Consider the following 71,653-nt stretch of genomic DNA (forward strand, 5'->3'; position numbering starts at 1 on the left):
ATTAAAAACATTTAATTCAATTCAATTCAATTCAATTCAATTTATTTGTATAGCACCAAATCACAACACAATCATCTCAAGGTACTTTACATAAAAAACAGAAAACCCCCCAACAATTCCCTTATGAGCAGCATTTGGTGACAGTGGAGAGGAAAAACTCCCTTTAACAGAAGAAAAAACCTCCAGCAGAACCGGGCTCAGTTTGGGCGGCCATCTGCCTCGACTGGTTGGGGTGAGTGGATAGAGGAGAGAGAATAAAGAACAGCAACAATAAACAACAAATAGACACTGCAGGTTGGTGGGACCAGTAACTGCACATCAGTGATATCAGGGACACCTGCAGAAGGTACAGAGAGAACAGAGAGAGAGAGAGAGAGCACAAACTAGGGGAGAGAGAGAGAGAGAGCACAAGGTTAGTGACATTCAATGATGGAATATACATGTGAGGGGGGAGGAGATGAGGAGAGGGGAAGGGAAGAGAGGGGAGGGTTAGTGTAGGGGAGCTCAGTGCACTGATGGTCCTCAGGCAGTCTAGGCCTATAGCAGCATAACTAAGGGATGGTTCAGGGTTACCTGAAGCCAGCCCTAACTATACGCTTTGTTAAAAAGGAGGTTTTAAGTCTAGCCTTAAAAGTTCAGAGAGTGTCTGGCCCCTGAACCCAGACTGGGAGCTGGTTCCACAGGAGAGGAGATTGATAACTAAAGGTTCTGCCTCCCATTCTACTTTTGGAAACTCTGGGAACCACAAGTAGACCTGCACTCTGAGAGCGAAGTAGTCTATTGGGATAATATGGTACTATGAGGTCTTTAAGGTATGGAGGAGCTTGATCATGAAAGCATTTGTGTGTGAGAAGAAGGATTTTAAATTCTATTCTTTATTTTACAGGGAGCCAATGATTTACCTCTTACACAATCATAAAAACAAGAATAACTGTAAAATGTGAACAGAAACTTGAGTGTCACACATACTTGAAAATGAGAATATTTGGTCCTTTTGTTCCAAAAAAGAAATTCTTGAAAAGCTGTATCATTCTAAAATACCATTCACATTTTCTCATGTTCTCTGCTGGCTGGGCTGACAAATATGGATTGTCAGGTTCACCCAAAGCTACATGACACTTCTGGTGTCTGGACCTATTTAGATCAAGTGGATAGTTTTCAAAGACAGATAAATGAAAGCATATGCAAACTTTTATGGATTTACATTTGCACATACACGCATACATCTGCATATGTACTTGCGTTCTCCTTCCATCCTAGCTTCTTCCTGGCTAGTGTGAAACCGACACGGCCATTATCTCTCTTGTAGCTGGCCCAACCGCCCCCTTTAGCTCCCCCGCTCCTACCCATTTCTCACACAACAGGGACAGGAGTCTCTTCTTCAGAAGAAAGGACTGCGACCACTTTGTTAAAGTTTAAGGTCACTGATTGTGAAGCCATGCAAATACCAGCATGACTTCAGAGACAAACTAGTCTTGGATCAGTGGTTAAGGTATGCTGTTGTGGGATTCTGCATGATATGTTTTCCAGGGAATACAGATTTTCCTTCCACTTGTTTCTCTTTTTACTGTTCTTATTTTTATGTTCTTTATTATTAGGATCTTGTGGATTTTCTGTCTCCAGTAATTGTAGTGCTCAATCCTCCTTCCATTCACTTTGGAAACAAAGTTGACAATGACCTCCACTAAATGAAACCACCATTATTTTTGGTTATGTGAAAATTGAGCCTTGGGTTCCATTATTTTTATGTTCGACTACTTACATTTTTGTCTGGGGGTCAACCATGTATCTTCCTTAGACAATTGCAATGAAGTGGAAACCTATCAGCCTGCAGTCATGTCACCTCCCAAGGCTCTGGTGTTATAACTCAGAGTCTCTGCACAGGGCCCTGCTTTGCTGCATCACCTTCATTAACCACCGTGCTGGAAGATTCTCTGTCTTCCCTGGGTCGATGACTTGCCTCTCAACTCCGGCTTAGTTTCCCCAAGTTTATTTTCCACTTATCTGTTGCGAGGACATAGGGAGGTATACACAGAGCAAGAGAAGGGGGAGATACTCAGGGCTCAGGCTGTGTTTTTTAATCTGTTATTCTCCTATATTGGCACGGGCGTCTCCAGTGTAGGGATTAAAAATCCAGACAGAGTGATGGAGCTCAGTGCTGACCCTGAGGGCAGCTGAGGACTGGAGGAGGAGAGGCGAGAAACAAAATAAATCATCTCTGTGGAATGAAAGAGAGAAAGATGGAGACACAAAGAGCTGGTGGAGGATTGTGAGTTTGTGCATGTGTGTATATAAGTGTGTTACAGTCAGATAGTATAGAGAAGAAATGATAAAGAAAACAGAAAGTCAGGTGCTGGCAGTGGTAATGGAGTTGTTGAGGGGAGGAGTGGTCTAAATCCTGATACATGACCTAATAAATCTGAAGGTTACCTCACAGAGTTGCACGGTACAGTGCTATTCTGATAACAAGCTGGGGCTTGGAGAAGAACAGCATACCACTATGCATTCACACTTCATTATGCATCAGATGAATAAACAAGTTCATAGTTTCGTGGATCAACCCAGGTGCAAATCTGTGCAGTATGTTGTTTTCTTTCTTTTTTTAGTGCAGCAGAGATGCCACAGTGCTGCTTCTGGGAGCGTGGTGTCCTGCGGTTTTTAATTCGTCTCAGATGCATTTTCATATGACCCAGTAAGACAAAGATCATCTTTGTGCTTGTTGTTATAGGTTTTATTTATTGTTGGAGCATGTAAACATCAGTTAGACTCATTTCCCTTCAACTTGTAATAGACTGTAACATCAACAAATGCTCTAAAGCGACTGATTAGCTATAAACACCAGGGATCTTTACCTGTATTTAAAGACAGCAGGATTAAAGTTCTAGGTTTTATGAAATGGTTTCACTTGGATTGAATTTTCCCAAGTCTCCATGTATAATGCTCACAAACAACCTGCATGTTGAAAGAGTTGCTGGGCTCTGTAATTGCTCATGTGATTGAGCCGTGAAGCAGTTTCTTTTTTTTTTTGGTGCAAAAACGATTTCCAAAGTTCAGTCAAAGTACAGTTACACTGTGAACACTGGTGCAGTTCAGACACAGAAAATTATGTGGTGTGACCTTTTTCAACATACATACAATAAAAGACATAAAAAAACAACCTGGAAAGCTGAAAGAAGTCAGCAAACAAAGCAGACTGTGATGCCTTTTTTAAATTCTACATGAATTAATTTTTTTGTTTCTTTCTTACACACCTCAGGCAGCTAGTTTGTTCATCAGTTTTTTCTAATGTACCAGGCTGTGTAGTACAGTGTTGATGTTTAGGATATTCTAAAAACATCTCTGCAGAGATGTGCAGAATGATTTACATGCATCTCTGCAGAACTAAAAAGCCAGACTAAACACATATTCAGATATCTTCCCAAATGGAAGTCTTGCATTAAACATCAAATCCACAAAATTCCACTTATCATTTGATTGTCCCTTTACTGTCTTTTTGTAGACCAGTGTGCGCCCTGAGTGTTTGCACCCTGACATCTTCAGGGTTTTTTCCCCCTACATTTCCTTCCTAGTGCTTTATTTATCAAGATTGCTTCCGTGGTCAAGGTCATTCCTCCTCATTCACCCTCCTCTCCCCATTGTATCGATGCCACTAGAGCCATGGTTCTTGGCTGCTAAAGGAAAATCAATATCCCCATGCACTGAGTGCTTGTGCTCTAATTTCCTCCAAACACCACCTGCCAAAATATTTACACTGTATTCATGGGAGATGCTTAGAGAGAGACACATAATAACAAGAAAAGGCACAGCTGGCGGCCTGGGAAGGATCTTAAATAGAACAGAATGCAGTTCATATCACAGTAGCTCACGATCAAACTTTTCCATAGTTCTTATTAAACACTGATGTTAACGTTGATGCAGCCAAGTTGGCTTGATTTTTGAAGTTTTAAATTTTGCAAGGTACACAAATATTGATGTATGCTTTACAGCGAGGTGAATCACCTCATTTAGAGCAAGGTCTTTATTTTTCTTTTTCTACAAGAGCAAGGGCAGCCATTCTTCTGATTGTTCTGTTTACTTAACAGAGACAGGCAGAATAATGAGAGGGAAAACACTAAAGGGAACAGGTTTGAGCATGATTAAATGATACAGCATTTGCTTCCACATGGAAGAGCTCTCCATGTCTTCACGTACTAACCACTGATAGATGGTGCATACTTGCCACAGGTGTAAGGCCCAACAGCTTTCATCCCAGGCAGATGGGCAGACAGAACAAATACAGCCTGAGTTGTCTTTTTGCCCTTGCCGTGTGTGCATGTGACAGCTGTTTGTGTTTGTGTGAGGCTAGTGATGGTTTGATCTCTTGCCTTGATAAACTCCTCTGTACTTCATCCTAGTGACAAACAAAAGCAAGCAACAAGGGGGGCTTTGGTATTCTGTCAGCGCATGTCCCATTGTGGCCCTGTCACAGTACAGCGGGAGGTCCTGGAGGTTGAGCAGGGGGGCTGGGTTAAGCCGTAGTGGTTAACTTGCAAATGAATGGTTTAATAGATCTGAAAAGGTCACATGGGTCAAGGTCTGTGATAATTCAGTGTCAGATTAAAGCATCATTAGTGTGCATATGTCTGTGGGTATTTGTGGGTGGCTGGTCAGCATTGCAGCTGGACCTTTTCCTCGCACTGCATTGTTAAAAAAAAAGACCACAAGGCCTATAATTGGATGCTGCATGATACTTTCAAACCCATTCTGTTGGGCATCAGTCAGGGAGAATGCAAGAACTGCAAAAAGATGGGGGCAGAGAGCAAATGAAGAGCGAATGAAGAGCAAAAGAACAAATGATGATTGTGGTAAGAGGCTGTCTTGATGGCATGGGTAGAGAGACTGTTCATATACATATATATATCTATATACATATAGATATATATATACATATATATATATATATATATATTTTTTTATTATTATTTTTTTATTTATTTATTTATTTATTTTTTTATTGATATGCACCCTGGAGAGGTAAATGCCATCATGGGCCATGCTATAGGTGCCTGCTTGGTGGGCGATTGATTGGTCTGGCATTTGATCCTCTGGCTCACAGTGAAGGTAGGGTTGATGGAACCATGATGCCCCCCCCCCCCATTCCTCTATGCTTCTTCCATCATTTATCTATCCGTTTTTGCTGCTATATATATATATCCCTCATCTTGTTTTCCACCCAAGTACTATTTAAAACCCCTGGTGAAATGTGAGGTTTAAACACTTTACCAGACGTTCTGTTGCGTTTAAAGTCATATAAATGGTCTGCTGCTAAAAACATCTTTTTATTAACCAAAAAGCATCAGTTGTCCATGGTGGTAATTCCTTATGGTCTCATCTTCCTGTAAAATAATAAAATGTTAAAGCAATATGCTGTAATCCAAGGAGAACAGAACTACTCTTCCTTCTATTCTTATTTCAGTGGAAGCTGTTTAATTAGCTGCTGAACAAGTGTGACACTAGTCTATGGCAGTGTTGCCATAGACTAGTGTCATAAAATACAAGGAAAGATAGAGGTTAATCGAGTAAATTAAATACATATTCAGTTCTCTAATTTAATAAGGCACTCTGCTCATATAAAAACAATATTCTCATAAATGGATGATGAATGAAAAAGGCTCATGCATTACCACACAGCATGTAAGAAAAAAGAACCCACCACAAAATGACAAGAAGAATATGAGACCTGTAATTGGATATCTGTGAATTAATTCATTCAGTGAACATACTATGAATCACATCAGGTCATAAACCCAGATGGGATGGAGGGAGGACTGGCACAAGTTGATGAAGGCAGATATTTAACATAACAGCCTGAGTGCAGAGTGAGACCTTCACTGCAGGCTGCACTGCCACCATGTGGATCTAAAACGAGTCAGCTACCTCTGGAAGAGCTATGTCGATATCAGTGATTCAATCTCAAGTGCTTAGCTTAAAATGATCTTCCAAGTGTGCCAAATATACTACAATAAAAATATTGCTTCTCAAACTATTAATCAAAGATGGATTAGAACAGACTTCTCTGCTGCATAGGGAGGAATGTGGTGAATACTCTTCAGGGAAAACTGTGAGTAGGAGTCTAACCACTTTCTGTTTATGAACCTATGAAACCCGACCACCACTTAAAGAAAACTATTGATGAAACTTCATTTCCCAGTGGGTGTCTCTGTAAAAGAATGCAGAGAGGGAAAAAAGCTCAGAGTCACTCTTATCACTACTACCTCCTATATCCAAATTTGTGAAGACAGTTTGCTGGCATACATAGTTCTATATAATATTTTGATCCTCAATAATCCCCACTGAGGAGGTGAGGGAGGATGTATGCGACAGCTGGAACAGTTCCTTTCCCTGTGCATAGGAGACATTTTCAGTCAAGGAGTGGGAACAGGAATGTTTCTGTATGTTTTGTCAGCCATGCATCAATCTGAGAAATGTAGCTGAATCTAAAAGAGGATTCATTCTCATAAATTATGTCTCCGTGACCTACGTTATATGAGAATAGCATAATGATAGAGATGTAATAGTATTACTCTTGTTTTAGCCTCCTCAGTCATTTCATTGTCTTTTCCTTTAGTCACAAGGAAACCCATGCAGTTCAGATTATAGATGTTTTGCACATTTTTCACTTAGACTTTGTGATTTAGCACATTCAATATGAAACAAAATAACATAATGCAACCACAGGGAGGGCACAATCCAGTGACTTCATGTGCCGGTCCCAGGTCCGAGTAAATGCAGAGGGTTGTGTCAGGAAGGGCATCCAACGTAAAATATAAGCCAAATCAAACATGCAAATCACAAATATGACTTCCATACTGGATCGGTCGCGGCCCGGGTTAACAACGACCGCCACTGGTGCTAGTGATCAAGGACAGGGATGGAAATGTGTTGAAAAGGTGCCACAAGTGTGATGGAAAGATGGAAGGAATACTTTGAAGAGTTGATGAATGAGGAAAATGTTAGAGAGCACAGAGTAGAAGAGGTGACTGTTGTGGAGCAGGAAGTAGCAAAGATCAGTAAGGATGAAGTGAGGAAGGCATTGAAGAGGATGAAGAGTGGAAAGGCAGTTGGTCCTGACAGCATAATTGTGGAGGTACTGAGCTACTTAACAAGATCTTGGAGAGTGAGAGGATGACTGAGGAATGGAGAAGAAGTGTACTGGTGCCCATCTTTAAGAACAAGGGAGACGTGCAGAGTTGTGGAAACTACAGAGGAATAAAGCTGATGAGTCACACAAAGAAGTTATGGGAAAGAGTAGTGGAGGCTAGGCTGAGGTCAGAAGTGAGCATTTGTGAGCAGCAGTATGGTTTCATGCCACAGATGCATTATTTGCTTTGAGAATGCTGATGGAGAAGAACAGAGAAGGCCAGAAGGAGCTGCATTGTGTCTCTAGATTTGGAAAAAGTGTATGACAGGGTGCCAAGAGAGGAGCTGTGGTTTTGTATGAGGAAGTCTGGAGTGGCAGAGAAGTATGTTGGAGTGGTGCAGGACATGTATGAGAGCTGTAAGACAGTGGTGAGGTGTGCTGTAGGGGTGACAGAGGAGTTCAAGGTGGAGGTGAGACTGCACCAAGGATCGGCTTTGAGCCCCTTCTTGTTTGCTGTGGTGATGGACAGGCTGACAGATGAGGTTAGACAGGAATCTCTGTGGACCATGATGTTTGCAGATGACATTGTCATCTGTAGTGAGAGCAGGGAGCAGGTGGAGGAAAATCTAGAGAGGTGGAGGTTTGCTCTGGAAAGGAGAGGAATGAAGGTTAGCTGCAGTAAAACAGAGTACATGTGTGTAAATGAGAGGGACTCAAGTAGAACGGTGAGGTTACAGGGAGTAGAGGTGAAGAAGGTGGAGGATTTTAAGTACCTAGGGTCAACAGTCCAGAGCAACAGAGAGTGTGGAAAAGAAGCGAAGAGACGTGTGCAAGCAGGTTGGAACGGGTGGAGGAAAGTGTCAGGTGTGATGTGTGACAAAAGAGTGTCAGCAGAATGAAAGGAAAGGTGGACAAGACAATGGTGAGACCAGCAATGTTGTCTGGTTTAGAGAGACAGTGGCACTGAGAAAAAGACAGGAGGCAGAGCTGGAGGTATCAGAGCTGAAGATGTTGAGGTTGTCTCTGGGAGTGACGAGGATGGATAGGATCAGGAATGAGGACATCAGAGGGACAGCTCATGTTAGATGTTTTGGAGAAAAAGCCAGGGAAGCCAGATTGAGATGGTTTGGACATGTTCAGGTGAGGGACAGTGAATACATTGGTAAAAGGATGCTGAGGTTAGAGCTGCCAGGAAGGAGGCCTAGAGGAAGATCAAAGAGGAGGTTCTTGGATGTAGTGAAGGAGGACATGAGGATAGTTGGTGTGGGTGTGGAGGATACAGAGGATAGGGTTGAATGGAGGCGGATGATTCGCTGTGGTGACCCCTGAAGGGAGCAGCTGAAAGGAAAAAATAACATGTTTCAGCATTGAGTATGTTTAGGTCAGAATTTAAAGAAATTTGTGGGAGTTATAGACTTTTAATACATATTGCCCAAGGTTTAAGCATTCAACAGTAATTACAGCTGTCATGCTGTCAAACTGAATCATCATATTTGATAGTTGAACAAAAAAAATGCCAATTTGCCTGTTTCTTTTTGTTTGTTTATGTGATCTTTAACCTGCCTTTCTGATTTTGAGCTCTGAGCTCTCAATCAACACAGAGTCTTAGTGATTATACACTAAAATGACACACAGCTGTGTAAGAAACATTAAATAGCCAAGATCCCAGTTACTTGTGCAACATTTGGACCCGATGTGTCTAAAAGGCTGAAAGAATGTTAAGGCAACGTATGTATTAATAACAAAAATATCCATAATTATACACTATAGACTTAGACATGTTTCTGGTTAGTTATAAAATGTATATTAAGGTTTAAAAGTAATTATTCAAGTTTCACAGGGCTCTAAAGTATCCAATTTACAGTGAGATTAGAATAGAAACTATGATGTTTTTTTGTTGCTTTATTTGGGTTTATAGTTGAATATGGGTTAATAAATTAAATACCAGTATGTAAAGGGAAGCTATAGCGAAGTAACCAGGAAATACTTTTTAAAGCGGAACCTTTAGTGAAGTTATTTGTGTCAGTCGAACACATTAAAGCGCCGCACTCGACATGGAGCATGGTGAAGTTGCACCGCAGAAAGTTGGCGTATAGCTAATAAACCAGGTGCATCATTATTACATTTCGGTAAGGCGAGAAATAATTCAGCGTGTCGAGATGTCGATGTCAATATAAAGCTAACGCTAGTTTCCTACCATGTCCACTTTGCTCCAGGCCTCGCGTTTGTGGACATCCCCGGTTTACTTTCTTTATAATGTGTGATATCTTTTTATGTAGTTATGATTATGTTTTACTGTAAGTAGAAGCTGCCATGGTATTTTTTAAAACTGAATGAAACACGAGCTAACTAAAGCTTATGTGCGTTTCAATCTGCTATGTTATTGCATTGTGACTGTACAATTCCCTTTTAATAATTCAAGCTTTGCTCGTTTTGGTTTGTAGAGCAGCTACAAAATGATCATACTCCCAAAATACTCCCATTTCAGCAGTGTATACACTGAGTTGAAAACTGTGGTGTTGTTCAGATGTGGCTGCACTGCTGTGAAACTGATGGTGATGCTGTTTATCTCTGCACTGCAGGCACGACTCAGATCTGCAAGGAAACATGTTTTGTCCCCAGCTCTGGCTTCAGCCAGGGCCTCGACTCTGGACTGTTTTCCAACATAGCACCCACAAGCTGGCCTCGCTCCACAAAGCCACAACGCTTCCCCCAAAGAAAGCCCAAAGCTTACTTTACCCCTTTAGTGATTTGGAGGCCTACCTGGACAGGTAGTGTATATATGTAATATAATTAGTTGTTTTGTTTGTTTTTTTTATTTGTTTTTTAACCTTTTGTGTGTGTGTGTGTGTGTGTGTGTGTGTGTGTGTGTGTGTGTATGTACGCCCGCCCCTCTAGGGTGATTTTTGTCCTGCCATAAAATATGGGGTGTTTCATACCTGCTTTTGAACTTTTAATTACATGGAACAAAATTTTCAGGTCTGTGGACAGGACACAGTTCCAGCTTTTTCATCCCAGTGTGGAAGACATGGGTAAAGCAGAAAAGCTCTTCTGCTCTTCACCATCTCATAAGATTCATTACTACATGTCTGCAGAGCGGATGGACCATGCACCTGCAGTGAAACAGCCAGAGGTTAGTGGGCAATCTTATTGTCTGTTCACACATAAATCCAATGTGTTACATCTTTATGTGCAAACACACCGTTGGTCAGACTGTTTTCATGCCTTTTTTCTTGGTGTCCAGTAACAAATGTGTAGAAGTTCTCAACAGCACTGCACCAACTGTTTATAGTGTGAACAAGAAAACTGGCACACACACGACTTCAGTGAACACAAATAAATCTCACCTGTTCTATGTCCATCTGCTTGTATATGTGCAAGCTCATTTACATAAAAAACATAAACTTCTAAATATGGACAGTGACCGTCCTCTGAATGTACAACTTATTATGAAGAGCTGCTGGTTGTAGACAGAAATAGCAAATGAGAAAAAATAGAGTTAACATGATGTCACGGCATCAGAGGAGATGCATGGAATGTTTCCAGTCATGCACCATATTCAGGGACACAGATTACTATGAAAAAGTATTTGCCCCCTTCCTGATGTTTTATTTTTTTGCATATTTGTCGCACTTAAATGATTTAATAAAGTTTTAATATTACACAAAGCTAAGCTGAATAACTACAAAATGCTGTTTTTAAATGAGGATTTCATTTATCAAGAGAAAAGAAGCTGTCCAAACCTGCTTGGCCCTATGTCAAAACGGAATTGCCCCCCACTTACTAAATAATGAATGAACTGTGGTTTACCTCATATTTTGGAAAGCTGAGATAATCTTCACTTGCCACACCCAGGCCTGATTACTGCCAGACCCGATGAATCAAGAAATCACTTAAATAGAACCTGTCTGACAAAGTGAAGTACGCTAAAAGATCTCAAAAAGCAACACATTATACCGTGATCTAAAGAAAAACAAGAACAGATGAGAAGCAAAGTAATTGACACATATCATTGTGGAAAGGGTTACAAAGCCATTTCTAAAGCTTTGGGGACTCCAGCGAAGACTGTGAGAACCTTTAACTAGAAATGGAGAAAAACTTGAAACAGTGGTGAACCTTCCCGGGAGTGGCCTGTCTACAAAAATGACAGCAAGAGCAGGACAACGACTTATCCAGGAGCTCATAACAGAACCCAGAACAGTATATAAGAAATGCTTCACCGTCCTCAGTTAAGGTCAGTGTTCATGAATTAACAATAAGAAAGGGACTGGGCAAAAATGGCATCCATGGGACTGTTCCATGGCGAAAGCCACTGCTGACCAAAAAGAATACAAAGGCTCATCTTACATTTGCCAAAAAAAAACAAAAACTTTTTCACAGCACTGTAGATTGACTCATGTGATCCTGTGCTGTTACTAGCAGTAATTACACAGTTTCTAATACCTCCACACTTCACTGTGGTTCTTGGTTATTGCTTCTACAGATTTTTCTAAGGTTGAAGATACAGACAGTATGGGGACAGGTGACTCAGTTTGCACTACTGAGAAACAAATGATTTCCAGAACACAAAATAGATATTTAGTACAAACCACTTAAATGCCATTTTTACATCATGAATTTGATTTACATTGCTTTTTAATTGTTTCCCTTTACAACAATTTAGGTAGAAGTCAGATGAAATAGGAAATGATGCAGACTGATTACAGAAATACGTTAACACAGATCCACCACGTAAGCTCATCTGTGCACTACTAGAGAAACCAGATGAAGCATAAGCATTATTTGCATGATTTACTCTGAAAGACATTATTACCTTATCTTCCAAATAAAATTTGGCAGAAACACTTATATACAATATACTGATTGGTACATGCCTCAGAGTTCGGGCTGTGTATCTGTAACTTAGACTTCTTGTGTCTACAACTGGGAATTAGTCTTTTGAGCACAAAAATAAGCATATGCACAACATAAGCACAAAACAGTGTGTATGGACAGTTTATAAATGAGGCTCCAACATCTGTGGTGGTGTAATGGGATATTTTTATTATTGCATCTTCTTATTAAACAACTAGAACTAGACAAAAGAAATATTTATTGATAAGGAAACAATATTGCATTTTAATAAATATTAAATTGTATAATATAAAGTATAGTTTTAACAATTCATTGTGTTGGAGGACTGAAAAGCTGTTAAAACTTAAGACTTTTGTAATGTGAGCTACAGGTCAGATTCCTAAAGAATGCCTTTAGCAACAGTATATTGCCTGATTTGATGTTTAAAAGGGTGAGAATTGTGTCATCTCTTAGCCGTCTTGTGCATTTTTACACTTAATGAAATAACTGAACAATGGATGTATTTAACATGGAGCATTGCTCTTGTGACTTACCTTATCCGTACTATCAGCCCCTAGTACAGGCCATGTTTAGACCGATCATAGCTCTGCATTAACCCAGCCTCCTAATTCATTTGAATGAGTCCAGCCCAGTGATGCAGCAGGTATGCCAACCCAGAGGGCTCTGGCTAAGAAATGTTGAGCATGATATTAAATGGCAGCAGGGTGGCATATACCATGAACACCGTCAGCAGGTTTCATTAAGCTTGGAATTGGTGTTCTTGCATGCTAGTGTGATCTATACTTTTAAAGATGAGCAGAAAACATATGGAGTCAGTAGATTGTTCACATTACCTTTCCTGCATACCAAGCCATGGACTCTTCATCTGTAAAAAATTTAGTTTAATGTCTCACATAATTTAGAATGAGTTAAAGCATGATAATAATTGAGCTGAATTATAACCTTATAGACAGTAGTGTCAGAACACTGAGAATGGAATATTGTGTTGATTGGACAATGGGGTCTCTTTGGCATGCCAAGTTAGTTACTACTCTGCCTTTCTGCTCTGCCACAGAATGATGTATTTGTAGCTTACTGGCACCACCAGCCTCCATCCATCTGTCTTGTGTCAGAGATGGATGAACAGAAGACATGTCCTGTGGGACTTGACGGTCATTGCTACTGCAGAAGCAAGACTTTAGCAGCTAATTGCAGCAGCCCATAACAGTTAGAGTAGGTGTGCTGCTTAAAATGTTCAACTGAAGAACTCATGGAATGAGCAAAACCTAAGAAGATCCTTAAAGAAAATATTCTTAAGTGATCTTACAGTACAGATCACTGAGTTACCATCAAGAGGTTCAGTTATTAACACAGTCACAGTTCATTGTATTGCAGTTCAGCATAATAATACACAGTACAGATACCAGAAACTCGGTGTGTTCACAGGTGTGTTTCATTGGCAGAAGCAACGTGGGCAAGTCGTCACTCATCAAAGCTCTGTTCTCCCTGACTCCTGAAGTAGAAGTTAGAGTCTCCAAAACTCCAGTGAGTAGCTATAGACAATAAAAAGTTGAGCATGGCAGACTGTATATCTGTCTTACTGTCCTGGTTTATTATGGACACTGTTCTATGATGCCCAATTATAGCATAATTAATGAAAATTTGCTAATCTGACCTTTTAGAATTTGTTGTACTATATAAAAACTATTGTTATTCAGTAAGTTCTGTCAAGTGTGGAGAAAGTTGTTTGTGACCAATGTAACAGTAAAACAAAGGTTTAGTGGAAAAATATGAGTCATAATCAACCGTGGGAATAGCCTGTTATTTGGATAAAATAATCATGGCTCATGGTTTACTTAACATTTTTCCAGCACTTTGAACCACATGTAATGTCCTCATCCATCATAGTTTTGGCCTAGGAGGCCAAGGAGGCAGGTATTTCATTTTACAGTTCTTTTACTATTGATGCTTATTTTGCCATTACCAGCACCTTTTAATTCTTGGTATATTGTGTATGGGTGTGTTCTTATTGTTTGTATCAATGTCACTGGGTTTGACCCATTATAATATAGTATTCATAACCGTGCATTATATTTTGTATTAAACTTTATATTATATATATTATATTACTTTATATTAAAGGCCTGCTTTTCTTCATTTCAGTCATTGTACTGTATTTCCCTGTAAGGGCCACACAAAGAAGATGAACTTCTTCAGAGTGGGGAAAGCTTTTACCATCGTGGACATGCCAGGCTATGGACACAGAGCACCCAAAGACTTTGTCGATATGGTGGAGCCATACCTTTACACAAGAAAAAAGTGAGCTTTTGACTTCAGGTAGCAGCCTGGAGTAGTGTGCATCTGTGCTACAGTCTAGCTACAGTTTGAGTTGGGATGTGATTTTTCCTAAAGAGCATGACCGAACTCTTCTCATGACTATTGTTCTTTGAAAGGGGAAATTCAGTCATGCCAAAGACATTAGGGATAACTTGGCGATGATAAAATAATATTCAGGATTGACTCTAAGTGAATCTTCTATAATAATAGTTCTTAACAAATTGACTGCAGCTTTCACATTGTATATATTTGTTTGTGTCATGACTCTGACACACTCGCACAGTGCACTGTAATATTCGTGGTCATAGTAATAGTAAAAGATTCCTTTTGGATTGTACTACTCTTTCTGTAGATTGTGACCACAAGGTGGTGGTCACTGCACTGTCATTTAGAATCGTACTTTATTACTTATCTAGCTCTGATGAACACTATAAGAGCTTGCAGGCAGGGAAACCTTTATAATTTTGTGAAATTTACTGCTTCTTAGCTGTACTGTACCTGTCTGGTACCCCATCAGTAAATATTTGTAAGTGACAATGAAAACTCACATTAGTCATATCCAATACCCTGTTCCACGTATAACCTGACTAATGTATATTTGTAATCTTTCAGTCTCATGAGGACATTCCTATTGGTTGATGGTAGTGTTGGTCTTCAGAAGGCTGACCTAATTGCCTTGGAGATGTGTGAGGAGTTCAGACAACCATATGTGGTAGGACACACACACACAAACACATTTTCTTCATGAATAGTTACGTAATACCTATGTTGTAGGGAAGGATTTCCAAATTATATGCGAACCTGGAGGGCAAACCATTATCCATATAATTCCAAATAAAGTTTAGATTTCTTTTAAATATGTAGTCACACTCATGATTATTGTGATGGTTATATTATGGGCAGGCAGCACAAAGTTCTTTGGTTAATTGATTACCAGTCTATAAGGTGTATTTTGGGCGAGTCACCATCTCACATTTCTTTTGAACTGACGGCGTACAGCAAAACATGTGACATCACCATGGGGAGCCATGATGACAAAGAAAGTTTCCAGATGAAGTGATTATAACACACAGTACCTGCCTGCCCCCACCTGTAGCCTAAAAAAGTAAAACTGCCCTGCCAGCTTCTGCGGTGACAGACCACACAAACTCCTAGCTTTGTTTACAAGCAAATCTTTAGCAAGTGCAAGAACTCTGAGGAAAACAAGCCATTCAGATAAATTTGCTGGTGCAGGTGAAAAAGCATTAATTCTGACTAGCTTTCATTTGCACTTTTTAATTATTCTTACAAATCCTTGTCATTATGTCCACAGTGACTTAATGCTGAACGCTCCCACTCAGCTATTTAAAAACTGCTGTCCTCTGTGAAATGCTACCACTGTGACATTTTAATGAAGTACCCCCCACCCTCCATGCACTTGGCTGTCAATTATTCATGCTTGCAGATTATTAAACACTCTGGCCATTTTTAAAGCTGTGAGGGTACAGCTTTGAACCACAGTTAAATCTCACTGCTGAAACAAAAAGGAAGCATGAATCCATGAGCTATAATGGTAAAAAAAGTAGTTGCTTTGCTGTCACAAAAGCGGTTAAATACAAAATTAAAGTTAATCTGTCAACAGAATTGAGGAGTTGCCACATTGATTTTGAAATTTGTGGAATTAGAAAGGGGGAATCAAAGCCTACCAAGAGCACCAAACTCCAGTTACAAATATTCTAATAATCATTTAGCAGCAAAAAGAAATCTGTAAGGCTAATCATTCAGAAATCCTAAACTGTATTGTCCATAATGTTAAAAAAAAGTATTCCTTTAAAACAAGAGACTGTATTGTGCTGTACTCTTAACTGACCAGCACGTCTGTTGTGTTACCTTTGTTTGATCACAGAACCCAACCCAGTCCCTTGTAACAAACATCTGTTGTTTGCACTGTGCTCTTTCATTTTTCATTCCTTGTGTAATTGTGAATACATGTATTGTACATCAAGGTAATATTGTAATGTACCAAGCATATTGTTGTGCAGATGGTGGTGACGAAGATTGACAAATGTGGTCACGGTACATTGCTGAAGAACTTACTTCATCTTCAGGATGTGGTTCGAACACAGACAACAAGCTGCTTCCCCCAGCCATTTCTGGTCAGGTGAGAGTCATTCTCATTGACTGCTTAAAGGAAAAGTTTGTTTTCTGTTTCTTATTATGAACAGATCCCAACTTATGCTTAAAAGCTTTAAGTCATACTTAATCTGTGTTTATGTTAAAACTCATGAATTCTTTCCAGTAAAGACTACATCACTCTTCATCTAGTGTGCAGCTGCTGTTATTGAACCTCTTCAGCTTCAGGGAATTTCACAGTTCTGATAGCAGCAGTTAAGGTTTAAGAGTATATATCATAAACCAGTAGCACATGCCTTCATAGGTATATACTAAGCTTATTTTGCAATGTGTCTGTCCATACTGCTTGTACAGTTTGCAACCTATGTTAAACTGTTAAAGCTTAACATAAGTTAATGGCTAACAAAAAGATAAGTTACTGTAAAATCCCACCAACCATGGGAGGCTTTGAACATTTTTGATAAAGCTCCAAAATGATCCAGTGGTCACCTGCACTATATCAGAGGAAAGTCTCAACAAAAAGTTAACACTTACAAAAGGTTATGCTCTTTTCTTGTTTTTCTGCAACAGCTCCCTCCAGTTCTGGGGAATCTACCTCCTGAGATGCTTCATTGCCCATGTAACAGGGAACATCAAGTTAATGGACAGCTCTCAAGGCCCACTTACCACTTGAGTGATGCTTGGTCTTTTGAGAATTTGTCTCATATCACCTTGTCTATAAGCTCTTCATGCAGTAAAAGCAGGGAATGCACAACTCTCTTTACGGATTTTCTTATTTCTAAATGTTGTTACGTGTGCTTAACAATGGTACATGTGGGCTAGAGGCGAGTTTGGACTGTAGGGCGCCACTGACTTGGGTACATATTGTTACACCAATCAACCATAACATTATGACCACCTGCCTAACACTGTGCACAGGAATCAGTGCAGCAGTAGGTTGGCACTTGTGTTACTCAGCAGTCTCACTGTGTATTTTCTGTGAATATGTTTACTTTCATTGTTCTACTGTCAGGAAGAGAAACACACATTTGTCCACCATTCAGTGAAAAACGTATTAATAGGAGCATGCTCATCAAAGGTTTTTTTGGCCTGCAGACCAATGCTGTAGGAGTTTTTCTAATGAAATTTGAAAAATCCACTTTTCTACTCATTAGCCTCTCTGTCAGCTCGGCTGAAAACACCAGATATCAAAAAATTATTACATATTAAATGCATTACATTTCAAAATGCACGTGTGCAGAACTTAACGTATTGTGCTTTTAACTGGCAAGTGATATCTGCCAGACTTGGGAATACAGTTCAATTTGATGTGATGGTTTATCTTAATGCTTTACACTCTTATTGTTTTATGATGATGTATAATCCCTGACTTACAATGCTAAAGTTTATTATCTTCTTTTTAACTAGAGAACAGAAACCATGCATTTGCGGTATAAAACTCATTATATTGTTGGACATTACATATGACAGATTTAGAGGGGTTTGGATCCAAAATCCGATATTCTTTAATTCACATTCATTGACTTAAATAAATCACCCACCAGGTGGACCGACAGATGCAGTGCAGTGCTGTGGAGTAGTTTAGTGTCTTTTAGCTCAATACCCATTAATAAATTTTTAAAAATCTATTTTCAGAAATATAGTTAATGCGTTTTTAGGTGACATTGAATGCAGTTCACACACTGGCAAACATACAAAGTAAAAAATAGAATTATATTACATATCTATGCTACCTCTCCAGGTAAGCTTCACTAAAGGGGTAAAGTATACACTGCAAACAGTTCCATTATTTTGTCTTGCCATTGTAGTTACAGTGTACCTATGTGTGAGCAAATTACTGTATATGGATTTCAGGGACTGTGGGCCTCAATTCTGCGGCACTGCAGTAAAGTTAGAAAAATATTCACAGATCTGAACAAAAACATCTCCCTCCAACTGCAGTAAGGTAGACAACAAGCTACAAGTTTTACTTTATCGGAGTCATCCTCATTGCTGGGCAGCTTAATATGTGGTGTGAGTGTCAGCCACTGTGAGACAAATGTGCAGAAACCGTCTCCAGCAAGGAGAACAGCTTGCTCTGATGAAAATTTGGCTCTAGCTTGTCTATCTTACTTGGGTTGTAAAAGACACTGTACGTGTTTCAACAAACCAGGATGACTTATCGATTCAAGAAACTTTCCAACAATATAAATGATGAGCGGAAAAAATCCACTGCGCACAACATCAAATCCCCGTTAGCAACATCAAAATAATAACCAAATAATGGTTCAAAGATGTCCATATAATCAAGTGAATGAGTGAAGCCTGACTGGGAACCCAGCTCTGGCATGTGATTCTTCTGAGATGGTGAACCTGTCAGCAAGTAACTGCTGGTGAACACACATTTGAAATTGTGTGTCTGATAAATGATTAAGTTCAGTATCTGACTAGTTTGCTCTGACAGACTAAACTCTTTGCATACTTGTCCAGCCGGTTACATGTGGCTGACAGATCAGCCACTTTAAATGCAACACCTAAAAGTATTTACAACCTTTATTTTATTGGTTTATAACCAGACATAGACAACACTTTTTAACATATGTATAAAAGACCAATTTATTCATTTTAAATTGATAATTAATTGATAATTATGTATGTTTTGTTGTCCTTTTACTGTCATCAAAATGATCCTAAAGGTGTGGGTGGTGATCTGATTTTGTGTTCCAGTGGAGCTGACCATAGTAATAGACAGCATTTCACAGTTAGGGAATTGAAGCAAACTGTTGTAGTCATTCAATTTGGTTTAGCGGAGTACTCCTTTTTTGCAGAATTGACAAAGCAAAGCTTAAGAAATAGGATGGGAGATACCTGACCTAAAACAATGACAGTTGATCAGCAGTTATATAGTCATAAACTTTTTTTTATAGACACTAGTCAATACGGGGTCAAGGTCATGGTCTGAAACGCTTATTGTGCCATTTGCTATTTTTTTTCTTCGTCTTGTTAAATAGAAGACATGCCAGCCAGGAAGACAATTACTCAAAAGTGTCTTATCTTTGTATTCATATTTTACAGTGGAGCAGGAACATAGTTCGATATATGGAGCAGATTAGATTGTTATCTGGCATCAGATCACCTAAGAACCACAAACCTTCACACATCAGGACCAGAAAGATACTTAAAATTTACTGCTGCCAGAATGAAGGACAAGTCAGTTGGAGACGGAAAGATAAGTGCAGATGGAAAAGATAAAGACTGATAAGAATCCTCAAAAGCTACCATAAGAATCTCTTTCCCCATGCCACAGTATTGATGCCCATGATACATGCTTTTATAGTTTTTTTAAATAGGATTTTTATATTTCCCAATTTATGCATCCCACATCACATCTTCTCATTAGGGGGTAAATAGGTTTCATACAGTCAGATTGCTTTAAAGTTATTATATTCTTTGCCAATGGAAACTTATAATAATAAACATCCTGCACCCTCTTTTTGACCGGCAACATCAAAATAATGATAGCCGAAAAATGGTTAAAAAATGAAAGTGTGGAAGTGATGAGTTAATGAGTGCAGCATTAGGGATAGGGACCATCTCAAGCAAGGAGTAGTAGCTCTGACATGTGTTCCAAGCTGATAAACCTGTTACAGCAAGTAACTGCTAGTGTACACATCCAGCAGTTACTGAACATTATTCTTCATTTGGAGTTGTTTAACACAAGTTACTCTTTAGTCAGACCCCGGCAAGGTAAGAACAACCCAGCTTTGTTTTTTTTTTTTTTGTGCCAGATAATAGAATAATTAAAAAACGTACAGAATTTAGTTAGATTTCTTTTCCTTGACTCAGTAGAATTGTGCGGGAACAAAGTTGAACTTTGTAACTCAACTGACAACTTTTTTTCTATGTCGTTTCCACATTTGACGTGCAGTATGTTAATGCAATGTGCCTACAAAATATTCACTCATGCTTGAACAAACAGCTTTGTATATAATGTATAATAATGGGATGAGTAAAGTATGATTTTTGAAACTTGCAAAAATATATACTGTATGTCACAGTGGAAGTGTATCACTGCAAACAAACTACTGATTAATACAAATGTAGAACACAAAATAATTGATTGCATAGCTCTTCATTAATTTCCAGTGAGTAGGTAGCAGAAGGACCTTTAACCCAGCTGTGATACTTTGTGTATAAGTGTAGCCTATATCACTTTTACACATTTGGATACTGCAATTTTGTTTGTGAACTTTTTTTTTTATTTTCAAGTTAGCAGAAAATACCTCAATTACAGTTGCAAATGTTTTGGAATGCTGCTTTTAAATAATCTTCCCTGCATAAAATCTGTCATCAGTCATTTAAATATTACATATGTGTTCATTTTTGTTTGGATTTACTTTGACATTAAAGGCTTTTTCTCCTTTTGACCACTGTGGAAAAAAAGTCTTTATTACATGTTCTACATGAGTCAGTGTTTGAAAAAGTCAAAAAAAAAGCCAGTGGGTGTAATTTTATAGGCATTTTTATAGACACTGTGCAATGAATACCTTGTGCGTATAGGTGTGTCCTGTCTAAGAACTCCATGTATCTTCTCTTCTTACTGGAAGTTTAGGGTGATGATGCTGCATCTGTTCAAATGTTCAATAAAGTTTTAGAGGCCACTGCAAATGCAATAAAAGTAAAAGAGCAATGGTGCAATCACAATTCATATTTCTGAATGATTCTGATTTTATATGCATGTGTTTCTGAACACTGACCCCATAAAACATTCTGTATTGGTTAATTTGTGTATGTGTGTGTGTGTGTGTGTGTGTGTGTGTGTGCACGCTTTACCTGGTTGCCCTCCCAACTTCATTTAGTCAAGGTATAAAGAGCACCGAGCGGGACAGTTTTCACTGTTGCCGTCATCTTCTTGGATATCTTCGTGGCTTGGAGAGGGAGAAATTGGATTAGTGTCGTGGAATATTTAGAATTACTGAGGAAGAACGACTACTCCTCCCATTACATTGTCCACAATGTCTGTATCAAAAGCAACAACAGTGGTGCCCACTGTTTGCAGCTCTGCTGCCACAGTATGTTCAGGCACAAACTGCCTTGAACCTCCCAGTAACTTCAATGAAATACTCAGCGTGGTGTTGGGCACAGTGCTCACCATTATGCTTGCTATGGTGATGTTTGCTATGGGCTGCAATGTTGATGCCAAAAAGCTATGGGGCCACATCAGGAAACCCTGGGGAATCATCATTGGCTTCCTCTGCCAGTTTGGCATCATGCCTTTCACAGCTTTTGCCCTGTCACTGGCCTTTGGAGTGCTGCCTGTGCAGGCTGTTGTCATCATCATTATGGGTTGCTGTCCTGGAGGTTCTGGCTCTAACATTATCTGCTATTGGCTGGATGGAGACATGGACCTCAGGTAAGCAACCAGCTGGGCTGACTGACTGGTTGGCTGGCTCATTGGATAGTCTAATATTAGTTATCAGAAAATGTCTATCTGACACATTAGATGGTTCTCTTAACTTCTGTCAACATAGTTATGTATGCTTCCAGAGTCCAAGGGCTTTCGTTGATCACAAATGTCAGCTTTTTCCGAAATATACATTTTATCTTTATTTAATTCAAAATCACGTTTATATATTTGATTCTGTGAAAACATTTAGGTCCCATCCAGATGAAATATTTAGCTAAGTTAAAAGATAAATGGTTCCATATAGAAGAGAATGTGCACTCATCTGGGCAAGAAGCATAAAATGCAAATGCAAATTATGTGAAAACTCATTTTCAAGACCCACATAGGTACCTTTTTATATCTTTTTTAAGATGTTCTTTCATATACATATCTTAATTATTGTACCAAAGTGGGCTGGTGTCGGGCCCTACATGGGCTATCTATTGGTTAAGAGACAAGCATATCATTGTTCGCAGTTTTCAACTATTACTTCACAATATCCTTATTTTCTTAATGTTTCAAAAATAAAATTGGAGAAACTTGTGTGACCAACAAACTGTCCACGTTCTCCCCTCCTCAGTATCAGTATGACAGCCTGTTCCTCTATCCTGGCCTTGGGGATGATGCCTCTCTGCCTGCTCATTTACACCCCGACCTGGACCTCCAGCAGCACCATCCAGATCCCATTTGACAGTATTGGTCTGTAGACAGCTAGTGGTTGATTGAAAACCCATATGCTGTATTTGTAAGAACTGTAGATAGATTTTTTTAAGGCAAATGAAAAAAATGGATGTGGTGATGTGAAATTTGTGTATCCTCAGGTATCACTCTAGCAGCTCTTCTTATCCCAATTACTGTGGGAATGTATGTTAAATCCAGATGGCCTCTTGCTGCTAAAAAGATCCTCAAGGTAGGAACATTCTTCAGTAAATAATTAATTCACTTGCTTCTATGTGTTTCTCAAATACTTTAAATGGTGTGAATATGATAAGAATTAGCTCAAGGGACATCATGTCTGTGCTGTACAGGTAGGGTCCATTCTAGGCTTTGGTCTCATTATCATCATTGCTGTGGTTGGAGGTGTTCTTTACCAGTCGTCCTGGATCATTGCTCCCTCCTTATGGATTATTGGAGCAATCTACCCCTTTATTGGTTTTGGCCTGGGGTTCCTCCTGGCCCGTTTTGTGGGTCAACCCTGGGACAGGTAGGGTGACAGCATTGGAACAATGTTAGCGTGAGTGCAATTTGAGACATGCATGGATTCTGATAACTTCATTCCCCTATCTGGTTTTGACTTATATCATACTGTAAATACATTTATTGACTTCAGGTTGTTTATCATTGTGCTTTTTTCAGATGTCGAACCATTGCATTGGAGACAGGTTTCCAGAATTCCCAGCTGTGCAGCACCATTGTCCAGCTGTCCTTTAGCCCTGCTGAGCTGGAAGTCATGTTTGCATTCCCCCTTATCTACAGCATCTTCCAGCTGCTTGTGGCTGTCATATCTGTGGGAGGTGAGAGTTTCACAGACACACACGAAGGCTACTGATTGCAGTTTTGTCTGAATTTCCAGCACTAGTAATAATAGTAGCTCCTACTTGGTGTCAGCCTTTAAGAGGAGCATGTTTCACTTCTGTAATCCATTTTTGTTACACAAAGTTATGATCCAAGGGTCTCAGTGATGGTGCTGGTGCTACAGAACATGTACACCTTTAATATTAGTGAAGAGATTAGTGCATCATTGCACAGGTTGTGGTCAGAGTGAAAATGTCCCTATACATTTAAATAAAAAAAGATTTCAGATGTATTATATTTGCCTTTGGCTATGTAATTCCAAGAAAAATGTTCCCAGTAACAAAGAAGGAGAATAATGAGATTAATGATACAATAAGAATACCAGTTTCTGGACTGTAATAGGAAAGAGGGTGGTAGTATACCTTGAATAGAACATAAAACTGAATTAAAATAATCATCCATCTTTTTGAGTGGCTTTTTGGTACTTTTGATTGTTACAGGAAATACAGAATGCAATGGAACACAGTATTACAGAGAAATATGAGATATGTACTATTTCAAATTTTATTTTAATACTGTTATGAAGCAAATGTGTAGATGACTGATGAGTGTCTCAATCCATGTTTCCTCACCTGTAGCCTACCAGGTGTATAAAAAGTCATGTGGCCGTGGCTCAGCTGATGCAGACAGCCACGTTCCATCACTGGAAGCTGGTAATGCCGAGTCAGCTAAAGACATGAACTATACTGTAGAAAATAGTGCCTTTGAGATGGATGAGAATGGCAACAGCAAAGAGAAGGAAATGGGCACTGACAAGACCCAGCTGTGACATCAGAACTCTTTGCAGACTTTGGACTATTAGTATGAACATCCATAGCATTCCTGAAGACAGCAGCCTAAATCAATTGTGAATGCACACTGCACTCTGCAGGCTGATGCTGTGCACTGCAGGTCCTTTTCTCAGCAACTATGGCACCCAAGTCTTGTTCCTAGTATGGCCTTCAATTAAGGTTGTTTTTTGTTTTTGGGTGGGTTGGGGGTTGGAGTACCTCACACGCTGCATTGGGTAAGATATGATATATTATTTGTCTTAATTTATTCATATATAACTATTTAAGGCAACCTTATTCTCCTCTTTGTGTGAAAAAGGCTGATGTGCCGATGTTTCTTGATGAAGAAACATAGGCCTAACTATTGTATATGAAGACATAAAATAGTTGTTATATATTTATGGTACAAAGTCAAACAGAATTTAGTGTGCAAGTTCTTTATATTTTAGTGAGTAAAATATTTTTTCATTACACAATTGCATTTCTTGTAATTTACTTTATCTATTTAAAGATTTTTGTCCTGTCATAGATCTATAGAGACTTGGACGTTCTGTGTTTTAGAAATGTGCTTGTTGAAATAATATGTATTTTAATATGAATATCAATTCTAGTAAAAACTAAATAAATATGGTGTAAAAGTGATAACTGAAAAAAAAATAGAAAAATGAATGAATTTTAGAATATGTACGTATATTTTATGCTAGTGGCAATGCCCCTTATTCTTATATGGAAAACACTGGTACATATACAGTATCAGACACATATTGCTTCCCCAACAATATAAATAATTTAATACAGTTAGATTTCAAACTGTGCCATTACAGCTTCAGTCACACTTATTTAAATTACGCTAGACAGTGTTGAGTCAAACATACACTTCAGTGTGCTCCACCATTACTCCCTCCATGACCAGCCCTTCCTTCTGATGAATGCTAATATAAATACTGGGAATTCCCCATCACAAATTACGATTATTGCAAAGGTTTTAAAAAAATGACTCTTCCAATGTCATAAAAGTTAGAAAATTAAAACATTTCTTACTTTTGTTGTGGAAATATTACATAAAAATCAGACTCAATTGCCTTTTTGCAGTGATGATAAAACTCATCAATCAAATATGATCAGTAAACTCTGGCACACTAATATTTTTCGGGAGGTTTACAGCACACATATACGTCCCCCCGAAACTACCATGAGACAACCATACCCAATCATATGTTGAACATATAAAAGGTCTAAACCAAACTCATTGCATGTGATTGTAGTCACACACTACTCCGACAGTCTCTGTGCCAGGAACACAGTAATAACAGAAAAACACTTAACAATAAAAGTATTTTCAACAGAGCAACCTTTATACAAGCCGAACAAAATGCAAAAATTAAAGGTTTAAACGGGTATTTTAAACTTCAGATTTTCCTTTACACTTTGTTTGCCCCTTTTTTTTCTTTTTGAAAATCAAAACATTCTATGAATACCCTCCATTATCCATGAATTATTCCTAGTTAGGGTCACAGGGATCTGCTGGAGCCTATCCCAGATCTCTTTGGGTGTATGGCAGGGGTACACTGGACAGGTCACCAGTCCATCACAGGGCCACATTGTCCTGTGATGGACTGTATTCATTGTATGAATACATTTCATGAATTTAAGAAAATAAACCTTGCCTGCAGGTTAATAAACTGTATACTGACATTGATAAATAGGAACAGATTGATAAAGCAAGTGCACAGAATGTGAAGCAGATTGTGCAAGGATTGGTAAACTGTGCAAAAGATTTACATGTATTTGTTTAGCAGAGATGCCTGTAAGTAGCTAACAAATATAATAAATAAAGCAAAAATAAAACAGCTGTATTATCATACAGACTGTGGCAGCACTCAGAATTGTACGTGACGTCTGCTGTGTAGAGTGAGTATAGTAATGGAGCCAAAACAGTCCCCTCGGGTGCCCCTGTGCTGCAGCCACTTCCCTAGCCTAATGAACTTTTATTTAGTTAACAGAAAACAGTTTGTGAAGATGGGAGAGTACCAGTCAGAATGTTTGAACATTGAGTGTGGTATCCCCCAGGGGTCAGTATTGGGTCCAAAATTATTTATTCTATATTTTAACGACATATGTAAGGTATCTGAGTTATTGAAATTTGTGTTATTTGCTGACGATACTAACATTTTGGCTTCTGGTGAGAATTTACAGCAACTTTTGGATCTGATCACTCTAGAAAACATTAAAATAAAGAAGTGGTTTAACAAAAACAAATTATCTCTAAATCTAGATAAGACGAAATTTATGGTATTTTGTAATTGTAAAATCAATGGTCAAGTTCGGGTACAGATAGACAGTGTCAATATAGAAAGAGTCTATGAAACTAAATTCCTGGGCGTGATAATTGATGACAGAATTTGCTGGAAATCTCACGTAAAATATGTCCAAAGCAAATTGTCTAAAAGCATTTCTATTTTGGAGAAGGTAAAACACATCTTGAATTGGAAGTCAGTTCTTATTCTTTATTGTTTATTGATCTTACCCTATTTAAATTATTGTGCCCAGTACTGGGGAAATACATATAAAAGCTCACTTTAATCTCTATTTATACTCCAAAAAAGAGCCATGAGAATTGTTTATAATGTTGGACCTTGTGATCATACCAACTTACTATTCCAAAAGTCTAACATGTTAAAATTCTCTGACCTTGTGGAATATAAAACCTCAATAATCATGTACAAAGCAAGAAATGATCTGCTACCAGGAGGAATTGAGAAATTATTCTCAGAAAGAGAACCTAAGGGGGAACTTAAATCTAAAGACTCATAACACTCGTATGACTAAGAAAAGTTTTTGTATATCTATCGGTGGAGTAAAACTGTGGAACAGATTAAGTCAGGAATTAAAACAATGTTCAAACATAAAACAGTTTAAAAGAAATACAAAGACATTATTTTTACAAGGTACAGGATTGAAGAGGGGACAGTCTAATTTCAGTGTTTTAGGAGTAATCGGTACTGGTATCATATTAAATTTATTGCATATTGCTGATATTACATAATTATTGTATAATACATTTTGCGTGGTGTACAAAAAGTTAAAGTAGCTATATGGCATGTATTAATGAATTGATAATGAGTACGGATATGTGAAGATGGATATTGCGGGAATAGGGATCGGGGTAGGACTAGATAAGTGTATACTTCTTCCTACTCCATTTCCAACATTTAATGCATAAGAATATACATTAGTGCTGTGCTTATTGTTTGTTCCGATGGTCAAAATATGTCATTACTGTTGTTTTCTAAATTTGAATGTTTGAAATAAATAAATAAATAAATAAAAACTGTCGCCCTTCTGTCAGGTAATCTGTGATCCAGCAAACAAAGGAGGTCTTCCGTTCTTCCGACTGCTGGAAAACATATGGACCTAAATTATTACAAAATATACTGATTCATGGCAGCTGATCATTTATTGTCTGTGGACTGTGCACCCCAGTAGGGCAATGTCAACTCAGCCATGAGATGGCCCTATTGTGACAGATAACATTATTGACAGTTTCTCTGTTTTGACTCATAATTTCAATGGTAGGCCCTGTCTGGCTGTGGACGTATAATGAACTTCAGATTTGAGCAAATCAGATCAAATTTTGCAAATGAAATGACGATCAATTCATATACTCCTTGGCAATGTGTTATAATACATAATATTGAGACATAGTCAACTCAGTGTGTACAAAATGTGCTCCACTAAGGAAAATTACGTTTGATGATAGTTACATACAAATGGGACAACCCAATTTTAGTTGTAGGGGGGAGATTCTCTTAGTAACAGTTGACAAAACCTTTGTGACATTAACATATCAATATATTTGCCAAATTTAAATGTGATTATTATGAAGTCCAAACATGGACATGGCAAAATCTTGTCAGTTTGGGAACACAATGGCAAGTTTGAGGTAATTGAAACATATCTTGCACAATGTTTGCAAGACGTTAGAACATTTTTCCCTTAATGAGAAATGATACTATTTCGAAGAAAAAAATACAGTTATCATGAATAGACATGATGGAATTTCCTACAAATCACAGAGTGATCCACGAGTTAAACTTTACAACTAGGTAAAGAGCAGTTTACGCGGTGGCCCTGAATGCAACGCAGAGACGTCCAGTTGTCAGAGGAAGAGGAGCAGTATGGATCCCGTAAGCAACAAAACATTATTCAGCATTAGTATCGTTAACCTGACTGTTTCAGAGTATAATATCATTTCGTGTTGAGCCATAAGATGCATCATACTTTATTTGCATTAAATAACACCAATGTTTACAATCGTTAACTAACGCTAACTGGCTGAAAGTTTATCGTAGTTAACGTTATGTCTTCATTTCCTCTTCTTCGCCGATGTGGATTTTAGCGCTTTAGGTTAACTAGCTAATGTCGGAATGACAGGCTGACATGTGATTTTAGTTGTAGTTTTGTCTTATTTATATTAGTGACACCAAGAAGCTGAACTCCAAACATATAACAGCTAATTATGTTAGCTAACGTAACGTTAATGTGTGTCGGTGCTCAGCGGGCAGTTAACGGTCGTCACATTCAATGGGAGACGATAGAAACAGCTGCTTGTAGCAGCCAACGACAGTAACAATAACTTTAACAATAGCCTTAGCGTTAACGTTAGTTGGCTGTGTAGTGGCGTTTTAGTAGGTTTATATCTTATCACAGCTCGTGGTTATAGTTTTGAAACCTCCACCCATTTGATGGTGTTGTTGCGACGTCAGCTTCTGTCAAAACCCCGTCAACCCAGAATGCCTGGTGACTCCACATGGTATAACAATAGTAATCCCATAATGCGAGAGCAGTTTTGATGAGAACAGCGGAACCACATAGAGAAAGATACCGTGTGATGTGGCCAGGACTCATAACTTAGCAGCAGAACGAAAGTGGCTGGACAGACAAGGTGACTTAGACTGTTATTCTAGCTTTTCTTCATTATACTGTATACTTATAATGTATACATTATAGTATACATTATAAGTATAGTTTTTGTTAATAGTTGTTCATCCACTTTCTTTAATATATAATATATTCTGATTTAACAACACTAAATGCTTGATCCTCAAAAGGGATGCTGAAGTTAACAAAGACTGTAGAGGTGTCTTTGCATTTGAATGTATTTTATTGTGTTAAATTCATTCATTTTAATCCTTCAGTGAAGATTAGATTAGTCAAACTGAAAATTAAAATAACTTGGTGAGATGCACCCTCGCACAGCTTGTCAGTGCCATGGATCAAATTACTTACTTACCATCTTTAATTTTAAATTGTTTTGCAAAGAAGTATCCTTATCTCCATAATATTTAATGAAATTAAATCCGAGTATGTGGTCATTTGTTACCTCTGTAATCTAGTTTGTTATTAACTATTTTCTCTTCAATTCTCTAAAAATGTTGTTGAATGTAGAATCAGTGAAAAATAGAAAGCTGGCACTGAGTCTTAGTGTTGATCTTAGTGGATACCAAGTATTTTAAAATAGTATAGCAGTAGTCAGATGAGCTGTGAATCAGAGTCCCAGTTGTGTACAACTCTACAATCATAACAACTGTCTCTGTCCTGCTAACACAGAGTGGCTCACCATGCAGTATATCAGTGTTGTCATTACTGAAGGCCGTAACAGTGCAGAAACAGACTGAAAACATGAGGAGGTGAAAGAGAGGTGTATGATATGGAACTAAGGTACTGGGTCAGAAAGGAATCAGGCATGTTGTAGCCATGTTGTATGTGCCTGAACCACCAGGGCTGCCCAGTTTCTTTATATATCTTCCTTTTTTTGTATTATAGGACTATAGGTACAGTCTGTACTCTATCTTATATGCAACTCTTTGGTGTTGCTTCTTTTAGAAAATGGTCCAGTGAGAGCCGACGATGCCAGGTATGAGTCAGAGAAGTCCCTCTCTGTGGACTCTGCTCCCCCCAAGCAGCCAATCCCCATGTGACCGCTATAAGCACGCCTGCTGCAGCTGTGATGGAGACGTCTATGTCCTGGGAGGCAGACTTAATAGCTGTTTGAGGGACTTCTGGAGGTACAGCGTAGGTGAGGGCTACATACACACAACTAGTGTTCCCCTTCTAAGTGCCACATTGATTTGTGGCATTCAAAGGGACATGATGACATTTCTTAGTGTACTTTACATGATACATGTTGTATAGAGAAGATATTGTTTTTTATGGGAGGATGCACTTAAATAAGACGCAGAAAACAGCAATGGATCAGACAAAACAACATGTGGTTTGATCAAGCAATCAAATATAACTGTGCACAATATCTTAGTACGTAACGAGTGGACAGAGTTGAGCTGCACCAGTGAAGCTGCACCCGAAGAGTTAGAAGGACACTCTATGGTGTTTCATAAGGTACAGACTCATCAAAATCTGTTTATGTATCCATTTATCTATAACTTTAAATAGTATAAAAATGTTCATTAACTTATGTTGCTACTCTTTCTTCTTTTGTCATACTTGTTTGACCTTTCCAGGGCTTCCTTTACGTGTTTGGAGGCATGCTGGATTCTGCATACACCAAATGCAGATGTGCGCTTTGGGTATTTGACGTTGGTAAGTTTCATTGTAGAAGTGCATGCATTGTAAAATATAAATTAGCAGAGATCTTCGTAGTGTTGACAACAAATTCTCAGGCTTGTTGTTATATGTTCATTACAGTCTCAGGACTCCAAGACCCTGTGAAAACTTTCTGTATCAAAGTTGTGTCAGAAACATGAAAAATAATTTCATTACCAGATCTTACCTCTCTGTAAAATAAGAATACCAATCTAAAACTGAATTTATCCTGGCAAATATTAAGAGAAGATGATTGTAATGGAGCTGTCCTTTCATCATGTCATTATTTAAATATGCAATTTATCCATCTTTGTTTTCAACTTAAGATCTAGTGTACTTACATTTTCCATTGTGTATTTCAGAAAAACAGAAATGGGTACACTGCCAGGGAACAGTGAGTTCCCCTAAGGTACAGAGCTCCTTTCATATCAGAATGACATAATGTAGTGACTGATATTATTAAACTCTTATTTCTGCTTGTTGAAGTTATTTTGTTAAGGCTATTTAAATTTTCTAATGATAACAGGGTAGTGGGGCTAGTAAATGATCTGCAAACTCTGTGTATATGTGTCTGTCTGTCTGTCTGTGCAGAGCCAAATGCCAAGCAACAGAAAAGAACACAGTGCTGTGGTGATTGGCTCTTCCATGCTGGTGTATGGAGGTTTTGTAGACATAAGAGGATCCTCACAGGACTTTTGGAGTTTGGATTTGGGTGAGTTTAAAAAATGCTTTTATTCAAAATTGCATAAGTGTGCTCACACGTAGACTTCTGAATTTCCCCCATGCGGAATCAATCAATCAATCAATCAATCAATCAGTCAATCAATCAATCAGTCTATCTATCTATCTATCTACACTACGTCTTAATTGGGATGGGAATCTTTAGACTTTCCACAATTTGATTCGATTTCAATTCGGAGGCCCACTATTCAATTCAAAATGCATCATTTGTGGATCAAATGTTTCTATTCATATTTTATCCATATGAAATACTTGCTACTTTTAAAACATCTGCAGGAATCAGTGATGAGAATCAATAATTTTTTACTATTACTTTATTAAAGTGGCAATCTGCTTCACAATTACATGGGCAACTTTGCTTCTCAAAAATTGCCAGTAACAGCATCCTTGTTTTAAGCTTATCAAACTTTGGCATGACTCTCTTTGCAACAATAACAGCTGCTCTTATTCATTAAAAAACAAGTAAGGTCCTTTCTCTAAACAAAAACTTTTGTTATGGGCAAAAAACCCTGAGACAAAACTTGCTGTCAAAACAAAATAGCAACACAACTACATATATTTTAATAGCAGCTCTAATGTAAACATTCTTGTGTAACAATAAAACAAGAAATAACAAATAACAGAATATGCACCAAGGCAAGTTGCTTAGCTGGTAGATTGTAAAATGTAAAATGAAGCGGGCGCTGCTCGTATGGTTTTTGTCTGTTGTGCTATTTTCTTACTTAGCTCATGCACGTAAACAAACAAGCCTAAACGTGCTTGTAGCACATGCATGCAGGCCATTGGTAGTCTGGTAGTGGTAAAACATGTCTGACTGGTGGACTTTATTCAATCAAATATTAAAATCAATTATTAACTTTTCCGCATCGATTCTGAATTGTTTTAAAGTGAATGACGTGAATGATTATTTTTCCCACCCATGTGTCCTACATTCTTAATGTTTCAACTGCAAATTTAGCTGAATAACTGGTTATAACATCATTGTCATAATAGGAAGTTATGAGGCAGCTGTAGACTTTCCACAATTAACACAATAGCCGCTCCAGTATGTGCATTAACCGTAGCTACTTACCTGTGTTTCTTTGTATGTCAGACTCTATGGCTTGGTCCCTGCTAAGTGGTTCTCAGCAGAGCTCATTAGGCCCAGGCCCCCGACACAGTCACTCAGCAGTGGCCTACCACGATTGCATGTACTTGTTTGGGGGCTTGAAAGGCTTGCGGGAGCAGAGAGATTTCTGGAAGTGGAATTCCACCAGTCACCAGTGGAGTTCCCTCAGGACCAAGTGAGTAGTAATTTCCTCTTTCACTTTATCTTCTTGGGAGCTGCCATGAGTCCACAGACAAACATGCTGTTAGAATTGCAGAATAACCTTAAATGTGGTTCCTTTAATACTGGGTAGATGATAATATGCTCCTAAAGGTATAAGCTGCATAAATATTGTGAAGAGAGAAAATTCTGTTAAATTATGATTTATCCTGATATTATCATACTTTATCATCTAAGTTTCTTCCGAGTGAGAAACAGATGTCGAGCAGACTTCACAAGTAGTCCATCAAAGCGCCTGATGAAAACATACCCACATCAAACTGATGGAAACAGAATTTCTGGTCTTATGTAGATCTGGTTAAGATAATACTGAGAGTGCTTCAGTGCCTGCTGAACAGACAGAGATCTGTTTTGATCTGGCTGACATAAAAAGACTGTGATTAGTGGAGAAAATTCCTACAGTTGTATTATGTGGTCACTTCCTTCTTTGCCTGATGAACAATGTTTTATCATCACAATTATAGTATAGACAGGAGTAACAAGCAAGAGATTACCTTCCAGTGTCGGCTTGATTTAGGTTATGATTGTGCTGGTTAACATTGTGCAGCTGTATTATGTGGTGAAATTGAAACATGATTAATACAAGAATAATAAGTGTATATGTGTATAATCCAGCCTTTCTCTGTCATGTCCTAGGACTACATACATAAAAAGATAAAAGGTAAATGTGCACAATCAACATTGTTTTTTGTGTTCCTTCCTGCTAACACCACCTATGGTGCTTATCCTCAGTTCCGGGCCCTCCAGACTGATGGGCCACTCAGCGGTGGCCTACAAGGACAGTATGCTTCTTTTTGGGGGAGGTGAGAGCCAGAACTCTCCAAAGAACTGCCTGTGGAGGTACAACTTCTCCACTCAGACCTGGGGGCAGGTAGCCACACTTCTCGGCTCAAACCCCCCACACAAGATTCACCACTGCTGCACTGGGCTGGGTCCCAGCTACAAGTCCAATACCAGCAGCCCCCCCTCTAGCTTAACAGTCCAACCCAGTGACAAACCAAGGCCCTTCAAGAACAAGTGCTTCCCAGAGCCTATCACTTATCTAGAATCAGAAGGAGCTATAGAGCTGCAGACATTTAAATCAAACAAGTGCTATGGTAGCAAAATTCTCATAAAATCTTCAGAGCTGGGCAATAGCAAAGAGGGCTTGATGAGGAAAAATGCAGAGCAGATTGGAAACTGTTCGACCATCAACAACAAAGCTCTCAGGAAACAGTGGAGCTGCAGTGAGGGAGACCTGCTTGATGAAGAGGATGAAGCTATAGACAAGCATCTGCCCAATCTGCTGCTGGTCCTGGGAGGAAGACCCAGCACCAGTCACGGCCCTATCTCCATATGGCAAATGACTCTTACTGACTCATAACCTTTTGAGAAATGTTTTTCTCCATGTGAGAAGAATTAAAACAGTATTATACTATGATACTATGACTTCTTCTATTTGAAATCAAACATATTTAAAGGGTTTACCAAAATTCTGTGAAAATGAAAAAAACTTGAAATATTTTTACACTGATTTTAACTTTTTTTTTTGTTGTTGTTGTTGTTTTTGTGTGTTAGCAGGTTTTGTTTTAGCAATACTCAAATACCTGACTTTACTACACTTGCACACACATGAACTTTTAAACAGGAGATCTCTTACATGCTCCTTTACTGAATAGTCTTATTCTTATTCTTAGTCTTATAGTCTAATTATTGCTTGGTGTTTATTTGTACTAAAATCAATAATGTGACATATTTCTGCACCACAGGCTGTAAAACCTGAACATACTGCACAGTTGGCTCTACATAGTACAAACTGACAACTTGGAGATGATAACAGTGCCTATGTAACCTAAATGACACATGATGGCGCCAGAGCCCAATGTTCTATTCAGAAAAAGGAAACAAGTGTACATTCTCACTGGGTGATCAACCTTAATAAATCAAAAGTGAAAATTGATGGCACACCAAGACATTTTGTAGAGATTGTATTTCTGAACAGAAAACCTGACATCAGACCAAGAAATCTGTCTTATGCAAGCATTGTATGGGGGACAAACATGGCCCACCATCTGCTCTTCAATTAACTGACCTTGACCAAAAAGACTAGATGTTACCAGAGGAGGTAATATCCCAAAATGTGTTGACCAATAAAATGTAAAGAGCTATTCTGTGAAGTGAAGTGAAGAAACTACTCTAAATTGTGAAATTAGTGGTTTCAGATAACATTTTTATTCTTATTTTCTATCTGATGACATTATGTAATGTAAACCTATTCTAAAAGTACTTCTGCTTTGTTTGTCTACCTGTAGGAAAGTGAATGAATTAACTGCAGCAGGCCAGACTGCTCTAATCCATCACTGCTGTTGTGCCTCATGTAATTTGGCCTATCGACCTAAAGAAAAACGTGTCCCACACTGACAGGGACCTGCTGCTGAAAACTATCACAAGTGCTCTTATTAGGATTTAAGTTTATACATAATCTGGCTGTGCATAATATTGACACTATTATGGTATACTGTGATTCCAACAGTTCATCTTGTCTTTTTGAGAAGAGAATTTTATAGTTTCATCATTAAATCCACTGTACTTAAACATGCATCTATTTTGTCTGAATTATTTGCATTATTACAGTGTTTTCTGAATATTGCATACAATACCCCAACTCATTGTACATTCATTCCAGTGTCCAAGATCAGTCTTTGCCATTTAGATTAAACCATCCACTACTATTTTTGCAATACATTGAGGTTTCTTTTGGTAGATGGCGCTGTGTGTTTGGTTATCTGCGTTATAACCACCCGTGAACTCATTTGACTCTCAGTTCCAACTCTGAGGTACATATTCTCGCACATTGTAATTCTTCCATTTGGTATTTAATTTTTGCTTTCTATTTACACACAGAATGTGAAATGTTTCTAATTTGAAAGCACTTCAAAGCGTGGTTTAAAGAACCTCCTCAGTTTTAATACTTGCCAATATCACGTTTTATATGTAAATGTACGTTAAACTGTTAAAATCCGGATGATAGAGTGTACCTGCAGTTAATCTGCTTTAAAATGTGGACTTCACACAGTAACCGAACCAAACCAGGCGTGTTTCCAGTCTTGTAATCTTTCAGACTGATGATCAAGCGATGTTTCACACAGTGGGCTGTAAATCAGAATCTGGAGAGGAAAAAAAAATTATGCAACCTCTCCGGGCCCGGCGTGTTACCATAATAATATCTTGGGGAGTCGTGGCTCTGGAGACGTAGTAGTCTAATAATCCCTTGCGTCCAGTTGGTGGAAATCCCCACGTGGTTTCGACTTCTGTATAAAACTTGGGGTGTGCGGAGCTCCTGTTGTAGTGATTGCAAAGGGAGAAAAGGGTTTCAGTGAGCAGCATCTAGCAGTACGCACGGAGCTGGCTTTCCACAACCGCACGCACCGGACATGGTACTCAGGCGCATATACAAAAGACACGAGACACACTGAGCGCTGTTATACTCCTTGAGCCTGCAGCTGTTGAGGTGAATTTACTGCGTGTCGTTTGAATGGGAAAGCACGAACTGAAGGCCTGTCCACACTAAAGAGTTTTTATTTAGACTTCTCTACTCGTCCTCGTCTGTTTTGGCAGATTACACTTTGAACTGAGCGTGTATGACAGCTATCAAAACTCCTGGGTGCGCTTCGCAGTCAGAGCGATGGACTTAGAGCCTGTTTAGTGTAGAAAAGACGCCTTGCTGGATAACAAGCTGAATGCACGATGACTGCCGTGATTTAGCTTCACATTTTCAGCAGCACTCTTGTATGTTTGGGAATACAAAATATTTAATTGGCTTCTTTGGATATCTTGAGGCGTCTCATTTTTGGAGCGCAAGTGGATGTTATCCCGGAACTTACAACTTTGTAAATGAAAAGTAACTTTAACCTCAGTGTGTTTATTTAATATATTTAAAGTTCTCTTCAATAGCATCCGAACTGTAACTTTAAGTTTAGAAAATGAGTTTATACAGCCTGACATTGACCTGTTTAGTTGCGTGCGTTCTCTCCAGTCGCTGCAGCTCGGTCACCGGGACAGAGACTCAGAGCTCGCCGCAAGAGTCGTGCGCTTCCTGCGGACTCAGGGCGCCCGATCAGTCGGAGCGGCTCAACATAGACTTTTTAGAGGCGGTGAAGAGGCACATACTGAATCGGCTGCAGATGAGAGACAGACCAAACATAACTCATCCCATTCCGAAGGCTGCAATGGTGACGGCTCTGAGAAGGTTACACGCCGGAAAAGTGCGAGAGGACGGCCGGGTGGAGATCCCCAGCTTTGACGGGCAGGCTGCATTCAACAACGAGGTTCAAGCGGAGACCTCTGAGATTATTAGCTTCGCCGAATCAGGTAATAATTAATAATTCATTGTACACATCTAACCCGACCCCTGGATGAACCCTTTCACAATTTGACCTTATGTAGACGTGATAGGCAGTGCAGGGAACCAACCAGGTGAAGGAATAACATCAGTTTCACCTATAGATTCATCTTGACGTTTGGCCGACCAGCAGATATGGACTGGGTGAACCAGACCTGAACCGTTAGTAGGCTATTAAAACGCCATGAACTAATTGGATCCAGTGCAGTCGTTATTTTTATCACCTTGTTAGATCACAACCCTATCCCTAACCCCACCTAAATCCAGTGGTTGGTGTTCAGTCCTCCTGTTTTGGCCCATTGGAAATCAAAAAGAAATTAACCTAAAGAAAGACTCCTTAAATTACCCACAGTGTGTTGTCTAGGGCATAAAAAGAACCTCTGAATCCAATTTCATCACTGAAGCTGTGCTCACACTCAATACTCCAATGTATAAAGCCCTCTTTTAAATACAGACAAAGTCCCTCAATTGGCCGTTTATCCCTTCCTCTAAGAATGTGTATCTAACTAATTCTCAGAAGTCCAAAGAGAACACCCTTTCCTCTCTCTCTTCCCTTCACACACACCCCCTCCATAAACACACACACACACACCTAAAATCATCTGCGCTTGACAGAATCCAATAATTGTCAGGTTCCCTGTGAGAACCACATATTTGACACACACTGTTAGTTTAACAAAAAGAAAACATACAATTAAAGACACCAAAATAGGATGTCTTAAACACACACGCATGCACACACAGCTTCCTGTTGTTTCCCATTGGCCCTACTGGTACAATTAGCCTGAATGCGCTGCTAGGTCCTGCCTTGCAATGGGAATGATCTGAGCACTCTCATGACAAGGGAACAAAAGCCAGGCAATTATTATAAGAGCACTATGTGTTCCTGCTGAACCCAACATGTCAATGTTAAGCAGAAAAAAGGCAGAGAAAACAAAAGAATTGTTGAGAATAATGCATAAGACATTTGAGTCCATGCAGGGTTAGATTGAGGGAGAGTGGGTGGAGGGGAATGGTGTTAAGGATAGCAGGGGGTGGGTGATATTGTGTGTTTGTGCCCATATTGCGGAGTTGTTAAGAATCCTTTTGTCGTTCTAAAGGTTTGCTGGGCTCCTTTGCTTCTTCTTCTTCTATTTATGTTTTTTCTAGGTCTATTCTTCCTCAAACCTTCAAGCCTTTGTGTAGCATTGTACCATGGCTGGCTTGAGTCCTTGCTCCCTAGATCCTTTCTGCTTCCTGGCCAGCTGGCTCATGGCCTCCAGATCAGATGCTGCCAGCTGGGGCATGCTCTCCAGAAAGCTCTGAAGCCAGGGGGGCTTGTCCTGTTAGCAAGAGGGAGCCTGAAATGTTGTTATCACAGTTTAGGAGAAGGTAGGTTGGGGGATGTGGTTGTCTCATTGTTTAGCCAACAGCAAGCCAGCAAGTGGAAGTGGATAAGTGTTTATGTACCTTATGTATGTGTGGAGCAGTGTGGTCAGTTTACATCCCCTATTTCCCCTCTGCACAGGGTTAACTGCATACTTGATAGCTAGAGAGCTGGTTTCTTATCTCTGGCTGCTGTAGCACAGAAGTAAGAGGTCTGCCAAGCAGCCCCAGGTGGGTGGAAGGGACAATGCCAATCTCCCTTCTGTCCTGACATGGTCCTGTGGGTCCTTGCTGAAGGATTTGGTGTCCCGTATCCACGGGAGCAGAGCAAGGAACACAAGCAGGGAAAGGAGGGAGGGCAAAAGGGAGAGGGGTCGATGGAGACGTTTAGATCGGCACTTCTCGATTGCTCGATGTAGCTGTTCAGACCCAGTGAACTTGCCAATGGTCCAAGACAGGGAATTAAGACTTCATTATAGGAGGTCATTAACTCTGGCCCGGTTCGTCAAGAGGATCGAGTTGGCAGGTTTACTTCAGGACACAGTCCTTTCATGAGGAGCTGTCAGTCAAGTCCAGCTTCTGGACTTGGTCCAGACATTTTCTGCATTCACTCACAAGTGTGTGTTTCAGTCTTCAGTGGGCCTGGCTACCTTTGTATAGTTTCTCCTGCATAGCTCCTAGCTTCTGAGCCTATAAATGATTTATACAGCATTATTATAAATGCCCCAGTAGTACAGTTTTAACCTCAACAAAGCCAGAGCCACAGTGGCTTTAACCTCTTGTCAGATGTCCAGCATCTCAAGCATTCTGTCCACATCCTGAATCACTGTCTGAAGAATTCTTGGAGAGCTGAGATTTGGGCCTGAGGGATGGCTGCTAAATGCATGCCCTTGCTCCTGTTAGAGCCACGAGTGCTGCGTGCCGCACCCTTTTTCTTCCACAGCGTGTGGTCTTGTCAACAGCAGCTTTCATTAATAAGCTCTGGAGACGCCTGCCTCCCTGCCTGCTTCCACAGCCTTCTCCCTGACTTGGTGGCACAGGTGGGGACATGCTGAAGAAGCTCTTTATTCACACAAGCCCACCCAGGTGTCCTACCAGCTGATACTCACTAACAGCTTTTTCACTGCAGGGTCAGGTGAGGCGTGTCAGGGCCAGCTCCAAATTGTTTGTAACATGGAATGAAAAGAAAAGATCATTCCTTAAAAGGACCTCAGTTTAAATAAGTTGTGTGGTATGTTGGTTTATGATATCCATGCAGAGAAATCTATACAGTCAAACAAGCACCACAAAATAATTGAGGGTAACTAAAACATCTACTAAGCCATTTAGGACCCTACTCAGTGAATGGTTCATGTACTGTACCTCATATTATAAAGCAGCAGCTGGGTGTTTCACCATCCAGCATACTGTTTTTGTAATTGCAGAACAAATTGACATTTGGTGAACACAGTTCAGTAGATAAAGTAGATAAATCCATTTAGTAATTATTCTGATCATATAGGCTTAATCAGCAGACGGAGTTTGCAGGTTCTCATGGAAGCGTTTCTCTGAGCACATTGTACATTAATGAGAAGTCCTTATGGTTTTCGGGAAAACTTAAGATGTATGATTCTGTGATATGTGGTTGAAGATAATGATCACATGACATGACTAAAACCTCCAGCACAAGCAACTCAAGTGACCTTTAGGTGAGACTAAGCTTGGTGGGCAGTTTGTGTCTTTGCTTTTTGCTTTTTGCTTTTGAAGTCAGATGACAGGAAATAAGAGATGATGTGACAAGGTGTGTCACCAGTTGCGAATAACAGTAGTTGAACTGAGGGCAGTACGTTTCATGGTCAATGCCCTAACTCCACAGTCATCATAGTGACCTGTCTTTTCCCTGTTTTGGTGCTAAATTTGAGCGTTGTCCTGGTGGCACATGATCTTACATTCAACACTACAGAAACATTTTAACTGCACAATTTGTGTATCCTGGAAAGATCGTGCACTATAAACTATCACCCTATAATAAACAAAATCATTTAACATGTCACCAGAGCTAACAACAGCAGATCACTGAGTGAAGCCTGAAAATAAAACTAATCTTAAGCCGAGTTGCCGAGGCAAGTATGAACGCACAGGACTGAATGAGGTGAGGTTAGTTACTTGTAGCCTTGAGCGGCTTTTATAGCAGTCACAAGCAAAACCTGCTGTTCAGCTGATTCTTTCATGTCATCTGCTTCAGATGGATTTCAGTACATACGACCAGTGCATTTGATACTTCACCTACAGGCTTTGGTATTTAAAAGGGTAATATTTGACGTATTGCTTTCTTTGGGGTTGGGTGTGCATGTGTGCATGGATGGAGGCAAGAGTATGTTTGTGTGAAGTGCTTCAGCTCCCAGCTGACATGCTACAGAATGGAGAGCTGGTCTGAACAGGTCCATGTGTGAATGTAAAACTGTGGTTTACTGGAGGAAGAGGTGTGAGGCGTCTCAAAGAGGAGGCCTGTCTTTTGGTGGCCACCTGTTGACACTGACACACACTAATCAGTTAGCAAACAAAGTAATTTAGCTGTTTTCAAAGGCGTTGCTTTGCCTCAGCACATTGTACCAAATTTCCTGAAACAGAAACCTTTCAAGTTACCTCAGGGTAATTTGGAAGACATCATTAGGCTTAGGGGGGAGAAAACAAAGAGCAGTGCCAGAGAGAGCCCATTGCCACCTTTAGACATCCCAGATCTCTTCATTGTGCAGCTGTAGAAAGTGGCCAGTGTCATGTAAATGGCTTTTATTTTTGCCTCATCATGCTTTTTGCTGGAAAGCCACGCGCTTCAATGCTGAGCTGCAGCGTGGCTGTCTCCCAGCACCTCATAGAGGTCTTTGTGTTGTCACTCTCGGTGCTCACACAGAAGAAGGTTTGGGGGTGGTAAAGTGAGTGAGTGAGTGTGTGTGTGTGTGCGTGTGTGTGTGTGTGTGAATTGGGGGGGTAACTGCAAACTCATTAAACCCCTAGAGAGTCTTGGACATGTCCACCAGCCTCCCATCTTTTCTCCTTGCATCCTACCTCCTTTCCTTCATCTTTGTCTCCTCTTTCCTTGCTTTCTTACTTTGGCCTTGTCACTCACAAACCTAGATCTGAGGCCAACTGGGCCAGATCCCAGAACTGGGTTGTCACAGCTGGCCTATCAGGAGCTACCACAGAAGTCACCTGACACAGTGTTTGAGGGTCAGCAGAGAAAACAAGGGGAAAATAGCTTTAAAAACAGAGCTGTGCTTTTCTTTTGAGGGCTTTCTGCTTTTAATGTGAGCATGTGTCTCCAAATATGTGTGTTTATAGTGTCAAGACAAGACAGTCTTTAGCTTTTTCTCTTGAATAAACGAATATCTTTGACAAAAGAAAAAATTTTACAGAGCTTTGAACCAGATATCATGACCTTTAATACTCAGTGCAGTCCACTCAATTTTCATGGAGATGGTTTAGTTATTACGTTACCTAATAATGGACTGGAGGTCATATGATAACAGGTGGACTTGTGACAGGTGAGAATAAGCTCTGGCATCACTATCATGAGACTGAAACTAGACTCCATGAAGAAAACTTCATCTTGCTGAAGGCTATGAAAATATGGTTCCAAAAGGTTTCTAGTAGTGGACCTTGTATTAAGAATTTTTTCAAAATTCTGTTTTCAAGGCCAGCAATGCATTCGTTTTATTCTTTGTCTAACTAAATGTTCAAGGTGTCATGTTTTTATAAATTTACATTGACTGGGTAAGACTGAGTTAGAATAAAATATTTCTCTGTTTCTCTAACAGATGAGCAAACATCCTTAAAGTCTGGTCTGTATTTCCTCATCTCCAATGAGGGCAACCAAAACTTGCATGTGTCCCTGGCGAACCTGTGGCTCTACTTCCGTGTGCTACCAACCGGTCCTGAGAAGGGTCTCCGGAGGAAGGTGACTGTCAAGATTCACTACCAGGAGGCTGGTCCTACAAGTGTTGCAGAGGGCAGCCTAGGAGGCGGTGGTGGTGGGGGAACAGGTCGCTGGGCCCTGGTGGAGAAGCGGGTGGATCTCAAACGCAGTGGCTGGCATACTTTCCCCCTCTCGGAAGTGGTGCGGGCTGTGTTTGGGAAAGGCAGCAGGCGGCAGGACCTGGAGGTCCACTGTGAGGGCTGCGAGACAGCTGGTGTGGCGCCAGTGCTGGTGGACCCCGGTGACCCATCCCATCGGCCCTTCCTTGTAGTGCGTGCACGGCAGGTGGATGGAAAGCATCGCATTCGTAAGCGAGGGTTGGAGTGTGATGGTACTAGTGGGGGCCTCTGCTGTCGGCAACAGTTTTACATAGACTTCCGCCTTATTGGCTGGAATGACTGGATCATTGCACCAGCTGGCTATTACGGTAACTACTGTGAGGGCAGCTGTCCGGCCTACATGGCAGGTGTGCCGGGCTCTGCTTCATCCTTCCACACAGCTGTAGTTAACCAGTACCGCATGAGAGGGATGAGTCCAGGCTCGGTTAACTCCTGCTGCATCCCCACCAAGCTTAGTACTATGTCCATGCTCTATTTTGATGATGAATACAACATTGTCAAGAGAGATGTGCCCAACATGATCGTTGAGGAGTGTGGCTGTGCTTGAGTCCACACCAACCCATCATTATCTGAACCTAAAACAGTCATAAAGGCCTTTTGTACAAACAGGACATTGTTGTACGATAAACATATACAATATATCTATACTTACTGTATGAGCAGGCAACACACACAGACACACACACAAGTACAACCTAACAAAGGCAAGTATCCGTGTTGTGTCCATGTTTGCATGAGTTTTTGCACATTTGTGCTAGCGTGTGTATTTATCAGACTAAATGTCATGCTGTCAGAGTGTTGTCAAGTCAGTGACAACTGGTCAGCAAAAGGACACGAAGGGAATGATAATCACCAAATGATACTTTGCTCTAGTTTGCCATTTCTAGTCAAAAAATAATGGCCCATCATCCTCTTGAATGAAGATACCAAGCGCTTAAGGAAGGTGACAGGATCAGCCGATGATATTATTGGCTTCATGCCCCTCCTCCAACCCTCTTAAGTACTTTAAACACATGACAGACTTGTGTTTTTATAAAGCACTGGCAATTCATCAGCTTATACATTTCAGAACACCAGCACTTCTCTACTATGCTGACAGACACAGTCTGACTGTCCTCTCTGGTGGAATTAGACCAGCAGCGCTTAATACCTTGCAGGATTATACCCTCCTCAGCAGTGCAGTGGCAAAAGAAAGTGCCCCATGAAGCTGATGCTGTGTAGTCATCATTCTAATGACTACAAGCCTCAACCTCATCCTTCCTGTCTGTCAAAATTACTGCAGGGCCTGCTACCATGACAACTAAGTGAAGATAGATTTCATAAGTGTGCTTCACCTGTGCGCTGGGAGCGACAGAAAGAGAACTGCTTCATATAGCCCCTTCTGGCTCAGGAGAAGTGGCCTCTAGTTTCGGCCCATTGGGTCACCACAGTGCAGTGCAGCACTTGCAGAACTGAAATGCACACCCTCAATAGCACTTGTATAAAGAAATGCCTTCCAATGGGTACTGAGTGTCCTGTCCTATCAGTAAATAAGTGCCACATGAGCTATGCAATGTATAGTAATGTATACCCACATTCAACATTCTCTATTAGACTGAATTCTTTCCATCTTTCTCTCTTCATCTTTCATTCTTCAATCTTCAACTCTTTATCAATACTTGAAATGTAATCTTTCGCTTTCTTGTCAAAGCGAATGATTGTTGTGACATTTGCACTGAAAAGTTGCGGGATTAGTGAAACAAAAAACTGCCATTGAAAAGTTATTTTTATAGAAGTAAATTGAATTTTGTTTCAATTGTATTTTACCTAATTATTGGAACCAAAGAGGCCAACATTTCAGCTATTGTACCAAGATGGCAAGGCCATTGAGTTACTGTGTACAATATTGTTTTTGATAACTTGCAAAAGGCCTACCACTGTATCAGGGTACAATATGTGATTTTCAATTCTTAGTTATATTTTCATTCTCGGTTTTGTACAATAAGCAACACTTCATTTTTCATCTTCAATTCTATTTTTGGTTCAGTTTTCTATTTAATAATAAAGTTATTTTTAGTTCCTGTCTACGAATCATTTAGTCAAATAAATGTCATCTGTACAGTTTAATGTAAAATAAAATGTTTTCTTAAATACTTTAAAGTAACTTCAAAGTCTTTTTTCTCTGGTTAAGATAGTGCCCTTTTCTGGATGCAAAATGGGCTGGGCTTATATCTTAATGTGTTTTTTTACCTGATGGAAGGGGCTTTGGGCTTAAACCTCTCTAAAGAAAAAAGATGGGGCTGAAATAGACGATAACTACAAGGAAAGCACATGCACTCTTCGTCTATACTGGTTGATACATAAAACATCTGTTTTTCTCATAAGGATGAGCTGTAAAACAGTAATTATAACTTGATTAACAGCTTCAGTGGCATTCATAGTTACTGCCAGCATGCACATACCTTCCCTATTCCTTTTTGGCTACGGCACTTGATATCTGTTTGCATGTGCAGGCAGTGTATTAGAATCTGTGTTTGCACATGTGCATTTTGAGAAACTGGTAGCATTGGTGTGGCATATGGGTGCAGCCAGGCTGTTTGTTAGTGAGTGGTTTCCCCTCTGCAACACTTCCCATCATGTTTCTGTTTCTCAAGATAAGTTTGTAGTTGCCATAATGTCAGGAGCAGTGTCAGCACAGGGCTTTCCTGACCAATTGTCTGCCTATGCCAACTGCAAGGCTGCATCAAAACACATTGCACATCCTTGTAAAATCAGCCATATAATTGCTCTAAATGTATTTATTATAATCTGCTAAGCAACATAGTGAGATTTGTTTGCTTGCAGGACAAATGGCATGTAAGGGAGGGATCAGTGTAAATAGCTCTTTACCTGTAACAGGACAGATGAGTCAGCAAGAGCAGCAGCAGAGACCATGTAGAAGAAAGGGGGAGAAAACAAATCAACATCATTATATGTGTGACTTACAAGAAGTCAGACAATAAGAAAAATGATCCATCACAAATGATCTAAAGGGACTGAGGTTGGTTTTAATCTCCCTGATGGAGCCTGTCCCTCTCTAGCAAAACGAGAGTCTGTGCTGAGAGCAAGGGGAGAGATATGTAGCTGTCTTGTCATGCTTCCCAGTGCATGCCAAGATCTCCACAGCTGGAATGTTAATGACAGTGAGCAAAAGCTGTAGGCTATTATGCATGCTTCGGTTTATGGCTGCAGTCAGGGCTACACACACTCAGACAAACAAAATCAGAGCATAGGTGTGTGCATTCATGTTTGCCACCATCTTCTTTAATAATCATTTGAGCATAGGTGCACACCCATTGCATAGCATGCTCTCATGCAGACTGCAGACTTGTAAACATTATCATGCTCTCTCACATGTCCTCTCTCCCAAACTCACAGTCACACATGTTCATTGTAAACAAGATGCCCAAAAAAATATGTATGCACACAACCACCTGTACAACCCCTAGTTATCAGCTTAAACAAATATTATCCCTGTGCCCTTCCCTCATCTTATACTGCCACACTTGGAGGTCATGACAGCCGCCAAGTTGACAGGGTCAGCTGGTTTATCACAGCAATAGCATTCATTCTGCCAAATCAACCACAGCCACTAATGAATTTATGACTATTCATTGCCCAGAGCCAGGCATACCTCTGCTTACCATTGCTTGTGTGTAGCTCTGTGCCCTGGGGGAATGTGCCACACATATTGGTGATGATTCTTATGATCACTCACATATCTTTCACCAGTCGAATTCAAGAGATTTTTCTTTCTTTTTTTTTTGAACAGTTCCAGTAGCTACTACTTCAGTGGATTCTCCCAGCCTGTGATCCCAGCCCTTTGCTAACAACTGAGTATCCTGAGCTAACACAACAGGATTTCTATTACGAGCAAGTAAAGCCTGACCCTTTGTTTCAGCTTCATGTAAAGGCACTCTTATTCTAAGGATTTATGGTGTGGGCCCCCTAAGACAGGAGGCTTATTCCACTCCTGTTTACTTCTCCTAACAACACGAAGTGACATTTTGACCTTTGGAGCAATGTGGACTGTGGTCCCTGCAAGCTCTCTCTCACAAGCGGATTGCAAGAGAAGTAAAAACACTTTGCAATTTGAAAGCATATTTGTGAGCAGTAATGAGCAAAAAACTTCATTAATCTTATAATTTTTAATAGCTGGATTCTTTATGGTGCTTTTCTCTGTTTTGCTTGTTTGGCCATTTTGACTAATTTAAAGAGAACAAAAATTGGAAAACTGGAATATTTAGCATATACAATATCAACGTTCAGTCAGTCAGTTTACCAAGATAATGGTAAACTAGTGGTTTTACTTGTCACTTCTCAACATGGGAATAATCCTTGACAGTATGTCCAATCTCACTGAAACGACAGACAAATCATGTAAATGTTTTACAAATTATCCTGGGAGATGAAAGACGCATTCAGGCTGAGTGACACCAACAGCATCATGGACTTTCAGCTTTACAGATGTCCAGCATTTAGAAAACAGCATTAACACTGCCTCTAAGTGTTGCTACCAAATCACTAATTCTGTTTTCTTTGACTTCTCCCCCCTGAATGCTCTAATGAACAAGGTGATGGGGGGCCACATAGGGGGAGTGTGTGTATTTCCCTCAATGTCATAATGTCAGGGTTGTTCCACCCCAGTTTGGCAAAACAACTGCAGCCTTGTCACCCAACACAGCCTCCCTCTCAGCCCTCCCCTCCCCCAGACTGTCTTCCCATCAGCCCCTGAACCTTTTTGCGTCCTCACCCCACCTTCTACCATCTTGACCTCCTGACTCCCAAAGTACTGGAGGCACACTCAGGGGCCACAAAGCCCTCATTTGTGTTGTCTATAGTGACTACTTCTGGGCCAAGGATCACCACCACACACCACCAGCCCAGAAGTGGAGCAATGCAATGCCGGCACAGCCACCCCTGGGAATGAGCAGAGGCAGTGAAGGTGATGGGGTGGGTAGAAAATAATAATACGATGTCACTAATAGTGTTTATGTTCTTTGTATCTAAACTATAATGCAGTTTGCTTTTTAGCACGGACTTGTTAACAAAAGCCATTCCTGGAGATGATGTCAAACATAATATGTGTTTATCTGTATGGTGACTAAAGATTATTAAAAGGCCTTATAACTGTTTGAAAGCATGGTCAACCTAATCTGGTCTAATGTGCTGAGTCCCCCTCAGCAAAAAAACATTTTCCTCCTGTAATGATGATACAGAGACCCATGGCATTTGAACAAGTGCAAATCTCAGCAATTAGCCTTAAAATAATTAAGATAATACAATAAAAATAATCACTTTCCATGTATCATGGGCTTTTTTCCTTAAATAATTTAGATTATGCTGAAACACTTTAAGGCAGAGTGGACGAGAGAGCGCCATGACAAAATCTACAGCTGCTACTTATAACTGACTTGCTTCCTACTTACAAAAGACATTTGATTGGCTTTTTTTTAGCTCAGTGAATTGTTGAAAAGGATGTCTGAGATATGGGCAGTATTACAGAGGTTTGGATTCATGATTGTGCAAAATGCCTATCACAGTTTCTAATTCCCCTTTGTGATAGCTTTGGTTGCTTTTTTGTCTAATCAGACAATATAAAGATATGTATATTTTATATTCAAATATATAAACAGAAATAACCTGTTAGCTATACACTTTCTGCTCAGCCTCTTCAGATTGAAACAGATTAATGTTTCACCTCACATCACTCTTTGGTGTAATCTGAAAAGTCTTTATTCTTTCTTGCTCAAATGAACATTAGCTGAACTGTCCAAGAAGCTGCTCCAATTGCATGTGTTGTGAACACACTGTGGATATATAATTATTCTCCCTCTGTGCTCCATGTTATTCAAGCCTGTAGACATCTTTCTATTATTTGTTCCCCCAGGACATTCTGACCAGCTAAATTTATCTCACTGATGGTATTGTGGACTAATGAGGGAATTTTTTACAATTTAAAAAAGGGAAAGGAATCCTGGTGACTAATGTTTCATGTTCTGGGGAGTTAAATGTAGAACCGGTGTGTAAACAGCCTGGCTTTTGTTTCCAAGGAACATAGTTTCTGTCCTCATTCAACTGATATAGTGTATGTGATAGTCAGGTAACCAACAGACTGGCAGTGATCATGGTGGTATGTGTGAATGAACCGACTCACACACTCCGTTGAAACAAACATGACCCTGGGAAACAAGCAATTGATATCTGTCTCCAATGCTTGCTTCCTTGTGTATGTGAGTGCGCTTATACGTGAGCATGAGTGCTACATGTGTCAGAGGGGAAATTCCAGCCAGGGGGATATAAGGTGTGTCTAAGGATCATCTCTGACCACTTTAAAGCAAGACCATCATTGGCGTTCCTGTATGACTCTAGGCCCAGCTGCATTTCTCTCTGAGGGCTTATTATTCTGGCAGGTGCCCTATTGTCCAAACTTTGCGGGCCTTTTCATGAGCATACCAAAAACAGAACACCAAAATATGCAGGGAGGAGGGGAGGTAGTGGTGGTGGCCTGAGTCAAATTGAAGAAGACTCAGAGAAACTGTGGCATCAAAAGATGCTTTGTTTGGAGAGAATGCATATCTGGAAAGAATAGAAGCTATTTAGATGTTGGGTGGTTAGAACGGTGGGATGTGGTGATGGTGACCACTATAAAGGAGGAAAATTCACTGAAGTGAGGACAACTGTTTCTTGTGAATGAAAACATGACAAGCCAAATGGCAGTAGTTCATGCAGCAGCGACACCCTTGGTTGGTCTTAACATGACTGTTTTTTGGTCTCTTTCTGGGGCATTTTCTGATGAATTTCACTTTGTATTGTCAGAGGCTGTGGTTGCAGGAATGAGTATATTGCGAGGGCACTAACATCCCCTGCTGTGTGTGAGACACTGTGCATGTCTTTGTATGACCTCATGGGAAAGTCCTTTTGGTCTGGAAACAACACAACAAAGGAGCTGTTGACAGATGTTTCAATAATAGAAAATCAACTGATGCCCTTATGTTTTAATCTAACAATGCTTAAGTGTTTGTGAGTTCTAGCGTCTTAAATATATACACAGAATATTTGGGATACATGGATGTGGAATCAAAATCTCATTGTGAGGAAAAGAAACAATGAATACCTTTTGTCCAATATTGAATTGTTTTCTTGAAATATTACTTTATTGTCAAAATAAATACTAAAGGACATGTGAAAGTTGTTAAACAGTGTGTGAAAATGATTTATGTGTGTTCCTATATAGGTGAAGTTCAGGTTTAAGCAGCCTCCCTGACAGAGTGAAGGAAAACAATGCAGCACTCTTCCAAACACATGCCTGGCGCCATCTGCCAAGGGAGACAAACGAGAGGTGAAGAAGAAGGGAAAACAAAAACTGCAAATCCTTCGTATCTCTGGGTGATGAACAGTGACACAGGAACGTTTACTTTTGCTCGCTATCAGATGGGACACGTTCACACAGCATTCCTATTGCTCTAGCAGCCATGTGAGTGAGCAGAGGGCACAAAATCAAAAGCAGGAGAGGCAAAGGAACAGAGATGATTTGGGGCGTGGGGTCCTCTCTGGGTGTGGACACATAGCTTGGGCTTGTGGATATCGCTTAGATCAAGATTAATTCTGTGGCGCCTTGGCTCAGGATCAGGGTGAGTGAGTGAGTGCTACACACAGCCTTTGAATGTCTCTGATGGCTCAGATGATGCAGAGGAGATACCATCTGGAGTTACCCACCCTCTAAAGTCTTATTTGCCCTCCACATTTTTTTTTCAAATCTCAGATTACAGCGGTGACATAGGATCCTGGCCATTGCTGTACCAGTGGTGAGCTGAGAGTACACACAACAAAGGCATCTGTTGTACTAGGCAGCCATTGTGTGCAATTTAATGTCTTCTAAATACTTTTCTTGTTGACTTTTTCAGGTGCATTCTGAACATTCCTTGTGACTGTGCCAGGAAGCTGCACAGGTTTCTGTTGAAGAAGAAAAACATTACTGATTTTGAGGATATAACAAGACAAGACAAGGACTCAAAAAGAAATTACCCCAGCCTATGTTACATCTGTTTCAGCCTGCAACTCATATCCCCAAACAAATCTGCTAGGGTTTTTAGAAAAACTATGCATGTCACTTAACAAATTGACACACTCTATGCTTGAACAAGAGCAGGCATGGCCTTTAATTACACACAAACCTAGCCAACCTAATAATGCGAAATTATGAATCATGGTGTTTTCTCCTACCATAGCAGACAATCAGAATGATGATGAACGATGATGAATGAGCACAGAGCCTAAAATAGGTCCCACCTCTGGGGTGGTTTTTTTGTTTTGTTTTGTTTGGGTATTTTTTCTAGCCACCACAGCAGCCGTTTGTAGGCCTGTAGACTGAGGTAATGCCCTATGAGAGATTCCTGATGCCTTACCTCATGCCCGTCTGACTAAGAAACGCCCCCATTATCTCAGCCACTTCCTTCTCTTGACCACATGCATATTAGGTCTGGTGTTGGAGGAGCCAGCTGGCTGTAGTGACCTGATTAGATTGGGGGTCCAGAGTCAGGTGGCACCATCAGTAAAGTGGATCACATGTACACAGTCAACATTCTATTTTAATAAGAATATGTTCATTTGGTTCTTATCTTGAAGACCTTATATAAGAAAGGAAAGATTACAACAGGCAGTGCTATGATGCCCTGTGTTTTGTGGGTGAGAAGCAGGACAAGTAACCTGTTTTTGCCTTTGGCTAATACAGCAATTATTTAGCAACATGCACCTCCTCACCTCTTCATCCATCACCATGTTAAAATAGGTTTCTCTTGAAAGTTTGGGAAAAATTACAGCATCAAAACACATAGAAGGAAAAAGTACTTCACCTTCTTTGGTTTATTGTTTCTCCTAACTGCCTCAACTCTGCTCCCTTCTCTCCTTTTGTTCTTTCAAGCCTTCCATTACCCACTCCCTCCTTGTGTCCTCTAGTGCTGTTTCCTGTCCTGTCCCCTCTTTTCCTCTTGTTTTCTCCCTTCTGTTTTCTGGGTGTGTTTCATCTTAATGTTCCTTGTAGGACCAGCAGGATTATTGTCCATGAGAAATGGGGCTGTCGCCAGGACAGACCCAGATGCTTTGCATGCTTTCCCAAAACCAGTGGGATCAATGGTAACTGTAGCTCTATCTGGGTTGGCTTCATTGAGAATATCTTGCAATAACAGGGAAGGGTTGTGTTTAAGTCTAACCAAGCGGCAGTAAAGCCTTTAGTGATAATTTTATCAGAAAATCTACACAAGGAGTATCATCACATGTGATACAGTAGCAGTGATTTAACACCTTTTACTTTGGAGTACACAAAGTGGACCCATTTGGAATGTGTGGTACTTTTGGGTTCATTCCACCTCTCTCAGGCAAGAACATATCCAACTAAGTGCAAACACTGTGGGCCACAGCTTCTGATATAATTTTATATGACAAATATGAGGCTATTTTCAAGTCTTTCATGGCAAGTCCAAAACAGGTCTCAAGTCTGTCTTCAGTCAAATCTGAATTACTTGAGTCCAAGTCAAATCCGAAGTTATTCGAATTTTCAAGTCATTAATGTCTAGTCAGGCCTAAAATACTTCATGTCAGTCATCCCAGTGACTCAGTGACATGTGTCTCATCCAACTCTAGTCTACTAGAGTCTAGTCATTTTTCAAGTCTGTCAGAAGTCCCAACTCAAATATGTTGTTGCTGGCACTTCATAGTCAAATCAGGTTCAAAACCAGATCATCCAATGTGTTTCAGATCACTTTAGTCACAAGGTACTGATCCGTGGTGCAAATAAAGGTGCCCTACAGGTAACCTATGGTGTGTCTCTAATGCTTCAGATGAGTCAAGAAAAACGTAGTCAGTTGTAACTCAGAGGCCAGACAATCTACAATATGTGTAAGTCTTTGTGTGTGTGTGTGTTAATAAGTGAGTCAGTATACAGGTGCTCCACCTCATGTCTGGGAGCAACTGGCTTAGGCAAGGCCACAAACATCTGTCTGGCTGCGCACATACGCGCGCGCGCACACACACACGCACGCACACACACACACACACACACAAAGAGAGCAGATGAGGTTGCAATGTAGAAGCTTACTTGAGCAAAAAGTAATCAGAAGGGAAAGGGAGGGGTTAGAAACAATTAAACCCACACTGACAACTCACAGACAGTCATTTCATAACTCATGCAAGCAGGAGGGTGGCTGGACCTTGCAACTCACAATGGTGAGGCCACATGTGAAGCAGCCCTTATAAGATCATAGTATGAAACACATACAGTACTGACAAACATCTGACACAAGACACAGGTGTTCCTCCATTAGCCAGATGTTCTTAAGCAGTGGATATCCCTGGCCCTCACTATACGTGGTCTCTGCATGAGTGCAGATTTCACTCACTACTTCAAACCATTCACGTAATGATGTTAGATGTGTTCAGAATGCACATCTATCTATTGCTATTGTGGATAAAGTAGAAAACCTACAGTACCAGTCAAAGTTCTAGACACACCATTTCATTCAGCGGGTTTGCATTTTTTAATTTATTTATTAATTATTTATTCATTACATTGTGTGTTAATACTGAAAACTATGAAAACTCAAAACTATAGCACATATGAAATTATGTAGTAAGAAAAAAGTGACAACAAAATATGTTTTGTATTTTTGATTCCTTAAAGAAGCTACTGTTTCCCTTGATGACAGCTTTGCACCCTACATTCAAATGTTAACCAGCTTCGTGTGGTAGTCACCTTGACTAGTTTTTAGTAAATAAGTGCGCCTTGTCAACAGTTAACTGATGGAACATTTTGCCTTCTTAATGCATTTGAAGCCATTATTTGTGTTGCAGAGTTGCCAAGGTAGTGTTGGTATACAGCAACACTGACTGCTAAGCCCATATGAGATGGTCTGTGATGAGTTGGACTGCAGAGTAAAGGAAAAGCAGCAAACAAGTGCTAAGCATATGTGGGATTTTCTTCAAGACTGCTGGAAAAGTGTTCCAGCAGACTACCTCATGAAGCTGCTTAAGAAGAGTGTGCAAAGCTGACATCATTGTAAATAGTGGCTACTTTGAAGAATCTAAAATTTAAAACGTATTTTGCTTTGTTAACATTTTTAACACTGCAAAATAGTTTTGATGTCTCCAGTTTTAATCTTGAATGGTTAAAATAATAGAAACAAAGAAAAACTGTTGAATGGCAAACTTTGCAAACTTTCTATCTATCCATCCATTATCTATACCTGCTTATTCTTAGAAGATGAAGTGTGGTATATGGCACATGTTCCTTTAGCTATCACTAAGGTAGGCTAAAAAACCCACTGTGTATTTTTGCAGCATCACATAGTAGGTGAGTAACCACACCTTCATTGAGCCTGAAGCAGTCTAACATTCATTTCTTTTACATTACTTTTCATTTTATATGTTGTTCCTAATTTTTCCCTGTGTACTGATGGTCAAGCAAATGTGTATCCTCATACTTCTGACCTCCAAATGGATATTTTTCAGCCATGGCTTAGCAACATGGGCTTCACACCCCATCAGCTCAACAAAAAGGCTAAATAGTAGAGTTGCACTATAACATGAACGTAATCTGCTGTGAAAGAATACACGATGAAAAAAGGAAGTCCTCTCAGGATATGTTTTCACACATGGCTTCTAATAATATAGTATACATGCAATTCACAAGTGGCATTTCATTACACTGGAAGTACTATACTAATACTGCTCTTAGCTTTTGTTTATAGAGGACCAGTCCAAACAAGGGGAAGGGGTTAACAGGGCAAAGCCTTTAAGGCCCTAAAGTTTTGTGCTTATATGCTGTTGGAATGCACATAAGCAGCAGGGCCTGTTTGTGCCTTTGCAATGTGGTGCATTAAAAAGCCTTCAAGTTTCTCAAAGGTGGTATTATGTTTTCCTGGGAGCTGTGTTTTTCCAGACTTCAATGTATTAACCAGAGATGTCAGCAATCGGCCTTGGGAATGAGCTGGTGTGTGTACCAGCCACCTGAAGATCCACAGGGGGGACAGGCCTGGTTCATACTACTCAGGAGGGGGGGGGGGGGGGGGGGGTGCAGAATGGATGGAGGTAAGGATGGTAGGAGGCATGAAGAGGACGGAGAGGTGGAGGGTGGTGGAGTGCTGGAAGTACCTTCTACATGTTGCAGCATGTCGACAGTGGGCACATTACTAAAAAGCATTTAGAGGTGGAGGGCCCTTGTACAGCCTCCTAATCCTCTGGTATGACTAACATGTCAGCCAGAAAGGCAAGCATGGCGGTCTGACTGTACTGTGCATTAGCCTTAACAGGCTAGGTGGTGTGAACAAGGATGCTGTCATAAGGCTTACAATGACCTCTTTCCATTCTCTGAGTTTGTCCATCTCAATTTAATAAGGTTTGTAAAACCTCTTGTAAGTCACTCTCTAAAACCATGCATGTGTCATTTTAGATAAGGATGTCAAGTTTTGCTCTTCATAAAAGTACACTGCTGCATCTTGTAAAAACGTGAGCAGAAAAAGTTAACACGTCCTGACACCTGTTGAGCCCAGAAGACTCCACATAGTTTGTGGGCATAGCATTGTCTGTGCCTGGATCACAGGTGATGAGCTCAGAAAGAAAAATGCTAACTGTCAGAAAAGGTCATTTGGGCTGCTTCCAAGAGCTTAATAGAAGAGTGAGTATGTGACTGACACAAATGTGGGTTTTACTTACATACCATGTTTCGCTTAAACTGGAGAGAAGGGTTCAGTGAGTGTAACTCTCTTCTCATTGGTTAAATAGTAGGCCTACACTCAGGCCTATCAGAGAATTAGTTCCCAAGTTATATATTTATAAAATATTATATATTTTATCATGTATTCTGTAGGACTGTGTGTGGTCTCCAAGAATACTATTCTAACACAGGTCTGGTTTTGACTGGGCTGCATCCCTCTCTACCTGGTCCTGACTCTGGTCACATGCTTTTGTCGTGAAATTAACTATACTAATGAAATATTGCCTTGAATACTGTAGGAGTAAATACATTCAAAAACAGCAATCATATCTTTGTTATATAATGTATGTTCCTTGAACTGTGAGTTAGGCATTCCTCGCCCTTGCTGCTGAAGGACACTAAAAAGTTTCCTGGCAATCTATGTGTGTGTGTGTGTGGTCATCTGGACATAAAGAACAGCTCTGTTGTCACCATTCAAAGGTGAGGGGGATGGGAACCTGAAAAGCACCTCTCCTCTAAACCCTTCCTTCTAACAGCTACACTTGACATGCAGGGGACAATTCCCTAGGCAAAGAGTGAAAAGGTGCTGGCCAGCTGAGTGGTACACAGCAAAAGGAAGTGGGGACAGAGAGAGGCCTGAAGGGTGAAGCAGAGAGAGGAAAAGTGGGCTAAATGGGGAAAGTGGAGGTAGTGGTGTGATTAAAAAATGTATACAAAAAACAGGAACAGGAGGAACAGTGTAGGTTTATTGTCAATTTCTGTCACTGGCCTTCCATTCATAGGTGAATGATATAGACATTATGTTTCAGGAATGTGTGAGTTGGGGAAATGAGTTGGGCTGTTGGGAAGGCCTGGGATCTTTAAAAGCACATCCTCTAGAGCCGGGGCATGCTATGAGAGGAATACCAAGCTCTGCAAACAATGAGGCGAGGGCAGAGTCACCCCTGCCCATCAGCATTTCCCCACACTGGCCACTCAAAGGGCAACTACCAACACTGCAGTCCAAACTAACCAGGATAGAGCTGTCCCCTGTCCTTCTCACTTTGTCACGGAGTATTCATATCCTTATTGACACCTACAATACACAGCCTCTGTCACACTCTAGAGAAAATCTTTAGCTCTTTTTATATTTACAGTAAATTTGGGCCAAATCTAACAGTTACTTTGAGTAGTTTTTCATTTGATCATTTGGTCTTTATGATCCCAAAAAACTGTAAATGTCCATCCAAGGTTATAGCATGTGTTCTTTTTGACCAACAGTACAAAAGCCAAATATAATGTACTGATTTTACTGGCATGTTTGACAAAAAAAAAAATCTGACTGACTACTACATCTTTCTTCTGGAGCAAACTTCTCTAGTCCTTCAGGTTTGATAGCTACCTTCTCCCAACCTTTTTCATTGTGGCCTGCACTGATTGACTTTTAATGTGTTTTATTGCACTCTGTGCCAGGAGGAGCAAAACAACCACAAACCATAACTGAGCTTCCTCTATGTTCTACAGTGGTGATGATGGTGTTATTTTCTTTGAAATCTTAGATTTTTTTCACCTCTGAACATAGAGTTCTCATTTTGGTTCATCTGTCCAAAGTTCATTCTTCCTAAAAGACTGTTGGTGGACAACGTGCTTTTCAGCAAACCAATCATTTTATGATTCTCTTTCAATAGTTGCCTTTTCTTCTAGGTAACACACTTTCAATCAGAAAGTCAAAAATAGTGTGACTGGACACTACTGTTACTCGATCTTGGAGTACAGCTTGTACTTATTTTGATGTTTTTCTCAAAACATTTTGATGTGGTATGGGGTGAATCACAGATTACCCCTGCACTGTCTGCTGCCACCTGCAGCATTAATGGTCTGTTCCCTACGGCCCTCTTCAGTGGGGGGGCTTCATCCTCTGCTTCCTGCCTGGGCCTGGGCTCTGCTTGCGTCTCAGTGGTGCTTTTACACATATACAGAGTTTAAAAAAATAATTTTTTTGAGGAATTAGTGATACACAAAAAACTGTATCTGCTGGAAATAAAAGAATGTTTGTTACACTTTTCTGCCAAATGGGTTCAGCTGTGAATTACACATGATCTCAGTATGGGACAGTTTGGAACTGAATTGAACATACATAAAGCTAACAAAAGTGCATGAGATGATTGCTCTGTGTATACTGTGCAGTGGCACAGGTAGATGTAGTTTGAACAAGCCAATAGGTTGAGTGACAGAGATAAGGGTGGGAGTAGCAAACCATTAGTGAAAGGTTGCATACTGTATGTATGATTGGAGATAAAAAACTTTTTTCAGAGTCAAACGGTTTATTTACATTTGCAATGTGTATATCAAAGTCTATCAGGCTATCCCAAAACGATTTCGATTATAGTAGTTCATTCATGCACACTTGTTTTAATGCTTCAACCTTTCCTGTGTAGCTGTTGATCTCCCACAGTTTACCAAAACCTTTCTCTTGCTTACTTCTTGTTGTCGTTATTTCTCTTTTCCAACCCTTCGCTTCATTGACACAGTTGTTTTTTAAATTTGATAAATCCCATGCTGCTTGAAATGAAAAGTGACACCGCAAGCGTGCTTGCTGCACTGCTTACCAGTACAAAGAGATTATATTTACATACTTTATCTCAACCCTGGGCTGCTTTTTTGATTTGTGGTTAACTCCTCAAAGCCTCCATCAAGATCCAAGACTTGTACAGCTTGTACTTAATTATTGTAATTTCCAACATTAACAGCTTATGGTTTGCCACTGCAATAATGAAAAGTGTGCTTTGTCAGTCAAGCCTTTTGATCTTGACACTTTGATAAAACCAATCCTTTAGGATGTTGACAATGAAGCCAATTGACAGCCCTGTTTGTAGGCTGTGGTAAAAAGAAGATTATTACTCTTTATAGACATTACTCCATTTGTCTCTTCGAGAGGTTTGAGCTGTCTTAGAGGAATATTGAGAAGAGTTAAGAGATGAGAGTTCTACCCATGTTTTAGATTAAAAATAACATGCTTTTAAGAGGGAGTAAAGCCACACAAAACAATGTGGTCTCTTTATTGTGATGTGATATAATGACACACTAAACACATGAATCAAAGTGGAAACAAAGCAAAAATATCATTCACATCTGAAAAACATACTTGAAAAGTGAAAAAAAGTATTCTTAACACAGCTACATTTTCCAGATTTAGGAGTTAACAAACTGAATGCAACATAGGCATTTTTTTTAACATAAGGACAACACGTGCCTTGCACTGATCATCCTGAGATGAGCAGCATTTGTAATCCTTTCAGCACTGAATTTCTGAATTAAGCAGCTGTCAGTTTGCTTGTTGACATTATGTGTGCTTGATATTGCCATGTTGTTTTCCCCCTCTCTACAGGGTTAATTTAGGGCACAATAAAGAACTCTAGTGGGTAACAGAGCTCTCTTTGTGGCACCAGTCCCTGGGGGCCACTAAGCTCTGCCAAGGAAAACAATGGCTCACTGCTGCATCACAGCGCGCTCCTGTCAGTAACACATCAGGTTCAAACACATGCACACATGCGCATACGTACACAGCTGACATGGTTGCCGCCCATCCTGACAACCACAAGAAGCAAGCACCTGGCTTACAATTACCTGACAGCCTGGCAGATAATCAGGACATTAACAAAAAAATAAAATAAAATAACAACAGTAACAGATATGACAATATATTTACCTTGGCAATTGTACACCATGTACAAAGCAAAGCTTCTTCCTGTCAGGGCAAATAAATGGTCATGTTTGTTACCTAGCAAATGCTGCATTGTTGTAATTCAGCCTACAATTTCAACAATAAGTCATTCAGAAGATGCTGAAAACCCAGTCCACAGCACCAAAACCAGTCAATTCATCAGATCTTGTTGCTGTATTATTTTACAATTTGTGAGGTACATTTCTTTTTAGACATTTTTTCCAAAGTTTTTGGAAATCTAACTTTCTGTCATATGAAGATGTATCATCACTTTTCAAGGAAAATAAAATTATTCATTCATCTTGTTACATTTAAGCTTAGAAAAAATGTTGCTGGTTGCAAGTTTGACTGCAGAAACATTTAAATTCATCAGTCAACCCGATGACTAATACAAATTATTTAGATTAGAAAGCTCCAATCAGTGACGAGTCAAGAATACAACAAAGTATCAAGCAGGATGCTGTAGCTGAGTCATGATGGTGGAAGCATCATGAATTCATAGACTGTTCCCTCATTCCTCATCCGCAGACAGACAATTCCAAACCTCTGACCTACTATTGTTTCATAGCTTGTTAGAACCGTACTGGCAGCCAGTGACTGACAGTGCATGTTTATAGGTTTTCTAGCTCTAATCCATCTGCATCTTCTCTACCTTACCATCAGTCTGATTTATTGATTCACATACACAATGATGGTATTACAAAGCACCAGCTTCTCTTCACTGGCTCAAGAATAGAATTTAAAATCCTGTAAATTATATGCATACAAAGTCCTTCATGTTCAAGCACCTTCATACCTTAGACCTCATAGTACCATATCATCCCAGTAGAGCAAATAAGCACATGTATATTTCACCATTGAATGTCACTAACCTTGTGCTCTCTCTCTCCCCTAGTTTGTGCTCTCTCCCTCTCTCTCTGTACCTTCTGCAGGTGTCCCTGGTCCTGGAGCTGTGTATCGCTGATGTGCAGTTACTGGTCCCACCAACCTGCAGTGTCTATCTGTTGTTTATTGTTGCTGTTCTTTTCTCTCTGCTCTATCCACTCACCCCAACTGGTCGAGAGCTTTGGTGCTATAGAATAAACTGAATTATATTGAATTGGTCTGTTTATTGGGAACAATTGGATTGGGAACACTTTAACCTAACCACTATGTGCAAGTGTACTGGCTCAAAAAGTTCTTTGTTCCAAATCTTTGAATTCTTACTCTGGTTTCCAGCAGTCCAAATACATCTGATGTTGTGTTCTGTCACAGTTTTTTAAATGACTGCAAAAAGAACAGAGCAAATCCGACCTCTGTGGGCAGGATTTAATATGTCTCTTCCTGTGCCAGAGTGCAGTTCTTCTGATAGAAACCAAAAGTTTGGATAATAAATTTACCATTTGCATGTATTTTCTTTTCTACATCATAGACATTTTAAAACCCTGCCTCATCATCTGACTGCCCATGCTTCTTGCCTGGGTTAATTTTTGTTGCTGCATTTCCACATTTCAGCAATGCATTTGAGTCATATTACCACTGGGAATGATGGCTAAAATTACATACACATAGCTCCCAATTTTTAATTAGCTGAACCTGTAAAAATGTAAAAAAAAAAAAAAAAGTTTTCCTACTACTCTGTTAAAAAACTGTTTAGAAAACTACTGGCATACAATAAATTGGTTGAAAAATATAACTGTCCTTTGGTGTCATTTTGGCAGCCAATAACAATGTAGGAGTTAAATTAGAACAGGAACTAGAGCCTGTAATGTCCTCTTTGCATCTAGCCTAGATCTGTTCCTTATTGGTTAACCACAGCTGTTACAATGGCCAGACCACATGTGAGGGATTTTATCAATAAGAGCAAGTCATCAATCAAGCTTGAGCACTCAGCATTATGTTTACTGAGGTTTCCCTGCCTTTAAATGAAAGGCGGGATGACTGCCTGTTGAGCCAGCAATGCCTTGAAAACATCACAAGCTTGAAATGGTATGAGCAGCCAGCTGCGTTATGCTACACTGAACAATATTGCTAATATATATAATAATTCAAATAATTGTTGCCCCTGTTGCCTTCACCTTCCACATCCTTTCGAGCTCTATTTTCAGCCCTTGGTATTTCTCAGGTTTCTCATGTTCCTTCTTTCTGATGTTGCTATCACTTGGGATTGCTACACTGTCCATCACTACTATGTCTGGTTGGTTAGCCATCACCAGTTTGTCCGTCTGTATCTGAAAGTCCCACAGGATCTTAGCTCGGTCATTCTCCACCACCTTTGGAGGTGTGTCCCATTTTGACCTTGGGACCACCAGCCCATACTCGACACAGATGTTCTTGTACACTATGCCAGCTACTTGGTTATGGCGTTCCATGTATGCTCTGCCTGCTAGCATCTTACAACCTGCTGTTATGTACTGGATTGTCTCAGGGGCATCTTTGCAAAGCCTGCACCTGGGGTCCTGCCTGGTGTGGTAGACCCCAGTCTCTATTGATCTTGTGCTCAGGGCCTGTTCCTGTGCTGCTATGATTAGTGCCTCTGTGTTGTCTTTCAGTCCAGCGTTTTCCAGCCACTGGTAGGACTTTTTGATATCAGCCACTTCTTCTATCTGTCAGTGGTACAAACCATGCAGGGGTTTGTCCTGCCTGGTTCTTGCTCCTCTCCCTCCTCTTCGGGCTTCTGTTGCCTGAGATATTCAGTATTCCATCACTCGAGCCATCTTCCTGATGTACTCATGGATCTTTGCTGTTTCATCATGGATGGTGGCTCTGACGCTCACCAGTCCTCAGCCTCCTTCCTTCCTCTTAGTGTGCAGTCTCAGGATGCTGGATTTGGGGTTAAACCCTTCATGCATTGTGAGGAGCTTTCTTGTCTTGACATCCGTGGCCTCTATCTCCTCTTTTGGCCAGCTTATTATGCCAGCAGAGTATCTCATGACCGGTAGGGCATAGGTGTTGATGGCTTGGACCTTGTTCTTCCCATTTAGCTGACTTCTTAGGACTGACCTTACTCTCTGTAGGTGTATATATATATATATATATATATATATATATATATATATGTGTATATATATTTATACATATATGTGTGTGTGTGTGTGTATATATATATATACATATATACAGTGGGTACGGAAAGTATTCAGACCCCTTTAAAATTTTCACTCTTTGTGTCATTGCAGCCATTTGCCAAAATCAAAAAAGTTCATTTTATTTCTCATTAATGTACACTCAGCACCCCATCTTGACAGAAAAAAACAGAAATGTAGAAATTTTTGCAAATTTATTAAAAAAGAAAAACTGAAATATCACATGGTCATAAGTATTCAGACCCTTTGCAGTGACACTCATATTTAACTCACATGCTGTCCATTTCTTCCGATCCTCCTTGAGATGGTTCTGCTCCTTCATTGGAGTCCAGCTGTGTTTAATTAAACTGATTGGACTTGATTAGGAAAGGCACACACCTGTCTATATAAGACCTTACAGCTCACAGTGCATGTCAGAGCAAATGAGAATCATGAGGTCGAAGGAACTGCCCAAGGAGCTCAGAGACAGAATTGTGGCAAGGCACAGATCTGGCCAAGGTTATAAAAGAATTTCTGCAGCACTCAAGGTTCCTAAAAGCACAGTGGCCTCCATAATCCTCAAATGGAAAAAGTTTGGGACGACCAGAACTCTTCCTAGACCTGGCCGTCCAGCCAAACTGAGCAATCGTGGGAGAAGAGCCTTGGTGAGAGAGGTAAAGAAGAACCCAAAGATCACTGTGGCTGAGCTCCAGAGATGCTGTAGGGAGATGGGAGAAAGTTCCACAAAGACAGCTATCACTGCAGCCCTCCACCAGTCGGGGCTTTATGGCAGAGTGGCCCAACGGAAGCCTCTCCTCAGTGCAAGATACATGAAAGCCTGCATAAAGTTTGCCAAAAAACACATGAAGGACTCCCAGACTATGAGAAATAAGATTCTCTGGTCTGATGAGACTAAGATTGAACTTTTTGGCGTTAATTCTAAGCGGTATGTGTGGAGAAAACCAGGCACTGCTCATCACCTGCCCAATACAATCCCTACAGTGAAACATGGTGGTGGGAGCATCATGTTGTGGGGGTGTTTTTCAGCTGCAGGGACAGGACGACTGGTTGCAATTGAAGGAAAGATGAATGTGGCCAAGTACAGAGATATCCTGGAAGAAAACCTCTTCCAGAGTGCTCAGGACCTCAGACTGGGCCGAAGGTTCACCTTTCAACAGGACAATGACCCTAAGCACACAGCTAAAATAACAAAGGACTGGCTTCGGAACAACTCTGTGACCGTTCTTGACTGGCCCAACCAGAGCCCTGACCTAAACCCAATTGAGCTTCTCTGCAGAGACCTGAAAATGGCTGTCCACCAACGTTCACCATCCAACCTGACAGAACTGGAGAGGATCTGCAAGGAAGAATGACAGAGGATCCCCAAATCCAGGTGTGAAAAACTTGTTGCATCATTCCCAAGAAGACTCATGGCTGTACTAGCTCAAAAGGGTGCTTCTACTCAATACTGAGCACAGGGTCTGAATACTTATGACCATGTGATATTTCAGTTTTTCTCTTTTAACAAATTTGCAAAAATTTCTACATTTCTGTTTTTTTCTGTCAAGATGGGGTGCTGAGTGTACATTAATGAGAAATAAAATGAACTTTTTTGATTTTGGCAAATGGCTGCAATGACACAAAGAGTGAAAATTTTAAAGGGGTCTGAATACTTTCCGTACCCACTGTATATATACACATATATGTATAAATATATATACACATATATATATATATATATACATATATGTATATATATATGTGTGTATTTATAGGTGGTCAGGGGTGGTGTCATGTAAGAAGCTACACAAGAAATGTTTAAATGTTTAAATAAACTTATTTATTACATTTAAATTATTATGTACCATTATTATTACTACTATTATGGTGCATTTTTTTTATCATTCACTTACAATCTCTATGGTTTTGCTGTACTTTTTTTAAAATAAATTTGTGTATCAACACTGACACCTTGGCCCAAACCACCCATGATACGCCTATCACGCCTGTATCCTTTTACAGCCCCTGCTCTTCTGATCTGAGCTCTGAAGTGTATAGACAAGTGTAGGAAAGTCAGGGCCAAAATAATAACCTGCCCTCATTACCCACATCTAACACACACTTTAGACCCTTGCATATGTTGTCAATGAACATTGAATGAAAGGGATTAAACCCCTCCTTCATCCTTTTCTTATGGGTTTTGTGTTGATTCTGCAGGTTGTCAGATTCAGCTGTGAGTCTTCACTTTGCCCAGAATGCTTTTCTGTGTTGTGACACAGGCAGACTATAGATGGTGGAATCAAACTGTTGAACCACTTTGAAGATCAGCAGCTATTATCCCTGAAGTACCCTCATTGTTCTACGGTTGAATTAGTGCACCTGAATCCACTAATCAATGCTTGTGGGTGTGTGTGAGGGCTGTTAAGTGATATTTGAGTGTTTCACTAGGAAAAGCTGCCTGGGGCTTAGTGGGCCAAAAAGACAGTCTCAGGTTGTGAGTCCATCAGGAGCCATTTGGAAGCCATCCCTACTCACTCTTTTGTTTGTGTTTTAACGAAGTTCAAAACTGTCCAGTGAATAAGAAACTAATATATGTTTTTTCTGTACATTTCTATCTCTTATATCTTTCTCTTTTTAAATTTAATGAGTCAAATAATTAAAGAGTTGCATTAGGATGATTTGTAGTCTTCTTGTTTCAAGTTTATAGTATGTACAGTATAGCTTTATTTGAAGGTAATCAGCCTGACAAGTAATTACTCAAACAAGTTTGACCTACACATGGTTTGAATAGCTTGTGTAACTTGTTTTGCTGTCAGGAAATTCTCTGTTAGTGAAAAACAGCTTGGACATGTCTCTTTGTATCTTTACTGCTGTCTTAAAAATTAACTAAATAAGAATGCATGTACTGAAAAATTAGCTGTGCTCAAAAACATACTTGGACAAACTACACACATTTGATGTTTTAGCTCTTTAATGAAAGTATTCTGTGTTGCATTTTTTAAAAGAAAGAAGATATTTTTTTAAAAAACACATGTGGATCATCTGTTGCTTAGCCCAGTTAAAGGTACAGCTCCATCACACAACTCCAAAAGCCAACACACCCATACATGACAGCTATCTATCACATCACAGTGACAGAAAGCTGTATGAAGTAATATGTCATAATTTGTTGACTTTACTTTAGACTTGAAATATACAGTGTCTAGATTTTTGTTCAACAGCATATCTGCACAGACAACCGACATATATATTTTGATCTGTTCATTCCATTAAATGCAGTAAATTGTCCACCTCTATTCTATTACATGGCTGAAATCATCATGGAAAAGCAGTGTGACACACTGCTGTTGATAAATGTTGTAACAGCTGCCCCCGTTGAAGCAACATCCTTCAGGTGTCTGCAGTGGGCAAGGACTGACCAGCGTGCAGGACCGTAGAGATTCATTGAGTAATGGACAGTAACAAATCTGTTCCATGAGGATCTGATGAGGAAGTGAGAAAGACAGACATTGGTCAGAAGTAATCATGGCAGAAATAGCTTTTAGGTCTGAGGCACAAGTGAGTAGGTCATACACCCACACCTGGGCTGGATTGTGGTGAAGTATACAATACACAGAGGGCTGCATATGGCAATCTGATCCTGAGGGGATGATGACTAGACCTGACCTACAGACAGACACACTGATTGGAAGGAAGGAGCTGGGACTCACAGGGTGAAGTGGTGGCATAAGTGATGAACAGTTTCATGCTATTATAGAAGGACATGGGGAGTTAGCTGCACAGCGTGAGAAAGGTCAGATAACCTACCTAAAAGTTTTAGGTGTTTCACTTTGCTGACCTTTTTACTGTCAATCACTCTCTGATGTTACATGGAAATATTGTTTTCCTTCCTTGTCTTCCTGATTATTTACATGTGCACAAGGTGTTGGGAGTACAACTTTTGGTTTAACTCTGTGTATATGCACAATGTCACTAAAGCTGGCTACCTCACCGTGACACAGACTTCACATTGCTGTACATATTTACTGCAGTGCAAGCACCCGATTGGATTGGTGTCATGTTATTCAATAGCAAATTTGGGTTTCCCATCATACTATAGTTATTGGTCAGTAGATCCCTACTCACCTACTGGAACCTACTGGTAGGTTCAGTAGGTCGTTTTTATCCTACAAATCTTCATTGCCGTCATTATGTACATTACATAAGTTACGTCCTTAGGTTTAAGCACAACAACTACTCAGTTATATTTAAGCATTAAAAAATGTTGATTAGGTTTAGGCAATAAAACATCTTGGTTAGGTTTAGGCAATAAAAACATCTCAGGGTTAGGTAATAAAATGTCTTGGTTAGGTTTAGACAATAAAAACGTCTCGGTTAGGTATAGGCAATAAAACGTCTCAGGGTTAGGTAATAAAATGTCTTGGTTAGGGTTAGGCAATAAAAACGTCTTGGTTAGGTTTAGGCAATAAAAATGTCTCGGTTAGGTTTAGGCAATAAAACGTCTCTGGGTTAGGTAATGAAATGTCTCGGTTAGGGTTACGCAATAAAAACGTCTTGGTTAGATTTAGGCAATAAAACATTTCAGTTATGGTTAGGTAATAAAATGTCTTGGTTAGGATTTGGCAATAAAAACGTCTTGGTTAGGTTTAGGCAATAAAATCGTCTCGGTTTTGTTTAGGCAATAAAACTTCCCAGGGTTAGGTAATAAAATGTCTCGGTTGGGTTTAGGTAATAAAGCGTCTCAAGTTGGGGTTAGGTAATAAAATGTCTAGGTTAGGGTTAGGCAATAAAAACATCTCGGTTAGGTTTAGGCAATAAAACATTTCAGTTATGGTTGGGTAATAAAATGGTCTTGGTTAGGGTTAGGATAAAAAATGTCTTGGTTATGGTTTGTCATGATATGCTTTTTTTCCCTGAGTTCCGGTTGGACTTTTATTTTGGTTTCTGGTTTCCTGTTAGGTCATTAGTTTGGTCCATTAGTTCATTTGTTTCACGTGTGTCATTAGTTTCTGTTCTGAGTGTATTTATACTGTCTGTGTTTCTGTGTTCTTCGTTGGAGCATTACCTGATGCATGTGGATGCTATTTTGTATTTTTGTCTGCCTGTCCCCGCTGAAGCAGTGTCTAGCTCCCGGACAGGGAATTTGTTTGTGCCTCAGCCTGGGAAATCCAGGCGTCAATAAATGTTTGTTCTGCATTTGGATCCTACGCCTTCTCCTTCACCATCACACTCACACATCCTAACAGGGTTAGGATATAAACGTCCTGGTTAGGTTTAGGCAATAAAATGTCTTGGTTAGGGTTAGGATAAAAAGTGCCTTGGTTAGGGTTAGGATAAAAAAAAGTCTTGGTTAGGGTAAGGATAAAAAATGTCTTGGTTAGAGTTAGGATATTAAAACATCTTGGTTAGTTTTTGGCAATAAAATATCTTGGTTAAGATTAGGATAAAAAATGTCTTGGTTAAGATTAGGCATTAAAATGAACAAAAACATACATTTACGTACCAACGTACGTCAGTTGCTAATGCTAATCGCCACTGACTCTAATTGCCTCCAGTAGGTGTAGGCACCTACTGACCGATATAAATAGGACTGATGGGCACCGATAATGCCTATTCAATAGTTAGACAAGTCAAATCAGCTGGAGCAAGTACTGTCTCTTCCTAAAACCAATATTTGGTCCCCACTATGTAAATCTTCGAATTTTATGGTGATGATATGGTTTAAGGTTAGTGAAAGCTTAGAGTTAGTTTAAGGTTAGGGTGAGGGTTAGGGACAGGCAAATTGTGGTTAAGGTTAAGGCAAGACTCCAGGAAATGGATGTAAATCCATATAAAGTATCCCTGTGAGAAATAAAAACACAGAAACATAGCACTACAAATCCACAGACTGTATTTCGACAAAGGCAGGGGTTGAGCATGTCTGGGTAAATATTAAAAAATATTAAATATGATTGTTCTTGCCTAAATAAGCACCTAAATCAACTGCCAGACTGTTTAGTAATATAAAATGACAAAACAAGAAATTTCTTTTACGTCAGAAATAAAGCCTGAATCATTTTTTTCCCAGCCTGGTGACGGCATGTTGTAAATGAGCTCATGTTTAGTATCATCAACTGTTTCCACCCCCGGGGAAACCTAAGACACATTCATCTCTTTTCTAAATACAGCTGCCTTGGTTATGTCTGACAAAACAGCCACTGTGAGCTGCCTCCTCTTAAAATAAACAACCAGTGGTAAACCAAGATAAAAGAAGAGAGTGTTTATTCATTTCTTGTGGGATGATGTAACACAGCAAGGACTGTATGGCAAGCTCCTTGAAAGGCTAATCTCATGAAATAACATTTAGGGATTAGTTTTAATTTGAGGTTGTCCCCAGCACACAAGCACATATCAGTCATCAGGGGCTTGTGTAGCACTGGCCTGAATGTAGCTTCACATGATCTACACTGTCATAAGACGATGCTCGCATGTCTGATTACAGATATTTCTAAAACGATCAAAACTCCATAATACAATCTGAGGTGAAAATGTGTTTTGAGAATGTTTTATTCATTTGCAACATTTCATAAACCATGTATTTTTATATTTTCTTCCACAAGGCTTTTCTGTGCTCTGAATGTTTACACAATCCTTATAACTTGAACATCTGTACTTGTGTCTTTTTCCATGATAGGTTCACAACCTTAATCATGTGTTTCTTATGGTCATCATGATAAGGGTGATTTTAGCCCAATCCAGTTTTCCAAACCAAATCAGCTGGTGTTTGTTCCTAATCTTAACCACATAGTAATTAAACCTAACAGATCAATCTCAACCCCATTTTTTCCTCTTTTTTGTCCCACTCTGTGCAAAAGAACACTACATCACCAGTCTGGCATGGACTATTTCAGAATTTTAGCTGCTGAGAAGTCCAAGGTTGGCTGTATGAAATGACTACACATGTTTCAAAAATGCTTCTTATGAACTTGGGTTTTTGGCAGGTGGGAAATTATTCACAAACTGTACATAGATGATATAGAGTAAAAACTGGATCAACAACAACAGTGCTGTAGGTAGTGTCATGGAGGAGGGTAGTAAAGCTGCAAGACACCACATTCTGTCCTATTTTCATTTGACTACACTTTTAACTCACTGATTTAACTATGGGTTAAACATTTTACAGATAAACTCTCTACAAACAAACCTTATTACACCTGGGGTGTGTTCCAGAAAGCAGGTTTAACAAACTCTGAACTTAACCCTGAACTCTGAGTTGATTGACCCTGAGATGGGAAACTCTGAGTTTCTGGTTCCAGAACAGCTGATCAGAGTTAGTTCAACCAACTTTGAGTTGATTAACTCTGAGATAACAGCTTGCACGAGGACCATAAAAAGCCATTATCAATAGAGCTCAGATACAAGGATTCACTGTGGCCACAGAGGAATGTCTATGTTCTTCACACAGGTGGAATTAGAAATTCTGAACATGAAAATATTTTTCAAATCAATCAGTTCAGAAAAGATAAATTATTGGCTAGTGGTATGCAAGGAATAATAGAGTTCCAAGTGTGCTGATATCAGAAGATAATGCACATTAGTGATTCTTTTAAATGTACATATATGTCCATTAAATGTATCTTAGGTTGTGTCAGGAACTGTGATCTCAGGAACATTCTGTGTGACACTTGCTGTGATCTGTTCTAGAGCAGGACAGAGCGACACCACCATACTAGATTATCAAAATAAATGGTGTAATCTCAATTAAAAACATATATAAACATATCTTTTAATTTTTTCTATATATATATATATATATATATATGTCCTAAGAAGTCAGCTAAATGGGAAGAACAAGGTCCAAGCCATCAACACCTACGCCTTGCCAGTCATCAGATACTCTGCTGGCATAATGAGCTGGCCAAAAGAGGAGAAAGAGGCCACTGATGTCAAGACAAGAAAGCGCCTCACAATGCATGAAGAGGAAGGAAGGAGGCCGAGGACTGGTTAGTGTCAGAGCCACCAACCAAGATGAAAGAGCAAAGATCCATGAGTACATCAGGAAGATGGCCCCGAGTGATGGAGTGAATATCTCAACAGAAGCCCGATGCAGAGGAAGGGGAGCAAGAACCATCATGGCAGGACAAACCCCTGCATGGTTTGTACCACCGACAGATAGAAGAAGTGGCAAGAAGTGTACAAGAACATCTGTGTCGAGTATGGGCTGGTGGTCCCAAGGTCAAAATGGGACACACCTCCAAAGGTGGTGGAGAATGACCGAGCTAAGATCCTGTGGTACTTCCAGATATAGACTGACAAACAGGTGATGGCAAACCAACCAGACATAGTAGTGATGGACAAACAGCAGAAGAAGGCTGTAGTGGTAGATGTAACAATCCCAAGTGACAGCAACATCAGAAAGAAGGAACATGAGAAACTTGAGAAATACCGAGGGCTGAAAAAAGAGCTAGAAAAGATGTGGAAGGTGAAGGCAACAGTGGTCCCCGTGGTAATCTGCACCCTCGGTGCTGTGACCCCCAAACTGGGAGAGTGGCTCCAACAGATCCCAGGAACAACATCAGAGCTCTCAGTTCAGAAGAGCACAGTGCTAGGAACAGCTAAGATACTGCAAAGAACCCTCAAACTCCCAGGATCCAAGATTGAGGAAGACACACAGACATGTATATATTTCGTAGAATGCAAACTAAACAAAATCTACATTTTGTAGCAGTCCACACCAGTCTGATTTTGTATCATGTTAATATCTGTCCTGGTACTGGTACATATGTTTTTTGTCTATCTCTTCATTAAACTTCATTGTTTAAGTGAAGCTCAGTTCACAAAATGTTTATTTCTTCATGAAAAGTGGGAATAGCCATGACACTGTGCATGGAAAATCCCTGAAGGAAAAAGGATACTTTGCCCAAAGATGTGTACCACAATAAAGCAAAATGACAGTAATTTATATTAGCACAATTGCTTTAAATACTTGAGCTGCTGAATGTATAGATGAGTGTGTTCTTTCCTGCTCAAGGGTGGAGCATGAGGTGTTCTCAAGTTCTTCTGTCTGTGCAAAACCAAATACTATGTAAACAGCCATTACAAAATTACAATCTCTAACCCAAACATTAGGCCTGTGAGTTAAACAAAAAAAATCAACTGAAACAAACTCAGGCAACACTTTATTTTCTCTGTGGGATTTTTGTCCTGTAAACTGGAAACTTTGTAATAGATGAACACCTTCACAGTAAATGTGTGTCACCCTTAGTAAATGTCAAGCTTAAACATTTGACACCCAGACCATAAGTAAGTAATGATGAGTTACATTATACTTAAAAAACTCATGGGAGAAACAAAGTGTAGGAAATCATCAGAAAATAAGTATCATTTTTCAAAATGCAAGTCATGCAAATCATTTTAATTACAAAAACTCATTTAAACCTCTTCACAGACCAATTATCATCAAACAAGACTGGAAGAAGGATACTACGTGGCATTAAGATTTGGCACATTCCTGACCTCAGTTATGGCTTGTGGTGGGAC

At 39.9% G+C, this 71,653-nt stretch overlaps 4 protein-coding genes across 6 annotated transcripts; all 4 read left to right on the top strand.

The window, feature by feature from the left end:
- The first annotated feature begins 9,145 nt into the window (after positions 1-9,145).
- gtpbp8 (GTP binding protein 8) lies at positions 9,146-20,808 on the top strand. Of its 2 annotated transcripts, none has more exons than XM_026295453.1 (8): positions 9,146-9,249; positions 9,703-9,891; positions 10,100-10,253; positions 13,400-13,498; positions 14,142-14,272; positions 14,903-15,002; positions 16,312-16,430; positions 16,973-20,808. In XM_026295453.1, the coding sequence occupies exons 2-8, from the start codon at positions 9,728-9,730 to the stop codon at positions 17,073-17,075; spliced, it is 870 nt and encodes a 289-aa protein (XP_026151238.1). In that variant the 5' UTR covers positions 9,146-9,249; positions 9,703-9,727; the 3' UTR covers positions 17,076-20,808. The 2 variants fall into 2 exon arrangements, with proteins under 2 accessions (XP_026151238.1, XP_026151239.1); XM_026295454.1 differs by having other exon boundaries at positions 9,172-9,228; positions 16,973-17,156.
- On the top strand, positions 19,995-27,508 carry slc10a2 (solute carrier family 10 member 2). Its single transcript, XM_026295451.2, has 7 exons — positions 19,995-20,128; positions 21,241-21,794; positions 22,408-22,526; positions 22,649-22,737; positions 22,856-23,031; positions 23,184-23,341; positions 23,981-27,508. Exons 2-7 carry the CDS (start codon positions 21,397-21,399, stop codon positions 24,169-24,171), a joined length of 1,131 nt encoding a protein of 376 aa, XP_026151236.1. The 5' UTR covers positions 19,995-20,128; positions 21,241-21,396; the 3' UTR covers positions 24,172-27,508.
- Positions 27,509-28,224: 716 nt separating this feature from the next.
- Positions 28,225-35,366, top strand: klhdc3l (kelch domain containing 3-like). Of its 2 annotated transcripts, none has more exons than XM_026295947.1 (8): positions 28,225-28,359; positions 30,059-30,251; positions 30,489-30,571; positions 30,694-30,772; positions 31,138-31,184; positions 31,367-31,487; positions 32,610-32,799; positions 33,576-35,366. In XM_026295947.1, exons 2-8 carry the CDS (start codon positions 30,083-30,085, stop codon positions 34,204-34,206), a joined length of 1,320 nt encoding a protein of 439 aa, XP_026151732.1. In that variant the 5' UTR covers positions 28,225-28,359; positions 30,059-30,082; the 3' UTR covers positions 34,207-35,366. The 2 variants fall into 2 exon arrangements, with proteins under 2 accessions (XP_026151732.1, XP_026151733.1); XM_026295948.1 differs by lacking the exon at positions 28,225-28,359 and adding an exon at positions 28,418-29,117.
- Positions 35,367-36,188: 822 nt separating this feature from the next.
- Positions 36,189-44,630, top strand: inhbb (inhibin subunit beta B). The gene is made up of 2 exons (XM_026295949.1): positions 36,189-37,193; positions 42,384-44,630. The coding sequence occupies exons 1-2, from the start codon at positions 36,806-36,808 to the stop codon at positions 43,205-43,207; spliced, it is 1,212 nt and encodes a 403-aa protein (XP_026151734.1). The 5' UTR covers positions 36,189-36,805; the 3' UTR covers positions 43,208-44,630.
- The last annotated feature ends 27,023 nt before the right edge of the window (positions 44,631-71,653 follow it).

Source organism: Mastacembelus armatus, chromosome 21 (genome assembly GCF_900324485.2).
Source record: "Mastacembelus armatus chromosome 21, fMasArm1.2, whole genome shotgun sequence".
NCBI classification, from domain to species: domain Eukaryota; kingdom Metazoa; phylum Chordata; class Actinopteri; order Synbranchiformes; family Mastacembelidae; genus Mastacembelus; species Mastacembelus armatus.

What these genes read in the sequence shown, in the direction of transcription:
- inhbb (XM_026295949.1), top strand. Translation starts at nt 36,806, where the DNA reads ATGAGTTTATACAGCCTGACATTGACCTGTTTAGTTGCGTGCGTTCTC. An exon ending in TATTAGCTTCGCCGAATCAG is followed by an intron (nt 37,194 to 42,383) that starts GTAATAATTAAT and finishes TTTCTCTAACAG; the next exon opens with ATGAGCAAACATCCTTAAAG.
- klhdc3l (XM_026295947.1), top strand. Translation starts at nt 30,083, where the DNA reads ATGCCAGGTATGAGTCAGAGAAGTCCCTCTCTGTGGACTCTGCTCCCC. An exon ending in ACTCTATGGTGTTTCATAAG is followed by an intron (nt 30,572 to 30,693) that starts GTACAGACTCAT and finishes TGACCTTTCCAG; the next exon opens with GGCTTCCTTTACGTGTTTGG. An exon ending in GCTTTGGGTATTTGACGTTG is followed by an intron (nt 30,773 to 31,137) that starts GTAAGTTTCATT and finishes TGTGTATTTCAG; the next exon opens with AAAAACAGAAATGGGTACAC.
- slc10a2 (XM_026295451.2), top strand. Translation starts at nt 21,397, where the DNA reads ATGTCTGTATCAAAAGCAACAACAGTGGTGCCCACTGTTTGCAGCTCT. An exon ending in GATCCCATTTGACAGTATTG is followed by an intron (nt 22,527 to 22,648) that starts GTCTGTAGACAG and finishes GTGTATCCTCAG; the next exon opens with GTATCACTCTAGCAGCTCTT. An exon ending in GGCTGTCATATCTGTGGGAG is followed by an intron (nt 23,342 to 23,980) that starts GTGAGAGTTTCA and finishes CCTCACCTGTAG; the next exon opens with CCTACCAGGTGTATAAAAAG.
- gtpbp8 (XM_026295453.1), top strand. Translation starts at nt 9,728, where the DNA reads ATGTTTTGTCCCCAGCTCTGGCTTCAGCCAGGGCCTCGACTCTGGACT. An exon ending in TTAGAGTCTCCAAAACTCCA is followed by an intron (nt 13,499 to 14,141) that starts GTGAGTAGCTAT and finishes TTTCCCTGTAAG; the next exon opens with GGCCACACAAAGAAGATGAA. An exon ending in CCCCAGCCATTTCTGGTCAG is followed by an intron (nt 16,431 to 16,972) that starts GTGAGAGTCATT and finishes TTTCTGCAACAG; the next exon opens with CTCCCTCCAGTTCTGGGGAA.